Here is a 72,089-nt window from a genome sequence, read left to right on the forward strand (position 1 = left end):
ACTACAGTTGCCAGCATGCCCTGTCCACGTTTATAACAAACGTGGAAAATCTCATTCTCTACGAGTAATAATTTCAATAGTCAGTGTGATTTTATTCCTTATTATGCTATCTTGTTTCTTTGCTCCCTTCTATTGGAAAAGAAAGTTGAGAAAGAATCCTTTTGTTTCGATGCCTTTGGAGGATCTATGTTTAAAGCTTTCTTATGCGGAGCTCCTAAGAGCAACTAATGGGTTCTCATTGGAAAATTTGATTGGTGCTGGAAGTTATGGTTCTGTTTATAAAGGATATTTAGACCACAATGAAACGGCTATTGCAGTGAAGGTACTCAACCTTCAAGAACACGGGGCTACTAAGAGCTTCAACGCCGAATGTGAAGCCTTGAGAAACATTCGGCATCGAAATCTCATTAGGATCTTAACTTCTTGCTCAAGTATTGATTACCAAGGCAACGATTTTAAAGCTTTGGTTTTTGAGTACATGCCTAATGGGAGTTTAGAGATGTGGTTGCATCAAAGTGGCGATGTGCAACATCCGTTGATGAACTTGACCCTTATTCAAAGGCTAAATGTCGCCATTGATGTGGCCTCGGCATTGGATTATCTTCATCACCATGGACAAACACCACTTGTTCATGGTGATTTAAAACCGAGCAATGTTCTTCTTGATGATGACATGAATGCCCATGTGGGGGATTTTGGGTTAGCAAGGTTTATTTTTGAAGACACTGCTAATCACTCTAACAATCAAAGTAGCTCGCTGACAATAAAGGGATCTATTGGAATATTGGATATGTTGCTCCAGGTAAATGACTTTATCATTATTTTTTATTCTTTATTATTATCTTATAAGATTTTAAAATTTTCATTAGCTTGATTACAAGATGAAGTTTTATTTGGCAACATCTCATAGTTTCTTTCTAACAAGATCAAAGCTTTGATTTTTGTATTCATGTTTAAATGGAAAGAGTATGGTATGGGTGGAAAGAGATCTACACATGGAGACGTGTACAGTTATGGAATCTTGTTGCTGGAGATGTTCACAGGAAAAGCTCCTACCAATAACTTGTTTACAGATGGCCTAACTCTCGACCAGTTCGCTAAGACGGCACTGCCAGATCGAGTGATCGAGATTACAGACCCACAATTGATCTCAGAAGAAGTCCAAGTTGTCAACAATAATAACAATGAAAATCATACCATTATGAAAAATAGAATGCATGACTGTGTGGTCTCAATGTTCAGAATCGGTGTCTCTTGTTGTGCAGAATCACCAAGAGATCGAATGCAGATGGGTGATGTTGTCAGAGAATTGCATGTGATCAAAAACTTATATCATGGAATTGGCATCCATCGAGACAGGAAAAATAGGACACCAACTTTACGTGAGGGTTCATCTTATCTTAGCAATAACTAAGGTATTGATTGAAGTTGAATGGTTCAATGACAAGAATCGTTGGAAACATTTTCTCATACCCTCATCATGAGATATGCAACTTTAATGTGACGATGTTTATGTCATGCATTTATGTTGATTTTCACCTCCATTTGTTTGTATTCTCTTGAAAATTCCTGCTGTCTTCTTTGTTTGTTCTTGAAAATAAAGTGATATTGAGGAAATCAAACAATGCTGCTGAAGGGGGTTGAAATATCATTTCCCTTTTGAGAATGTTATAAAGTCCATCACTTGGCCAAGTGGGTCTTTCCTCATTGTATTACTTCAGTGGATTTAGCTTCGTTGACCGTTTAGTTCAATGTTAATTGAGGTTTATTCTGTAAAATAAAATTTTAATATTATCAGTCTTTATTCTTCGTACCGAGGGCCTCATTTCAAAAAAGTACGCTTAAGTTATGATTGATTTTGGAAAATGTTATCAGCACTACTGTATTTTTATGATCACACTCCTCACTTTATTAAAAGTACAATATGGCCCGCACCATAGGATGGGCCACAGCCTAAATAAGTTGTGCCCCAAAAATCATTTCCATATAGAAGTTGATCCTAACCCTCCGATCTGTAGAGGGACTGATCCTAATCCTCTACAGATCGGAGGGTTAGGATCAACCAATGGAAATAATTTTTGGGGCACAACCTATAGAATAAAATGAGTCACGGTGGTCATAATGTTGACATCTGGTGAAAGTCTCATAAGAAACCCAGATAGAACAATACAAAGAAAAAAACAGTGCTCCTATTTGTTAATGAAATTTTATTTAACTAAACACATAACAAACCAACCCATAAGAAAAGGAAAAAGGAGGTGAAAGAGTCCAATAGAGGGGTTTGTTGTGTTGTTAGGGAAGGAATGGTGAGGAGACAAAAAGGGGTTTGGGTCACATGCTAGCGGGAATCTTCTTGAGTAAGGCAAACGTAGTGGATGGGTCTCATATATGATTGCAAAGATTGGAGTGCCATTTTTGAAGCAAGGGAGTGTGGATATCAACGATTAGTTTGTTTTATCAGAAAAGTAAATGCAGGATAAGATCTTAAACGTACCACGATCACGCCAGGAGCGCGATAAGATCCCATTTTACGCTCAAAAGAAATAAGGCTAAGGGAAATGTTGCTATCAGAAGCTCTTACTGTGAGAAGCGCATGACAAGAAAAGTGACATTCACCGACGGTCATGACCGTCGGTGCATATACCATTGAATGTCGGTGTAACTTGCACCGACGCTTTTAGAGAACGTCACTGATACTACCGTGCCTAAAGGTATTTACCGACGTTTATTGCAAAGCGTCGGTGCTACCATTTATACCGGCGTCTATGAACGTCGTTAAAAATAAAAAACAAAGCGTCGGTGCTACCATTTACTGACGTTTTAAGTAAACCATTGGTGTATGTATTACTACACCGACGGTCAAGACCGTCATTAAAAGATCCACATGGGCCTTTGGATACATGTATTTAGCGACGGTTAATACAACGACGTTTTGGACCATCAGTGAATACCTTATTCAGTGATGTTTTGTGAGCGTCGGTAACTACACCGACGCTAAAGACCATTGGTAAATAGCAAATTTAGCGACATTTTCTGAGCGTCAGTGAATATACCGATGGTTAAGGACCATCGGTGAATATGCTCATTCAGCGACATTTTGTGAATGTTGGTATAAACACCGACGTTAACATGACCGTTGCTGAAAATGTATGGCTGTAGTTTGATTGTGAGAATCACCGACGGTCTTGGCCATCGGTATATATATATATATATATATATATATATATATATATATATATATATATATAGAGGAAAGTGTTTCTACTCGGTCCCCTAGATAAGCTTATCTACTCCTCCCTTTAAAAAAATACAGTGGGCCCACGCTGTTTGGATGATCCAAAGCATTCATTTGATAGGTCTTAACATAGATAGGGTGTGCCCAAAAAATCAGCACCAAAGGGTCATCCTAGCCCTTCGTTTTGTAGTGCCTTGTGGTGCCCAGAATGGACACATATAAACGTCCACGTTTATATGCGTCCATTTTGGACACGGTGTGCCCAACAAAACGAAGGGCTAGGATGACCCTTTGGTGCTGATTTTTTGGGCACACCCTATCTATGTTAAGACCTATCAAATGAATGCTTTGGATCATCCAAACAGCGTGGGCCCACTGTATTTTTTTAAAGGGAGGAGTAGATAAGCTTATCTAGGGGACCGAGTAGAAACACTTTCCTCATATATATATATATATATATATATAGAGAGAGAGAGAGAGAGAGGAAAAGGATTAGACGGTCGAGCGTATAAAAATTTGGTGCGGTAGAGTTTAAAAAATGGGTGCGGTATAAAAGGATTTCAAACAGAAGCTGTTTTTGAAAGAAAAAAAACCAAAACCCTTCGTCGAAACAGAAGGTGTCTTGAAAAAAAAAACCCAAAACCGAAAACCCACGAAGGGTTTTTTTCTTGCCGCCTCCTTCTCCAGGCCGCCGCCGCCTCCTTCTCCGGGTGCCACCTCCTTCTACGAAGGACGCCACCTTCGTACACCTCACAGGTATGGGTTTTTGATTTGTTTTTTTTTTTTGAAGAAGAAAAACCCAAACGGAAGGTGTTTTGAAAAAAAAAACCCAAAAGCCAAAACCCACGAAGGGTTTTTTCTTGCCGGCTCCTTCTCCGGGCGCCACCTTCGTACACCTCACAGGTGTGGGTTTTTGATTTTATTTTTTTTGAAGAAGAAAAACCCAAACCCAAAACCCGTACGAAGCTCTCTCTCCCTCTCTCGACAGAAGCTCCGGCGGGCTCTCTCCCTCTCTCCGACGATCGCCGAAGCTCTCTCTCCCAAACCCAAGCCCAAAAAACCCAAAAAGCTCTTTAGTTCTATTCTAGGGTTTTTTTTTTTTCTAAGGTTTTTTTTTTCTGTTTCTTTGTGGATGTAGGTCTGTAATTTTTTTAGGATATTGAAAACCTGTTTCATTTGTTTCTTTTGTGATCTAAGGTTTCGTTTTTGTGTTTTTTTTTAGGTTTCTTTTGCAAAGCTCACGCCTTCTACTCGTTGTCTTCTCCACAGAAGTACGTTTGTTCTTCTTCTTACTCATTTTCTTTCTCTTTTCCTTCAATGGTTTTTCAAAGATTCTTGTATGGATTTATGGATTTAGGGTTCTTCCAACTGATTTCTTAAATCATGTTAGTGTTTTGAGGGTTTCTTAAATCTAAGGTTTCAAGTTGCTTTCTTTGATGTATCTTTGATTAATTTTCATGTTGTTTGACGGATATATTTATCAAATTTCCATGTTTTTAGATAGCTAAAATGTATCCAACTTCTTCGCAACCAAGTGGGGTACCTATTGAGCGAAGTGATGGTAGACCCTGTGGTTTGGTTGACGATGCTTTGTCGCAAGCATACGGCCTAGCTATTGAAGAAGTTGATGCTCATGGTTTACTTATGGTTGATGATGATGTAAATCTGGATGAAGATCATCTTGAATGGGCAGAGACAAATGTGAATGACATAGATGAGGTTGGCAGTGGTACATTTAGTACACCCAAAAAGGTTGATGGTGAGAAGGGTGTTGTGAATACGCCTTTTGTGGGACAGGCATTTGATAGATGGGAATCTGCGTATCATTTTTACAATGCTTATGGACTGGCCACTGGCTTTGGGATACGGAAGTCCAGTACATCCTCTTCGATGAAGACAAATGAGGTCATATCGAGGGCGTTTGTATGTGACAGAGAGGGGCTGAAAAGGGAAAGGGATAAGGGCAAGATAGAGAATGGCAAGGAAATGAGGGAGCATCGCATTGTGCGACTAAATTGTAAAGCTAGGATGATCATCAAACATAGAGATGAGAAGTGCGCATGCGAGGCTGTTCTCTAATGCAAAAGTCAGCTGTGAATTGGCTTTCCATGAAATTGTCTAGCAAATCTCTTTTGCAATAGGTTACTAGTTAAGTTTTTCTGTGCATTTATAGTACTCCTCAAAGGGTGCTCTGTTATGTTGAGCGAAACCTTTGGGTAACATTAGTGCCGTTAGAAATAGTCCACCAACCCTCGCTAATGCTATTTTGGTCATTCATTATTCTATTTATATAGAGCATCTTGTATTATGTGTGAAGAACCTTTCGATAGCCTTAGTGTTGCTTGAAATAGTCGACCAGCCCTCACTTTTAGGTCATTCAATATTTTATGTATGTAGGCCATCTTGTATTATAGCCGACCCCAACTAGTTTGGGACAAAGGCTTAGTTGAGTTGAGTTAAGAACATCTTGTATTATGTGTGAAGTGAATTGAAAAGCAGTTCTTACTCATTCAATATGAATTCTGTCTTCTTACAAAAAAAATTTCATGAATGGGCTGTTGCATGTGAGAGCTGCCGAAGAAGATTTTATAGAATTTTAGTTTAGTTTACACTTCAGTGTAATGCAATATATCATTTTGCTAACAACGGATGAAATTTGAAAGACTTCTTATAAATTTATTTTTTATGCACCAGGTACCTGAATTACTTAACAAAGAGGTACATGAAGAATCTGAACAAGAAATACATGATGAAGCTCAGAAAGAAGATTACTCCATTCTTCTTCATTTAAGTTCTATAGTTCATGTTATAGTTCTATAGTACATGATGAGGTTTTATCTAGGGATTGTGTTTTGTATAAGTTCTATAGTTCATGTTACAGTCCATTGTGTTTTGAAGTTCAGAAGTTTGTATTCTTGAAGAAGCAGGTTCTGTCTGAGAATACCCCCTGTTAAATGAATGTTTGTTTTCAGGTTCTGTTAAATGGAGGGTTCTGTTAAATTCTTGTCTGCGATTCTCATATGGAAATTCATCATTTTTAATCTATAGGTTTAAGACTGATGCATTTGTGTACCCACATGATCTTATGAACATGAACAAGCATGTGCAAACTCGTCTGCATTTAAACAGGTGCTTGAAAGGTTCAACATGAAGGATGCTAAACCAATTACTACACCTCTTGGTTTAAAGATTTTTGTATTTTCTCTTACCAGACATCTCATCTTTGGAGGTGATTTAACTAATGTAATATCTTGGGCAAAAGAGGAAAGCAACATATAGTGATTCCCATTGTTGAATCAGTAAGACCCAGGACAGCATGGAACGTTTGGGGCTCTGATCTGCAAGGGCCCCCCTACCCCCCCCCCTACATAGGAACCTCTGTAATTATCTCCAAAGGTTTGAAAATGGAAGGCCCTACATAGGAACCCCTATAGATCGGAGGATTAAGATCATATCATGGAGATAACTTTTTGACATGGCCTATTTAAATAAGGCCCAACAAATGAATGGTTAGGATCATTTAATAATGTGGGCCCACTGTATATATTTCTGCTACTACTTGCATGTAGGTGCCGGATAGCTAGACTATAAAAAAACCTACCCTATTTACATCTTCTCTCATTTATTCCCAAAATGTCACCTGTTAAAGAAAAAAAAAAACTTACCCTATTTACATCATTTTTCCCTCACAATGCCCCACATGTTAGATTTATGAATTTGCGGTCCAAAACACCAAAACTTGTTAGAATGCAAATATGTTAAAGTTGTTTTCAATTGGAAAATTCAAGTAACCAAACCAATTACAGTAAACCAAAAACTGCTGCTTCAATAATCATTGCAAATGCACTAGTTAGGATATGAGAACATGACCATATGATAAATAAGATCTTATAAAACCATCTTATAAAACCTCTTATAAAACCATCTACATAATAGGGTTCAATATGTCTACAATACTCACAATATACAAGTCTCTTTAAATTTCTTTAATTTCCAACAACCACATCATTTACTGAAGAAGAAAACTAAGAACAAAACACCTATGACTCCTAAAACTTTAAGAATGCTAATCTCATTCTTTAGCATGGTGTTTTCCTTCTCCAATGCTATGATGCGATCTTGAAACATCCTATTATCCTTCTCCAATGCTATGATGCGATCTTGAAACATCCTATTATCCTTCTCCAAATCCCTCATGCGGACTTCAAACATCATATTCTCCTTCTCCAATGCTATGATGCGGTCTTGAAACATCCTATTATCCTTCTCCAACGCTATGATGCGGTCTACAAACATTATATTCTCCTCCCTCCCCAGTATGGTCCTGTCTAAATCACCCGAAAGGAAATACCCGCACTTGTCTCCCTGCACACTACAACAAAAAAGGTTTGTAGCAGTGGTCATGACCGCTGCTAAAAGTGGCCAAAACCGCTGCTATTACTTTTAGCAGCGGTTACACAACCGCTACTAATTATCTCATCGCTGTATTTTTTAGCATCAGTTATAACCGCTGCTAAAAAGACCGCTGTTGGATGTTACTATATAGCAGCGGTCATGACCGCTGCTACATTTGGTTTGTAGACATCGAAGTTCATCAATATAGCAGCAGCACTGTATCTTTTAGCAGCGGTTAGGACTGCTACTAAAAGTGATATTTAAAAAAAAAAATTATAATTCTAGAAATCCCCAAAATAAGGGTATAATACAGAATCTGGCTTAAGTGTACAATACATAACCTGCTTTAGACTATAATACCTTTACACACATAAACATTACATTCACAAAATTAAACAAAAACTAAAACATATCCATCCAAAAATGTTTCTGATTAGATTGAAAAACCTTGATCTATTAGCTTTTCTGAAACCCCAATGTTAAACTGATTAGATTGAACTCTTTGATTTTCTCTTTGATGTGTGATCAAGCCCATGCCATCAACTTCTAAAAACAGCCCGGCCTTGGAGATCAAAGGTGATCTTAACTTTTCATCAATGGTAGATGGAGATAAAGCTAAAACTTGTTGGTCGAACGCTTTCCGATATTACAGCAACACCCAAAATCTCGAAGGAAATTCCTTTAGCACTGTTGAATACCAAATCCATCAAAATGAATAGACAATAAGAAATAAGCATATAAAAGTACTTCCTAAATTCCCACTTTCTAGAAATGGTCAGGAAACTTACCAAAAAAATGTTGTGGAACTCCTCTAGTAGAGTTATAACAATGGCTTGAGCGTGGTTAGCTACTGCCGCAGCTTGCAAAAGTTGAACAGAACCATCCCCTTGTCTGATTTGTGAGGAGCCACAATTTGCATCATCTTAAGAATCCTGAACTCAGAAGAATGGGAAACATAAGTCAAAAGGCAATTAGATGAAATGGAAGGGGAAGAGAGAACATGATCACTAATGAGAGAACGCAACTTTGATCAGACACATTATCCTACAACATAATATAACCGTATCATACAGTTAATATCTTTGTTTTCACTTGAGAAATGAAAATTTTATTTACAAAGAAAAAAGACAACATAATTTCAGGAGGAGGACAGACTGCATGATAAATAACTTGTTTCCGTCACACAAAACATGATTGAATGACAATTCCACACCTCTGGCCAAATCCAATACTTCATCAGTGACAAGCTACTATCGACCCACATGGCCTCCTCAAAACCCATCAACAATGTAAGCTAATCTCTTCAAAACCATTATTTCATCAACAATATTAGATTTTTGGCTAGATTTTCATCGAAACTCCATAATTCTTCCAAAAGTACAGGAGTCTCACCTTCATTTGAGTCTTTGATCTGGTCCAAAATATTTCAACCCAAATTTGATGGATTGAAGTACCTTGTTTCATTCCAAAAGGACAGGACAATCGAGCTGAATGTAACAACAATGGAGGTTCATTCATAATCCAAAAGAACACAATAAGTAAAGGTTCTCCAAATATGCATGTCCTGAGCATAGGACTTGTTTGACTTGGTTACAAAACTACTAGACAACATTTCCTCACCCATAAACAAGCCATGGAAGAGTGACAAACAAAAACAACACCTCTTAACACTCCTTTAGGAGGCCAGTCAAAACAGAGAGAAAAACACTCATTTAGCAGTCTAACAGCACCCATATATCCATATCCATCAAAACAGTTTAGGAGAAACTTTAGGAACCTTCCACACCAAAGATACATCCTCAAGCTTAAAAAATACAGGAAACCAAACAAAAAGGGTCATTAAAGTAGCTATAAAGGAGAACTCACAGCCCTCAAGGTCCTCAATCAAATGAGATGAAAACACTTCCATGACATTCATCCCACAATAGTGCTATATTCCCCTTCCAAGAACATCCCAAGGAAGATTATTTAATCACAAAAGTCTGTATCTTAGATTTTGAATTTCAGGTTTCGAAATGCCTAAGAACCCTTTAAATTCCCATTTAGTGTTTTTGAAATACATAAGAACCCTTCACATTCTCAAGCTTAAAAAATAGAGGAAAACAAACAAAAGGGTAGATATAAAGGAGAACTCACAGCCCTCAAGGTCCTCAATCAAATGAGATGAAAACACTTCCATGACATTCATCACACAATAGTGATCTATTCCCCTTCCAAGAACATCCCAAGGAAGATTATTTAATCACAAAAGTCTATCTGCGATTTTGAATTTCAGTTTTTTGAAAAACCTAAGAACCTTTAAATTCCCATTCAATGTCGTAGAATAGAATTACGAAAAAGTCATAATAAATACATGTGAACCTCTAGCTTTGAAAGGCACCAATTTCATCAAGCAATACTTATGATGAAAGTCATCGATGAGTAGAGAATGGATCTAATGCTTGGTCTTAGACACAAAAAATAAACAATGAGAAGACCCCGGACCTAAATGTCAATACCAAAAAAGGAAAAAGGAGAAAGTAAGAGTAATTAATAATTCTCATTACAGAAGGACTGGTATGCCCCTTCTTATATCACTGAAGTCATAGAGCTTAAAAGTACAATTACTAAACCTAAGAAAAACATAAAGTACTTTTCAATCATCAACACGATCAAGATCTAGGGTACACAATTGATGTTTCTTCTTACAAGGCCAAAACCATTAAGGATAAAAGTACAATTACTAACCTTAAGAAAAAAACATACTTTTTTCAAATTTCAACATGATCAACAGTTAGAGCATACACTTTGATGACACATACCTGTGTAGTGCACCGAGCAACTCCATCCCACTTATTATAAGTGCCTCGGCTATTTTCAGTCCACACACCATAATCCATGCTACAAAGCAAATGTAAAGAATGCCATTCAAAATCGCTTCACAGATATATAGTAGACAAACTAGAATCCCTGTCCATAGAACTTACCCCACAACGTAGAACGCGTACCCATTCATGTGGTAGCTTTGAACTATCGAATCATTATTCTGGAATATAATTTCCATAAAACCTCCATAAGTACCATTGATTAGAGATGTGTCAACTTTTGCAAGTCTGTTCATTAGTCTGTTTGGAAAATCAAGCTTGAAAACTCCCGGCGCATTATATTGCTGGGCCAACTTTGGAGGTGTTGCAGGAGTAATATACGAAATCCCATTCAGGGTAGTACGCAATTTTCCATTTATAAGCTCTGCGGGTCTGTTAAGAAGCACATACACATCGGTGACGGGGATCTGACCATATCTAAAAGATCCCTGCGGATTGGGACGAGCAACCCCAGCAGAGACATTCCACCTGAAAGATTAGATCACCATGATGGAATAATGGGAATACTGGTGTTGAAGTATAAATGATTAAATAACACCAAGTCTAACAGCTTAAGCTTTTGGAGTAATTAGTTGTTTCACATGGTATCCGAGCTATTGCCTCATGGCAGGTCCAGGGTACAAAACCAAACAACTCCTTGATATTAAAAATCCACGTTTACGGCCAACCCAAAAGAGGGGCCCACATGTGCCACATGTACAACCAACCCAAAAATAGGGGCCACACATGAGGCAGAGTGATGAAGTATAAGTGACTAAATAACACCAACTCTAACAGCTTCGGGCCCTGTTTGTTTTAGATTGTGACAACAGATGGTGAGGGCCCCAACCGATTATTAGCCAAAAATTAAACATAATTATGGGCCAATAATCAGTTGGGCCCTCACCATCGGTTATCACAATCTGAAACGAACAGGGCCTAAGCTTTTGGAGTAATTGGTTGTTTCCGAGGTTTAAAATTTCGGTGTCAGTCTCGAACATAGCCGAAACCAAAATTTTGGCTGAAATTCAGTAAGAACAAAACAAATTTCAAACTTGTGCCAAAATTTGGGACTCTGGATTTCAGTCGAAATTTAAAACCATGGTTGTTTCACATGTGTAGGAAATCATATGCATATGAATACATGTGTGGATGTGAATGTGATAAGCATATTGCCAGCCTACCTGATGGACCTTGCTTGGTTCATTGAAAAGTATGTGTCAAGCTCATTTGGAGGGTCTGGAAGTGGACTCGAAGCAGGACCCTGAGAATTGGAGTAATGCAAGATCGCAACACCTGTGACTCTGGCCCAGTCAGTTGAATTGACAAACCGGGCACTCGCCACCACATAGTAATCACTGCTAGCATTTTGATCCATTGTTACCAAGAATGAGTATGATTGACCTAAATGGATATCCATGTTTGTGTAGTTCTGTTGAACTGTGTAGGACCCTTCTGTCTCTATGAGTAGTAGGTTATGATTTTGGATTATGAAATTTAGGCTTGTCGAGATGCCAACATTGTGTACTCGAATACGGTAAGTTTTTCCTGTTTTAAGTACATCGATCGAGTGAGTCCATTAAGGGAAACACAATAATAACAATCTTAATGCATTCAATCATCAAATATTTGCTAGATGCGATTTTTCGGGCGCACCCTATCCATGTCAGGGCCCTACAAATGAATGGTTTGCATCACCCAAACAACATGGACCCACTGTGTTTCAGTTCGACGGACCAAAAACACTTTTCCACACACACACCATAAGCTACTTTACCTGGTTCAACGCTTATGGTTTCATAAGCAATACCAGCAGAAACAAGTGAATCATTGTAGTGGTAGGGGCCGAATCCATTAATGAGAACCCCATCAGGAACACCAAGATCGTTTCCATTTTGAAGATCATTACTCAGGTCCTGTGATTTGGTTGAGTTAGAATATTCTGAAATACACGAGAATTTCCACATTCTTAGACCAAAATAAATGTGCAGAAAGAAATTAGTCCGACCTTATAAGTCTTGCTATACCAGTCGCTAATAAAGATTGTAATATCTCCATCCGGTGTCCCAAAGGGCACTGGAATCACTTCTCTGTTATTTATAATGATTCCTGCATAACCACCTGCAGCTTTCTGGAAATTGATAGAAGGGAAATAAAAGAAACTCCCTATTTGATCTTTAACCTGAAATTTGTATGTCCAATTCCATCCAGCAGGAATGGGACAATTTGTTCCTGAAACTCCATCCTGCCAAGAGTCTCTCCGCTGTTGTATACCATTCCTGCATCATTTTTATCATCATTGACAGATGCGATCCAAGTTTTTTTTTTTTTTTTAATGGTGACAGATGCCATCCAAGTACACTAAACAAAGTATGCGACCATGAGACACACATACCATGTGATAAGTAATGGCTCATCCAAATTGTTCTGGATATTCACAACCACATTCCAGTTTGTGGCCACATTGACAATGGGTCCAGGAAATTGCTTATTAATTCCAATCATCTGTAATTATGAATAATGTTAATCAATATTATATACTACGGCAAAAAGTTCACCTGAAAATGAATATTGCTAGGAATGGAGAGAAAAGGGATATATTGGTGGTTGAATCAGTTGGGAGGCTTCAATACTGCTATCCATCACAAAAAGATGAAAGAAGTTAAAAGAAAAAAGAAAAGAAGAAGAAAAGAAACATTTCAGGTTCACTTGCAAAGGCATTTAATACGGCTCCAAGTGAAAAAATGGGCATAAAGATTGTGTTCAATCATTATTACTCAAAATTGCCATTTTATCTGCTTCAGTTGCCATATTTTAGATAACCAATAAATGAAGCTGATGAATATAATTCAAGATTATAGTTCAACATCATAAGATAAGAGTGAGGACAAAGCTACTTGCACGATAAAAGGAAAAAATTGACAAGATATTAAATATCATTAACATGTAATGGAGTCAAACAGAAGGTTGTCCATAGTGACGTGGGCTACTCATAAACTTCATGGAGGCATCATTTGGTGGCCTATGCTTTTCAAGTCGGTAGATGCAAGCAGAGAACATAATGATTCGGGTTATATATCGAAGCTTAGGATGTTATTTCTGAGGTTGGACGGGAGAAGATAGTGCAAATTATGATTAGGATGCACCTGTTCCTAGATCTGCCAAGTTCTCAAGTTGAAGCTCACACATATTATTTGGAAACCTTGTGTCGTACGTACAATGGACTTAGCATTGAAGAATACATGTTCTCCAAGTAGTAAATCTAAAAATGCTGAAATTTATTATCAGTGTGAGTGGATTCTAAATGTTGATTGAGATACGAAGATGATAGGAAAGTTTGATGTAAATCGTTCAATGTTGTTGTCTATTTGTACAAGGTCTACGAAATCGTGGTTGTCGATGATGGTCAAAATAAGACTTGCATCATCTACTTAGATGGAGCTGTAGCAGAAGCATCCTTCTCTTCCACTTAAAGAGCTAAAATGAATCATAGTTATACGAGATAAGAAAAGGTTCATCTTGAAATAGCTTGAAACTCATAAATGAAGGTTAGCTCAAGATGAATTGGCCATTTTATATGTTCAGAAGCACAACCCATCACTCTTACTCCATCTTTTATCTGCTTCCCTATGGCACCTGTATCCTATTGTCATATGTATAATCAGTCTCAAACAAAACCATTAGACCATAAACAGTTAGAAGGCATGAAACTAGAAAAGGAATTCGGTACCTTGAGTGTTTTCATTGTAATAAGTTCCGATGCGTTGATATGGCCAGCATTTATGAGTTTTGTGATCTTTCCCAAACCAACAGGCTGTTACAGAGAATGTGAGAATGATTCATCAGCGGCACTGCTTCAAATCCAAGTAATAAAATCAACAAAACATTGCTGATGAAAAAAGAATTGAAAGCATGGAACCAAAAACTTGATTCCTCCTAATTCTGTAATAGACACGGTAAAGAAAACAAAGGAACCGATACATACAGAGCTTAAAACATTGACGTATACATACAGAACTTATATTGGGAAGCTTCGACTAAAAAAGGCTATGCTGAATTGGTGATATAGAAAAAAATCAAAAATCATAAGCAAATAGCAACCCAAAAAGATAGAAAGAATATAAATTGTTCTATCAAACATGAAACATGTAAAAAAAAGTTCAAAGAGATCAAATTGACTTGTCCCCATAAGCATCCCCATATTGAGAAGCACTAGCACCAACTCCATAATCCAAACGAGCCCTGGACTAATGGAGAATCGGAGGTATTGAAGAAAACCTTCCTTCAATACCTTCATTCAATATGTTCTCTGAGAAAAGCATAAGAGAAAAAAAAACTTACATATATATGGAGAATCAGAGGTTGAGTATCAGGATGTTTCATTCATCAACGACAAAGTAAGAAAGAAGTGACATACACATATTAGTACAAGTACCCACCTCCAACATACACATACTACTTTAGGTACCCACCCCAACCACTACCCACTGCACACACATACTAGTACAAGTCCCCACCTCCACCACCAACCCCAACACACACGTACTCGTAAAATTCCCCACCTCTACCACGACCCCCAACATACATATATTAGTACAAGTACCCATCTCCATCACCATTCCCACCCCCACCCCCACGCCAAACAAAGGAACAAAAAAACAGAGGAATGAAAAGGAATATAAAAACTATGCCATGATGGATAATGGAGCTCAAATAGAATTGAAGAAACACATAACTAAATTGGATGCACATATAAATGCTTGAATAAATAGTCGGTAACAAATAATCCCTGTAAAAAAAACCCTAAAATGACAGATAATCAGTTACAAATACCTATGAAGAAAAAGGAAGAACACCCCCCCACCCCCCCCCCCCCCCCCCAATTCCTCCTTTCTTGAGAATTCAAAGCGAATCTGACGCTAAGTCAAAACCCTCATTCAACAACCTCTGCACATCCCTCAATTCATTAAACCATTTTTAGTAAGACTGATATAGAAACCGGCAAACCCAATAAATTCAAGAAATAATATCCACAAAATCCAAAATGTAATTACAAAAAACCTGAAAACTTCACAAATGCCACTCAAAACTATCCTAAATATTTAACACAGTGAAGTATCCATAAAAACTGATTGTTTAACACCAAGGCCCAAATAATTTCACCCAATTATGAATCCAAATACAAAATCATCACATAATAAAAGACAAAACTTACGCAATGCAACCTAAATTAAAGGAAATATGAAACGAAATGGGACAACAACACAACCTTTGTAACATAAGTAAGACAATAAACTTAATAATGCACTAGGGTTCAGAACCATAATCTATATGAAAAATGATGAGGATGTACCTGAAAATTATAAAATGATCCCTCTAACTGTCAATGGAGCAACAGTTCACTTAAGTGCAAAATCCATGTTGCAGGACTCTATTTTCATGTGAACATCTAAATAGGGTGCTTAGAATTAGGGAACGAATTATAGAAAAAACTCCATGGAACAATCCAGGGTATAGAAAAAATGTCTAACTAAGGCTTTGTTTGGATTGCAAGAATTATTTTGAAAAATTACGAAAGGAAAAACAATGCCACAAAACAAAGAACCCAAACCCTAGAAAAAAAATCCTAGAAAATAATGAAAATCTTACCCAATTTCATCATTGCCATAACAGAGCATGGAATACAAAGGAATCTCTGTGAGAAAGAAAGAAAGTATGAGAAAATAATAAGAAAAAAGACGAAGAATGGTTTTACCCTATTTTTTGGACGATTGAAACACGGAGAAATCGATGGAGAGATGGAGAAATGGCTGTAGAGAAGGAGAAATCGCTGGAGAGATGGAGAAATGGAGAAATCGTCGAAGGATGGTAGAGAAATCGAAGGAGTGGAGGGGAAAGAGGGTTTCGCACGGCGGGAGGTTAGGGCACAATTTTTTTCTTTCGTGGAACAAAACATTTGTTTTGGCTTTTAAAGCGTAGTCTATTATAAGCGTGGGATATCAACGATATACAGCAGCGGTTTATTGAAGACCGCATTCAAATGTTGACTTATGGGAGCGGTTTTCAAGACCGCTGGTAAGGGACCGCTGCTATAAAACGTATTTGTTGTAGTGGCATTTTATTTAAAATGTTAGAAATTAGGCAACTTATAAAGAATAAGAGTACACAACAATTATTTATTGTTTACTCACTTTCAGTCCTGCACAAGTGTAGTAAGGCGTCCTTGGTTACCGTTTTTGTTAGTTTGGGTAATTTTACGAACTGCGGGCACCTGACAGGAACAGTTATGGAAGTTTGATTCAACGCTACCAGGTGAATTATTTGAGGAAGCCATTATTTAGTTTCTCTGAGCTGCAAAAGAAAAAAACACGCAATGCATTCATAAGCAATATAAAACCTAACAGCAGGCTTAGGTAATAAACCCACACAAAATCAGTAGCAGAAAATCCTAAATCAGTGAACAAAAAACGGAGTAAAACCTTCATTTTGACGGTCTCTTGTGAAAAGAAAAATCCTAAATCCAAGTCTTTAATCCACGCAAAATCAGTACCAACAAGCCTAAATCACTGAACAAAAAGAGTAAGAAAAGTTAGATTTTTAGGGTCTCTTGTGTAAAGAAATTACCGAAGGAAATTAGTAAGAAGAAGAAAAAACGAAAAATCAGATTAAAGGAGACATTTTCATTTCAAGCATGCACAACAGAAATCAGAAAAAAAAACCCCTTTCAAAGTCTTTGAGGGTTAACGAAAAATCAGATTAAAGGAGACATTTTCCTTTCAAGCATGCACAACAGAAATCAGAAATAAAACCCCTTTGAAAGTCTTTGAGGGTTTTTTTTTTCAGTTAAAGAAAACCCTAAATCTATGTATTCAATCCACACAAAGAAAACCCTTTTGTTACTATTTAGGATTTTTTTTCTTCATTCCACAGCAAATCAGTAACAATAACCCATTAATGAAGGAAAAGACAAAGAAAATGACAAAGAAGCACATCAAAAGAAACCCATCTTGTTACTGTTTTAGGGGTTTTTTTTTTCTTCATTCGAAAAGAGAAAGAAAATGAGTAAGAAGAAGAACAAACGTACCTCTGTGGAGAAGACCACGAGTAGAAGGCGTGAGCTTCGCAAAAGAAACCTAAAAAAAACACAAAAATGAAACCTTAGATCACAAAAGAAACAAATGAAACAGGTTTTCAATATACTAAAAAAATTACAGACCTACATCCACAAAGAAACAGAAAAAAAAAACCCTAGAATAGAGGTTTTTAGGTTTTTTGGGTTTTTTCTCCTCCACAGTTCAGAGCTTTTTGGGTTTTTCTCCTCCTCCACAGTTCACAGCATTTTAGGTTTTTTCTCCCTACAATAGAACTAAACCCAAAAAAACCCAAAATGAAACACATACCTGTGGGAGAGAGAGCTTCGGCGATCGTCGGAGAGAGGGAGAGAGCCCGCCGGAGATTCTGTCGAGAGAGGGAGACTTTCTCCTCCACAGTTCGAAGCTTCTGTCGAGAGAGGGAGAGAGAGCTACGTACGGGTTTTGGGTTTTCTTATTCTTCAAAAAAAAAAAAAAATCAAAAACCCATACGTGTGAGGTGTACGAACGTGGCGCTCTTCGTAGAAGGAGGCGGCGCCCGGAGAAGGAGGCGGCGGCGGCCCGGAGAAGGAGCAAACTCCTTCGTGGGTTTTGGGTTTTGGGTTTTTTCTGTTTTTTCAAAAACAGCTTCTGTTTGAGAAGGATCCGGAGAAGGAGCAAACTCCTTCGTGGGTTTTGGAGAAGGAGCCGACCGGCGGCCCGGAGAAGGAGCCGGAGAAGGAGCAAACTCCTTAGTGGGTTTTGGGTTTTTTGTGTTTTTTCAAAAACAGCTTCTGTTTGAAATCCTTTTATACCACACCCATTTTTTAAACCCTACCACACCAAATTTTTATACGCTCGACCGTCTAATCCTTTTCCTCATATATATATATATATATATATATATATATATATATATATATATATATATATATTTTTATTTTATTTTTTTTATTTTTTTTTTTTAATTCCCAGTATCAAAATATTGGGATACAACCTGTAATATGGCATTCAAACAATCTCACACTACAATCCATCATATTGGGATACAACCTGTACTATGGCATTCAAACCTCCTCACACTACAATGGCATTGAATCTTACACTACAATGGGATACAAACAACCTGTAATACATGTAATATGGGATACAATTTTAAAACTTGTAATACCTGCAATACAAAATCAAGTCTCATTTCCAATTTTACCAAGCAAAAAGAAAAAAAGAAAAAAGAAAAAACATCTCCACTGCGAATTCAACCCCTATCTTGGAGGCATCACTTTGATGCAGCCGTTACTCCGATTGATCGAGAAAAGACCATCCTCATGTTCATTGGCAATGCCCACAATGTCTACGGGGCCTGAATTACCAAAGGTTGACCTGTTCAATGGGCTTTGTTAGACTTAAAGAATCCTAACGCTGACAATGGAAAGGTAAACTGAACATACACAAAAATAGAAAGACCTGCAGAATCAATGAATGATTTATTGGTAACTCTGAAATATATCAATTGCATTTCAAAGTATAATGCAGAGAAAGGGGTAAGATGCAACCAATAAAAAAATTACAAATGTTCCTAATAATAACACCTTCTTATATTATAAAGTTCTTGTTACCCTCTACAGTGGAGATGGACAAAGAAATCCAATGGCTTTGGGTGACTTTTAGCTTAATTGAAATTGGTTAATTTAGAGGAATATTATCAGACATTGAAGGTCCCTCTAATTAAAAAACTGAATAGGATTGGTTCAAGTTATCTTTTTAGCATGCTAGAAAGTTGGGAAATTTTATAAATGGGATTTGCTAGTGTCCATCGCAGAAGGCATTTCACGGATGGCCTGTTGCATCTGAGAGCAGCCACCTGATGAATAAAGACAAAATCTACTGAAAAGTGAGCCTACTTGGCTGCTCTCAGATGCAACAGGCCATCCATGAAATGCCTTCTGCGATACACGCTAGCAAATCCCTTAATAAATATTTTCCTTTCCAAACTTTTCCAGAAAATTCCTACAAATCCAAACAGGGCCAAAGTAGTCAAAAAATAATACAAAACAAGCCCCTTTACTTTGGGATAAAAGTATAATGTGAAATGGTCAGAACTCATGAGTATAGATCATGCACATTCATTGGTTTTGTCTCTCAGCCACAAACCATTTTGCATAAGATCCAATTAACAAGAAAATGGAAGAGAACCAAACTGGACCAAATCTCCGAACCAGAGAACCAATTAACAAGGAAATGGAAGTAAAAGAAGTAAAAGGATTGGGAATTCTAGACCGCAGCTACAGTAATTAATTATCACAACATCCATCCATATAAAAAGAATACCTCGAGCGAGATTTTCCTACAATTTAATACCTGTGGTTTCTTTTTTTGTACAGAAAGCTATGAAATCAGATTTTTTTTTTGAACTAGAGCTATGAGAAACAAATATAGAAGGAATTTCTATGAATCACATTTGCCATTGAGTTGCCCATACCTTATTAGCAGATACAAAAAAGGAATTAGTGTTGCTTTTCATAGAGTACAAACATCTGATAATAGCCTTGAATAAGAGGCATTTGTTTTCTTTCATTATACATTTCTCACTTGTGAGTAAACCCAAGAGAACTATGTAAAATATATACAGGAGAATCTTCTTATAGACAAATTAGCAAGGATAAAACTATAAAAACAAAATCAGGTTTTTTGCTGAAACCGTATCCATCTCTAATTCTCCATGAGTCGCCAATGAGGAAAAAACCCAAAAAGGCTTGGTTTGGGACTTGCAATCGGTTCTCAAAGTCCAAAAGGCTTGGTTTGGTACTCCAAATTTGTTCTCAAAATCCAAAAGGGAAAAGACCTTCTACTTCTAATAGGTTTTAAAAATCCAAAATAAACAGAGATGAGAGAGAGAAAGCATACACAGAATGAATGAAAACCGCCCGCTGGAAAACAACATGAAAGGAAATAATGGGGGATCGAGATTGAGAGACTGAGAGGGAGGGAGATATGGAGAGACATGACAAAATAGTAAGATATTCAAATCGTGAAGAACGATTGTTTTGGAAACAAAACCCTAAAAGATAGGGCGTTGTTATCTTGGAAACTCAGGATTCTGCTTTGGAATGAAAAGGGCAATGTAATTAAAAGAAATACATTTGTCCCTTCACTAAAATTGAGAAATTGAAAGAAGGCAAAGGGTATTATTGGAAATATGGCACCTATATTAAAAGGGATGCTACAAATCATTTGGGGGCGGGGGGGGGGGGGGGGCCACGGCCCCCGTCACGCTATACATGGTTCTGCCCCTGCATGTATCAACATATAGTAGTGTTGAAATCATTTCCCTATCGGTTATAAAAGAAACCCATCAAACCACAAGTTCTTCCTACAGATTCTTCCTATTTAACACCATAAGTTCGCGGAATATTATGAACATATGTTCTATTTAGATTGTATGCTCCGTCAATAAGACGGAACCTTCTCTCTGTATCTCTATTGGACGAACATGGTTTTGAAGTTTGTTTCCGATCAGAAGAAGTCTCCATTGGTAAACATGGAAAAGTCTTGTTCTGGGGAAAGAAAGTTGATGGGTTGTATAAGTTAGATGTATCTTCTGGAATTATCAATAAAAGTGTTTCTTCATCTGAGTATTTTGATGTGTCTTTTAATGTAGTTGATTCCTTTATATGGCATATGAGATTAGGACACATAAATAACGATAAGATGAAAAGAATGTTTGAGAATTGTTTAATTCCTCAAATAGAAATAGAATATTCTACATGTGAACCGTGTTTGAGTGGAAAGATGACTAGAAAACCCTTTCCAAAAGGGCAAAGATCATCTGAACTCTTAGGAATTATACATTCAGACATTTGTGGTCTCTTAAATGTAAAAACCCATAGAGGAATGGAGTACTTTATAACATTTATAGATGACTACTCAAGATATGTATATGTCTATCTAATACGAAAGAAATCAGAAGCATTAGATATCTTTAAAGACTACAAAAAGGAAGTGGAAAACCAATTAGGTAGACAAATTAAAATCCTTAGAACAGATAGAGGTGGTGAGTATTGTTCAGAACTATTCAACGAATTCTGTAGGGAATGTGGAATAATACATCAAACCACAACCTATAGCCTTTCTATCTTTAGGTTTATCTACTAGCTCCCACACTTGATTCTTCTCTATGGAGTTTAACTCTTCTTGAATAAAAGAAGGGGAGCACAAGTTGAATAGTGAACAAGTTGCATGCATGGTTTTCTATCTATATATGTATTTATTTTTAATAATAATAATAAAAACAAATGGTTCCAACCTTGTTTTTTTGCAACATGCATGAGGACATGCATCAATGGGAATGGAGACGATGTTCTGCCACATCAGTTTATGACTTGGCGTGGGGGCATCGTTGGGTGGATCCCACCTATGTATGAGGGCAGGTGAGATAGTGGCAAGGTGGGAGATGTAACCGAATGAACGGTTCTGTGACCGTTGGAATGAAACGGTGTGAAGGGATTTGTGAAAAACCATGAGTGAAAGGCTATGAGTGAAAAGCCATGGTGAAAGGCCATGAAGGCCAAAGGACATGTAGGGTTCTATAAAAACCCAATTTTTCCCTTAATTGTTCATTCGATTGATTGAGATCATTCCTGCCATTGTCACACAAAAGATCTCTTATTGGAAGAAATCAAAAGCTCACCCTCTCCATTTCTTATTTTTACGTTCATATCTCCATCTCTGTTTTGACCACCAAACCAAACCGAACCGAACCGAAATTTGAATCAGTTTGGTTGGACCAAACAGAAACCGAATTTTCGGTTCTGTTTCGGCTCAGTTTCGGTTCAGTTCTGCCAATTTTGCCACCCCTTACTCATAATCATTGGAAATCTTCGGTTTCCGTTCGGTTTGACCCCAAACCGAACCGAAATTTGAGTCGGAAACTGAATTTTCGGTTCGGTTTTGGCTCGGCTTCGGTTCTGATCGGCCAATTTTGCCAGCCCTACTTGAAGGGCGAAGTGGGACCCACTAAAGAAATAAAATAAAAGTGAAAAGGTATCACTGTTTCAACAAATCGGAATCAGCATCCTATTTCATTTCCTAATTCAATTCACCTGGCCAAGGCCGTGACCCTCACCATGGCCATGAGTGTCTCTAGCCAAACAGGTGAAGCCCAATCCGAAGATGATGTTCGTTGCATTCAAGGCCTAAAAGCCTCTACAAGCCCCCTCAACAATTTAGACCCCGCATGGAACTTCTCTAACACCTCCCCCAATTTCACCTGCCAATTTTCCGACGTTACCTACTGGACCCTTCAAGAAAACTGCATCATCTAACTCCGACTCCCCTCTCTCCAACTCTCCAGCCCAATTCCCTCCTCCCTCCAATTCTGCTGCAGCCTCTCAACCCTAGATCTCTCCTACAACTCTCTCTCCGGCCAAATCCCTCCTTCCCTCTGCATCTGGCTCCCTTACCTCCTCATCCTCGCCTTCTCCGACAATCAATTCTCCGGCCAAATCCCCTCCAATCTCTCCAATTGCAAGTTCCTCAACACTCTCCGCTTCAATGGAGAGTAGAGAGGCAATACAACTACACACCCTTTTGAAAGGAGACGGTGTTGGGGGTATAATCGGTATCTCCTTCGATGATCGACACGTGGCGTCCTCAATCATTAGAAACCAAATAAATCTCCATATAAAGCAAGGATATAGAAGGATTCTTCCCTATCTTAAGAATAGCAACGATTCCAAGAAAGAAAGCGTCCCCAAGGAAAGATCCTTGAGAGAGGAGGCAACTTTCCTTCTTTTGGTTGCTTGGACCGGCTCGGAGAGTAGTGGAATTGATGCAGCCCAAACCCATGAGGTTGACAAGTTTGAAGCCCAGATGAACCATCCTAAGCAAGTGAGAAGGTCAGCCCGCATCCAAGCCCAACACAAGGCCCATGTCCAACTTGAATCCATTAAGCATAAAGACCACCATGGACACGCTGATCGAGCTGGAGTCCCGCATTAATGAGTCTGACCACTTTTTGGAGTCCGTTTTTGGACCTTTAGATGGACGAATCAGAGCAAATGCTTAACTAGGAAGTTGTAGATCTTTGAATTATATTTCTAACAGATATTCATGGTCTTAATTTGGCTCAGTGGTTGAAGAGTTATGGCTATTTTGGTAGACTGTGTTTGCTAGCTTTGACTAGTTAATGTGTTTAGAGTTCCTAAAACTATTAATGATGTATGTGAGTCCCTAAACTAGTTAGTGGACTAGTTTGAACGAATTTTCTCATGTATTTATCTATTTAAAGAGTATCAAACATATGTAATTGGGTTAGTTGAATATTTGAATGAAAATTTGCTTAGTGCATTTTCCTTTGAACCTTGAAGAGTTCTTCCTTGAAACCTAGAAGAGTTTCACTCCTTCCTTGAAGAGTAGGAGCTTTCCCCTATTGTTTGCTTCCTTGAAGAGTTGCAACCATCAATCTAGAAGAATTGATGTTACCTATCTTCCTTGGCAACCTAGAAGAGTAGCCATTGAAGTTATCTTTCTCTATTTTGCCCCGCTCTATTTTCATAAACCTGTCCATTCGCATTCATCCACTTCCATCACCATTTCAATCCCTTTCCAGTATTTTGTCTGAGCAAACTTTTGTCAGTAAAGTTGTAGATCTTTGAGTCCTTAAAAGTTTGGCTTTTGAATCAAGTCATTCCGACCTATATCGAGGGAGATACGCTCATTTTACCGAACTTGCGCAAATCTGTTTTTCTTGAATCCGAAATTCTTGAGCATTTGAGTGTGTGTCTGTCACTCTCCCGATCCTTAGTCCAAGAAGCCTAGGAGAGGCTGCATCATTTTGGTATCAGAGCTTTGGTGGAGAGGACAATGCCTCCAAGACAAGCCCGACGTCGAGGTGGTCGAACAATCCCCTTGGATGAAGTACACACACTTGCTGAAAACTTGCAGCAGCATATGCAACAACAAATCAATGATTTGACTCGAGAAGTTGAACGTCTTCGTGCTGAAGCAAACAATCCTTCACCCCATTCCAGATCTGGAAAAACCAATGGTGATTCTTCTTCTTCAGAAAGTGTTCAATCTTTGCGACAAGGTAGGCGCCCTCAACCCCACACACAAGGTGTTCGAGAACCGGATTGGGAAAAGGAAATCAAGAGAGACATTCCAGAATTTCTAGGAACTGATTCCCCTGATGAAATCATTGATTGGTTAACACTTGTGAATGAAGTTTTTGATCATAGAAATGTCCCGGAAGAGCGTCGTGTTGGCATCATTGCCATGCGATTCCGAGGCAAGGTCATAGCTTGGTGGAGACGTGAGAAGCAAACCCGCCACTCCCCCGGTAAAGATCCTATCACTCGATGGAGAAAGATGGAGGACAAGATCCGCAAGTACTTCCTTCCCAAAGGTTATAAGAGGGATTTGTACCAACGGTACCAAAATTTGAGGCAAGGTACGCGATCGGTGGAACAATACACCAATGAATTCAATGAGTTGGTAATTCGCAACAATATTCAAGATCCGGAGGAGATGCTCGTGAACAAGTATTTGGGAGGCCTTCAAATTCATATCCAAGATACCCTTGATGTTCTTGACATCTGGGATTTGGGAGATGCACACCAAAGAGCTCTCAAGGTGGAGCATTCGCACTCTCGAAAGCAACAAGCCACATCCTTCACAAATCGAGCAGTTCAAGGTTCGGTTGGCACCACCAAAGCCGGAAACACAAGTGCACACACCAATAGTATCAACAAAGCCTCTGCCCCACCCAAGGGTTCTAATCAACCCCCTCCTACCGGTCAAAGCTCTACAACCGGTATGCGTTGTTATTCATGTGGTGAGATAGGACATCGTGCTAGCAATTGTCGGAAGCGACAAGCGGGTAAAGCATTACTTGTGGAAAATGAATCTGATGATCCGAGTGAGGAAGACACTGATATTGACCCAAAGGATGATGAGAGTAACTTGGAGGATGAGCAAGTGCTTAATGCCGATACCGGTGAGTTCCTTATGATGAGGAAAATTTTTCTAACTCCAAAACAACAAGCTGGAAATCGCTTATGTGTACCGGATTGCTCTCTTCGGCAAAAGGTGATTGGTGAGATACATAATGAAGGTCATTTCGGTCGTGACAAAACTCTCCAACTTGTTTCAGCAAAGTACTTTTGGCCACATCAAAAACGGGATGTACATTGTTATGTTATGAGATGCCGAAATTGCCAAATTGGTAAGGGACAAACTACAAATGCCGGTCTCTATTTGCCTTTGCCTCTACCACATGCACCATGGGAGGATATATCCATGGATTTTGTCCTTGGATTGCCACGGACACACCGAGGAATGGATTCCATATTTGTGGTCGTTGATAGATTTTCCAAAATGGCACATTTCATACCTTGCCGAAAGACTATGGATGCCTCACGCATTGCTAGCTTATTTTTCAAAGAAATCTTCATAATGCATGGAGTACCAAATACCATCACTTCAGACCGAGACACGAAGTTCCTTAGTCACTTTTGGCGTCAATTATGGAAGAGTATTGGGACCACACTGCAGTATAGCACTGTGTTCCACCCTCAAACTGATGGGCAAACCGAAGTTGTAAACCGATCATTGGGCAATTTGTTGAGAACCTTGATTGATGACAATCCCCGTTCTTGGGAAGACCGCCTATCACTTGGAGAATTTGCTTACAACAGTTCGGTGAACCGTTCTACAGGTTGCAGCCCTTTCTTGGTTATCTATGGGCGACAACCCAAGTCAGCACTAGATCTTGCACCTATTCCATTTGCTGAAAAGCCCATTGCCCAAGTTGAAGATTTTGTATCTCAAATGAAGCTTATACATGAAGATGTTCATCGTAAGCAGGAAAGTAAATCTGAGACCTATAAGAAGGCTGTTGATAAGAGGCGTCGTGAAGTCATATTTGAACCCGGAGATTTTGTTTGGGCTTACTTGCCACCAGAACGTTACCCTGTTGGAAGCTACAACAAGCTTAGTGATAGAAAGCTTGGTCCACTTGAAGTACTTAAACGCATCAATCCCAATGCGTATCGTCTCAAGCTTCCTTCCCATATGAAGATACATGATGTGTTTAACGTCCGCCATTTGACACCTTATATGGGAGATTCTACTGATGATGATACCTCGAATTCAGAGACGAATTCTTTCAAACAATGGGGGAATGATGCAGCCCAAACCCATGAGGTTGACAAGTTTGAAGCCCAGATGAACCATCCTAAGCAAGTGAGAAGGTCAGCCCGCATCCAAGCCCAACACAAGGCCCATGTCCAACTTGAATCCATTAAGCATAAAGACCACCATGGACACGCTGATCGAGCTGGAGTCCCACATTAATGAGTCTGACCACTTTTTGGAGTCCGTTTTTGGACCTTTAGATGGACGAATCAGAGCAAATGCTTAACTAGGAAGTTGTAGATCTTTGAATTATATTTCTAACAGATATTCATGGTCTTAATTTGGCTCAGTGGTTGAAGAGTTATGGCTATTTTGGTAGACTGTGTTTGCTAGCTTTGACTAGTTAATGTGTTTAGAGTTCCTAAAACTATTAATGATGTATGTGAGTCCCTAAACTAGTTAGTGGACTAGTTTGAACGAATTTTCTCATGTATTTATCTATTTAAAGAGTATCAAACATATGTAATTGGGTTAGTTGAATATTTGAATGAAAATTTGCTTAGTGCATTTTCCTTTGAACCTTGAAGAGTTCTTCCTTGAAACCTAGAAGAGTTTCACTCCTTCCTTGAAGAGTAGGAGCTTTCCCCTATTGTTTGCATCCTTGAAGAGTTGCAACCATCAATCTAGAAGAATTGATGTTACCTATCTTCCTTGGCAACCTAGAAGAGTAGCCATTGAAGTTATCTTTCTCTATTTTGCCCCGCTCTATTTTCATAAACCTGTCCATTCGCATTCATCCACTTCCATCACCATTTCAATCCCTTTCCAGTATTTTGTCTGAGCAAACTTTTGTCAGTAAAGTTGTAGATCTTTGAGTCCTTAAAAGTTTGGCTTTTGAATCAAGTCATTCCGACCTATATCGAGGGAGATACGCTCATTTTACCGAACTTGCGCAAATCTGTTTTTCTTGAAGCCGAATTCTTGAGCATTTGAGTGTGTGTCTGTCACTCTCCCGATCCTTAGTCCAAGAAGCCTAGGAGAGGCTGCATCATTTAGAAACCAAATAAATCTCCATATAAAGCAAGGATATAGAAGGATTCTTCCCTATCTTAAGAATAGCAACGTTTCCAAGAAAGAAAGCGTCCCCAAGGAAAGATCCTTGAGAGAGGAGGCAACTTTCCTTCTTTTGGTTTCTTGGACCGGCTCGGAGAGTAGTGGAATAGGAAGTCAAAGGAAGAGACAGGAATTTTGATTTGCTTAGAATTAACTCGGAAAATTGTGTAGTAGTGTTTGGTTGCGTGGCAAAGAATGGGAGAGTAGGAGAAAAAGTAGGGGGTGTCATTACCAATATATGGACAGAGGAGAGAGAGTGAAGAGAGAGAGAGATAGAGAGAGCATCATTCCCTAGAAAATTCAACCATAATTCTTTGCTTTTGGAATGAGGGGACAAGAAAGAGACATGCAATTATTACATGAGAGAAATCCAAGGGAATCATTGGGAGTCCAATGCATTTTAGCAACCAAACGTGGAACGGCATGCCAAATCCAAACCAAATTCAGACGACTGCCGAGCTTTTGTGCAACCAAACGAACAGTCGGATCTCCAATATAGAAGCCACGCCTAAGGAGGAAACTTTGTATTTATCAAGATAAACATGGAAACATATCTCCCGGGAAAGTCGACTGAAAGACTCCTAATAAAGTATGTTTCCCAAAAAGTTGTGGACTTCTCCCTACAAAAAAGACCTCCACGCTCAAAGAAAGGACATTCCCACTTGTTTGTAACTTGGTAGCCGTCGATCGTTTCTACTGTGTCTTGGTCACGATCCGATCATATCCCTTTTTCAGTCGAATTTCTTCAATATGCTTTTCAGATGATGCATTTTGGATCTGAGTCACAATCCATTTCAAATCAGACCGTCCATGTCCTAGGTCCTACGTACATTTTATACAGTCTAAGAAAGGAAAGTGAAGTCCCAAAAGAATGGTCAACGAAATGAAGAGAAAGAAAATGTTCTGGTTTTGAGTATGGTTTTGTAAAGTTAGAAAAATGCCCCTTGCCATAAATATGAACAAAAATATGAAGGGTATTTTTGTACGATGGTGTCCTGCATTTGGATATATGATCTCCATGGGATTTTGTTACTACCTACGCGTCAGGATCCAAAATAATTTCAGACCTTAGGAAGTAGATCCAATGGACACTGTTCCAGTCTAAATATTGTGCCTAAATTCAACCCATTATTTTCAAAACAGAATTTTGTTTTCAAAGTGTTAATGTTGAGAAATTATATGGTGTAAGGGCTTACAACTACGGGTGCAAGTTTGGCCCTGTCAGCCCTGACCCACCTTGAGCCCGAACTGGGTCAAGGCTGGATTTTCCAACCCTGAGGGCGGGTCAGGGTTTATTTTCTTAGACCCTGACTCAGGTTGGGTCGGGTTCTGGGTTCCTGCCTCGGGTACCCTGACTCGACCCGACCCGACCCTAAGTTTTCTATTGTAGAATTGAACCATCTATGCATGTTTCTTTTGCTAATGTTTTCTATTATCTTTGATTGATGTTTCTTTAGATTATTATTATTAATTGTCTCTGTTGCCCGTCATGTTGTTGAATTCATGTTGTCTTATTTTGTTCCCTTTCTCTGTTTATTGATCATTTTGTTCTATATGATAAGTGGTTGCTTTATTTTTGACACTCTTAACAGGTATTTGCACTAGGGTCAATTAGGCCCGGCCCGGCCCGGCCCAATCAGGGCCAATCAAGGCGGGCCAGGGCCAGCACTGAGCCCTGTAGTGCGGGCCATGGGTTGAGGTTTTTCGGCCCTGACTCAGGGTCAAGGCCGAGATAATGGGATCCAGGGTTGGGCTAGGGTTTTGAAAAACCCGACCCTGTTGCGGCCCTACTTACAACAATAAGGCCCTTTATACGGTGGAAGTAGACCTGGCAAAAATTGACCCGGACCCGTGGGTTGACCCGGCCCGCCCGTAAATCCCGGGTCCGGGTCAAGATGTTGTGACCCGTTTCTATCGTGACCCGCGGGTCAACCCGGCCCGTCAAAACTGCGCGGGTCCGGGTGGACCCGCGGGTGCCCGTAAAAAACTAAACATAAAAATGTCGTTTTTTTTTTCCCTTATATGTTATAACTTTGTTTTTCATTTCACTCTTTCACTTTCACAAAAAAAAAAAAAAAGGTCGTTTCTTTTGGGTTTCTTCTCTTCTTCTTCAACCTCCAGAAGCGTCGCGGCGTCGCCACCTCTCCACAGGTACGGCTCTCTCTCTCTCTCTCTCTCTCTCTCTCTCCCATTCTTGGTGATAACTCTGTTCTCCTCCTCTACTTTTCCCTGGAGCACACACGCCCACACGCAAACACAAACCCTAAGGTCTGAGAGAGAGAGAGAGAGAGAGAGAGAGAGAGAGAGAGAGAGAAATTTTCTGATGGATTTTGATGGTCGATTTTACTAAAAAGATATTGTGGAATTGCAGGGGAAAAGATGTTGAAGAAAGGGGATCTCAGCGTAGATCGATGCTGAGTTTTAGGGAAACAAAAGGGAACGCGTCCTTTGAATGTTCCCTTGCTGGATCCTGTGTTGCCTGTCACTATTCTGAGAAGGTATCTCACATAAGTTTCTGTATTGATTGCAATTTCTCTACATTTTCATTAAGGCCCTGTTTGGATTACAAGAAAAAAAAACATTTTTGCTGGAATTTTTTTACATGTGAGTGGTTGCTTCAATTTACACAAGAGAGTGGTTGCTTCAATTTACACAAGAGAGTGGTTGTTTCGGTTTATTTACATGTGATATCTCAATTGTCATTTAATTGTTTTTTTATTGTTTTGATAACATTTGTTCTAGCCCCATTCCATGTCGTCTTTGGGGCTTCTTTAATTGTTACTGTTATTACTTTATATCTTGGCAAGTCTATCTTGGCGACTCTATCTTGCTTCTATTGATGTTCACTTTCTTTTTTTTTCTTTTTTTTTTTTCGATAATGCAGCTTCTCCTTTGATCATTAATGTCTTTCACTGTGAATATGAGTACCCCCGTAGATGTAGATGATGATAATGAGAATTTTCTTAATGATAGTACTGCAAGTAGAGTTTGTAAGAAGCGTAAAGCAATAATTTGGGATGAATATGAATCATACTTTGACGAGAACAAGAAAGAAAGGGCAAGATGTAAGTTGTGTAGTAAAAGTTATGCCGTTGGTAGTAGTAGTCATGGGACAAAGCATTTAATAGAGCACTACTCCAAGTGTCCAAAACGTGAAAATATGGATGTAGGACAGATGCATTTAAGTAATGAAATGCAATTGAGGGGTAAAAAATTATGTCAAGAGACATATCGTGAGAAGGTGGCCATTTCAATAATGAAACATAACTACTCTTTCTCAATGGTAGAGCATGAAGGCACTAGGGATGTTCACACGTATCTAAATCATGATGTGAAACCATATTGTAGAAATACCGCCAAAGCCGATTGTTTGAAAATATATAAGAGAGAGAAAGAAAAACTCAAACTTGCTTTGGAGAGGGTTCCCGGTAGGATATGTCTCACATCCGACGTATGGACATCTTGTACGACCGAGGGTTATATTTGCCTCACCGCTCACTATGTTGATGAGAAGTGGAATTTAAAAAGTAGGATTCTCAATTTTTGCCACTTACCTCCACCTCATAGTGGTGTTCTTTTGTCGGAGAAGATATTTCAATTCTTAAAGGAATGGGGGATCGAAAAGAAAATTTTTTCTCTAACTTTGGATAATGCATCTAGTTGCAACACTTTGGTTGAAATCTTAAAGAGCCAACTTCGAGTTCAAAGAGCTTTAGTATGTGAAGGTAGTTTTTTCCATATAAGATGTTCGGCTCATATTTTGAACCTCATTGTTCAAGATGGTTTGAATGTGGCTAATATTGCATTAAACAAGATCCGAGAAAGTGTTAAATTTGTTAAAGGATCCGAGGGTAGATTAGTGAAATTTGCGGAGTGTTGTGAAGTAGTGGGAGTGACGGGGTCAATGGGTTTGCGCATGGATGTACCGACAAGATGGAATGCCACTTTCTTAATGCTTGAGAGTGCCCTCAAACATCGTGAGGCTTTTGCACATTATGCTTTGATGGAACCGGGTTACAAGTATTGTCCAACAAGAGATGAATGGGAAAGGGGGGAGAAAATGCACAAATTCTTGAAGCCATTTTTTGATATTACAACTCTCTTATCGGGTTCCGAGTATCCAACAGCGAATTTATATTTCCAATGTGTGTGGAAAATTCATTTGCGCCTAAATGAAGAGATAGAGAGTGTTGATACTGTTATTAGTAGCATGGCACAAGAAATGAAACCAAAGTTTCTAAAGTATTGGGACTCTTATAGTGTTGTGCTTGCTATGGCCGTTGTGCTTGACCCTCGCTTCAAGATGAATCTTGTAGAATTTTGCTATAAGAAGATTGATGAAGACAATCACAAGGTGAAGGTGGATATTGTTCGAAGTGCATTGACTTATCTTTTTCAAGAATATGTTACCAAATGTCCCGTGGTAACTCCGAACCATTCTTTGGTGGAAAATAGGGGCGGTAGTAACAACGATGACGACATTAGTGTAAGTTTTCTTTTCCCCCTAAACACTTGTGGTAGTTTCTTTTTAAATTTTGTGTATTATTAATTTATTATTGACTTTCATATCTTAATAATGTAGGAATTTGATTATTATGAATATGATGGTGGAAATAGTAGCGCAAAAAAGTCCGAACTAGACCTCTATTTGGAAGAGCCAAAGTTCGATCGCAAACACTATGCAAACATGGATATTTTAGTGTATTGGAGAGACAACCATGCGAGGTATCCCGTTCTATCTATATTGGCGCGTGATCTCATGAGCATCCCCATAACAACCGTTGCTTCGGAGTCGGCTTTTAGTATTGGAGCCAAAGTTCTCACCAAATACCGAACTTCAATTCGACCGGAAAATGCCCAAGTGGTGATTTGCTCTAGAAATTGGTTGTTTGGTTATGAAATAGAAAGTAAGTTGCAATATTTGATTTACAGTACACAAATAATATTTAATCATATTCTTCTTATGTATTTTAATAAATTAATTATTTGTATTTGGTAAATGCAGGCGATGATCCAAGTGATGAGCAACTAGTGGTGCCATTATCCAAGAACCTGTTGGCGTCGGTGTCGAGAGAATCCACTACCACTAATGCCTTGGAAGCTGCAGGTAAAATATTTAGTTATATAGTTATATTGATGATAACAATGATGTATTGTGTTCATATGGCCCTTCATCATGTATTGTAAATGCCTATTTTTGTTCACAGGAACTATACCATGAGTAGCATGCCTTGGATAGGTTTCAACAAGACCATTGGCGAAAGCTTTAGGAGTAGGATAATTTAAATGCGGCTTAAAGATGTGACTTCACTTTGTGAACTTTTCTGTTTCATTGTTTGTAAAATTCATTTTGTGGGTGTCTAAAACAGGGGCCAACATAGGCTAAACAGGGACTAAAACAGGGGCCAAAACAGCGGCCAAAACAGGGGCTAAACATGCGCCAAAACAGGGACCAACAGGGTCTAAACAGAGGCTAAACAGCCCCTGTTTCAGGTGCTAAAACAGGGGCTAAACAGGGGCTGTTTGTCTTTTGATAATCATTTTATGGATGGATATTTGTCTTTTTTATTACAATGGATGGTTGGGTGCTAAACAGGGGCTGTTTGTCTTTTGATAATCATTTTATGGATGTATATTTGTCTTTTTTATTACAATGGATGGATATTTGTCTTTTTTATTACAATGGATAAAACATGGGTAAAAATCCTATGATTGATTTCCATAGGATGATCCTAGCCCTCCAATCTGTAGAGGTTTCCATAAATAATAATATGCGATTCCTACATAGATTAGAGGGCTAGGATCATCCTATGGAAATGATTTTTTGGGCTGAACCTATTTATGTCATTGCCCATCACATGGACGGTTTGGATCATCCTATTACAGTGTGTAAAAAATAGGAAAAATGTAGGCATAAAAACAGGGAAAAAAATTACAGAAAACGTGTAAAAAAAGGCAAAAAACCCGGGTGACCCGAGGGTCAACCCGGCCCGTACGGGCCGGGTGCGGGTCCAAGGTCCGCGACCCGTAAAATTTTCCGGGTCACTTTGACCCTGCCCGTTTGACCCGGACCCGTACGGGCCGGGTCGAATCCGGCCCGCCCTGCCCGTTTGCCAGGTCTAGGTGGAAGTACCACCCTTGACTTTTGATCCATCAGCAGCTCCTCAAAAAGCTAAAAAAATAGCAATATCAAGGGCGGTACCCTTACTGTTTTGTTGCAGGAAAATCTCTTTTTGTCATTTTCTGTCTAGTTGAATTCGAAAGAGACAACATCCATTTTAGGACGGCAGGATCATCCCTCTGACTAAGTCAAGCACTTTAAGTAAAATTTCTTACGTGAGATAGGGTGACTCCGAGATGTATGCCTATATATTGCGGATTGGATGATGCTACAAAAATGGACCGATGGGATGATCATAGCCGTCCATTTGATGGGCTTTAAATGATTCGTAGAAAAGGAAAAAGATTAACCGCCAACATTAATCGGTATATATGGTCTCATACAGAGGACTACGATCATTCCCATCAGCGGTCCACATTCGGCCGGTAGAAGTCTAATACAGATGGCTAGGATCCACATTCGGCCGGTAAAAGTCTAATACAGATGGCTAGGATCGTTCTGATCAACGGTCCACATTCAGCTGGTAGATTCCTATATGGATGGCTAAAGTAAACTGATTATTTGACTGTAAATTGCGTTTAATTTTTAGTTCAATAGTCAGTTTTGGACTCAAAATCAATTCTCAAAATCCAAATAGAACAGGTTGGAAAGATTAGGTAGTGATGGGCAAAAGTCATGGATCCTATTCAGCTCCTTTTTCTTCCCCGGGCCACCCCCTTTAGTGTATTTATGACTTTTCATTTTAATCTAGAAGGGCGTTGCTCAGTGAAGAAAATGGGATGAATATATCATTTCCCCTAGAACAATGGTGTGTTGAGCAATCAAACAAATAGATATGATAATAATGCCCAACTACCGCTCCAATCGGACAAATAGATGTGATAATAATGTCCAACTCGTTCTCCCTCCCTCCCCCAAAAATAAATAGAAACCTTTGAAGGTGATTCTGCATCTTCAACCCAGGCTTGTTTTCTTAGAGTTTTAGAGTTTCTCTTCCCTCTCCATGGAGCTTCCAAGTAAAGTGAGTTGTAGGTTATTGCATCCATCATTTCTCTTTCATGTCACCCTCCTCTCTCTGCTCTTATCTGTAGAATCCGGCACTCTAGGAAACGAAACCGATCGATTATCTTTGCTCGCCTTCAGACATGAAATAACGCATGATCCTAATGGGGCTTTGACCTCATGGAACAATTCTCTCCATTTTTGCCATTGGCAGGGAGTCGCATGTAGTCGTCGCCATTCTCAAAGGGTCATTGCCTTGAACCTTGGCGATCAAGGCTTGGTCGGACCCATGTCCCCTCACATAGGAAATCTTACCTTCCTCCATGAAATCAACCTCGCAAACAATGGATTCTCCGGCCAACTCCCTCCAGAGATGAGTGGTCTATTCCGTTTGCGTTCTCTCAATCTGAGCCTCAATTCATATGAAGGAGAAATACCAACCAATTTGACTGCCCATTGTCCAAAACTCACGTCCATGACTTTAAGTTACAATAATTTTGTTGGGGGGGTTCCCTACAAGTTCCACTCGTTCTCTCAGCTCACTTACTTAGACCTTTGGAAAAATAATCTCATGGGAAACATCCCAACTTCTCTTGGGAACCTTTCATCTCTCATCTATTTAGATCTAGGATATAATAGTTTGGAAGGAAGTATCCCATATGAGCTCGGACGACTAACCAGCTTAGATTTCCTTCACCTCAGTGCAAATAATTTGTCAGGTATGATACCTCAACCAATTTACAATCTCTCGTCTATTTCTACTCTCTCACTGGCAGATAATCAGTTGCATGGAAGCCTTCCACCCGACCTGGGCCTCTCTCTCCCTAATTTACGAAGGCTTCTCATGGATGTGAATCTATTCACAGGACCCATTCCAGTCTCATTATCTAATGCGTCACGACTTTCACACCTTGATTTTGGTTGGAATAGCTTCAGTGGATTCCTACCTATGAATTTAGGAAACCTTCAAGATCTCTACATTCTTAGCTTCGGAGACAATCAGCTAGGAAGCAGAGGCAAATCCAACGACATGATTTTTCTCACTTCTTTAACTAATTGTTCTAGTCTACAAAAATTATACCTGGACAGCAATTACTTAAGTAGTGCACTGCCCCACTCTATAGCTAATCTCTCAACTCAACTGACATACCTGACATTAGGAAGAAACCAGATATTTGGGAGCATCCCATCAGGTATTGAAAATCTGGTAGGTTTAACGGCACTGGGCATGGAGGAGAATTTTCTCACAGGTACTATTCCTGTTGAACTTGGAAAGCTTAACAAGCTGCAAGCATTGGCCTTGCACACAAATGGATTGTACGGCCAAATTCCATCTTCTCTTGGCAACATAACTCATTTGTTACTACTCGATGTACACAAAAATAAATTACAAGGAAGCATTCCATCAAGTATTGAAAATTGTGGATATTTAGAACGAGTAATCCTTCGTCAAAATAGCCTCAGTGGTACCATACCCACTCAGATTTTGAAGCTTTCCTCACTAACAATAACCCTTGACTTCTCGTATAATTCTTTCACAGGATCCCTTGCTTCAGAAGTAGGAAACTTAAAACAACTTGGGCATATAAACATTTCTTATAACAGTTTATCAGGTGAAATTCCCAACACGTTAGGCAATTGTCTTAGTTTGGAATACCTATACATGGATCATAACCTCTTTCAAGGAACCATTCCGTCATCATTGGCCAATTTAAAAGGTATCCGAGAGCTAGATCTTTCACACAATAACTTGTCCGGAAAGATTCCAGAATACTTGAAAACGTTTCACTTCCTTGAGTATCTAAATCTGTCTTCTAATGATCTTGAGGGTGAAGTACCAAAGGAAGGGATTTTTAGAAATGCAAGTGTCATTTCAGTTTATGGAAACAACAAGCTTTGTGGGGGTATCCTAGAACTACAGTTGCCAGCATGCCCTGCCCAAGTTTATCAGAAACAAAGAAAAACTCATTCTCTGAGAGTAATAATTTTAACAGTCAGTGTGGTTTTATTCCTTACTATACTATCTTTTTTCTTTGCCACCTTATATTGGAAAAGTAAGCCGAGAAAGAATCCTCTTGTTGTGTCGCCATTGGAGGTTCGATGTTTAAAGCTTTCTTATTCGGAGCTCCTTAGAGCAACTAATGGGTTCTCTTTGGAAAACTTGATTGGTGCTGGAAGTTATGGCTCTGTTTATAAAGGACTTTTAGACCACAATGAAACGGTTGTTGCAGTGAAGGTACTCAGCCTTCAACAACACGGGGCTACTAAGAGCTTCAACGCTGAATGTGAAGCCTTAAGAAACATTCAGCATCGGAATCTCATTAAGATCTTAACTTCTTGCTCAAGTATTGATTACCAAGGCAATGAGTTTAAAGCTTTGGTTTTTGAGTACATGCCTAATGGGAGTTTAGAGAAGTGGTTGCATCAAAGTGGAGATGGGCAACATCCATTGATGAACTTGACCCTTATGCAAAGGCTAAATGTAGCCATTGATGTGGCCTCTGCATTGGATTATCTTCATCACCATGGACAAACAACACTTGTTCATGGTGATTTAAAGCCGAGCAATGTTCTTCTTGATGATGACATGAATGCCCATGTGGGGGATTTTGGGTTAGCAAGGTTTATTTTTGAAGACACTGCTAATCACTCTAACAATCAAAGTAGCTCGCTGACAATAAAGGGATCTATTGGATATGTTGCTCCAGGTAAATGACTTTATCAATATTTTTTATTCTTTATTATTATCTTATAAGATTTTAAAATTTTCATTAGCTTGATTATAGGATGAAGTTTTATTTGGCAACATCTCATAGTTTCTTTCTAACAAGATCAAAGGTTTGATTTTTGTATTCATGTTTCAATGGAAAGAATATGGCATGGGTGGAAAGAGATCTACACATGGAGACGTCTATAGTTATGGAATCTTGTTGCTGGAGATGTTTATAGGAAAAGCTCCTACCAATAACTTGTTTACCGATGGCCTAACTCTCGACCAATTCGCTAAGATGGCGCTTCCAGATCGAGTGATCGAAATTACAGACCCACAATTGATCTCAGAAGAAGTCCAAGTTGTCAACAATAATAACAATGAAAATCATACCATTATGAAAAATAGAATGCATGACTGTGTGGTCTCAATGTTCAGAATCGGTGTCTCTTGTTGTGCAGAATCACCAAGAGATCGAATGCAAATGGGTGATGTTGTCAAAGAACTGCATGAGATCAAAAACTTATATCATGGAATTGGCATCCATCGAGACAGGAAAAATAGGATGCCAACTCTACGTGAGGGTTCATCTTATCTTAGCAATAACTAAGGTATTGATTGAAGTTAAATGGTTCAATGACAAGAATCGGTGGAAACATGTTCTCGTACCCTCATCATGAGATATGCAACTTTAATGTGAGGGTATTTATATCATGGATTTATGTTGATTTTCACCTCCATTTGTTTGTATTCTCTTGAAAATTCCAGCTCTCTTCTTTCTTTGTTCTTGAAAATAAAGTGATATTGAGAAAATAGACAAACAAACAATGCTGCTGAAGGGGGTTGAAATATCATTTCCCTTTTGAGAATGCTATAATGTCCATCACTTGGCATAGTGGTCTTTCCTCATTGTAGTACTTCAGTGGATTTAGCTTCGTTGATCGTTTAATTCAATGTTAATTTAGGTTTATTCTGTAAAATAAAATTTTAATAATATCAGTCTTTATTCTTCGTACCGAGGGCCTCATTTAACGCTTAAGTTATGATTGATTTTGGGAAATGTTATCAGCACTACTGTATTTTGATGATCGCACTCCTCACTTTATTAAAAGTAAGGTATGGCCTGCACCACAGGATGATCCAAACCGTCCATTGGATGGGCCACAGCCTAAATAGGTTGTGCCCCAAAAATCCTTTCCATATATAGGTTGATCCTAACCCTCCGATCTGTAGAGGATTAGGATCAAACAGTCCCTCCTCTACATATCGAAGGGTTAGGATCGACTTATGGAAATAATTTTTGAGGCATAACCTATAGAATAAAAAGAGTCACGGTGGTCATAATGTTGACATCTGGTGAAAGTCTCATAAGAAACCAAAACAGAACAATACAAAGAAAAAAACAGTGCTCCTATTTGTTAATGAAATTTTATTTAACTAAACACATAAGAAAAGGAAAAAGGAGGTGAAAGAGTCCAAAAGAGGGGTTTATGGTGTTGTTAGGGAAGGAATGGTGGAGAGACAAAAAGGAGGTTGGGTCACATGCTAGCGGGAATCTTCATAAGTAAGGTAGACGTAGGCGTGGGTCCCATATATGCAAAGATTGGGGTGCCATTATTGAAACAAGGGGGTGTGGATGTCAACCATTAGATTGTATTATCAGAAAAGCAAGTTGAAGATAAGGTCTTAAAAGTGCCACGATCACGCCGGGAGGGCGACAAACTGTGGGTTTGTTTATACTCATTCATTTGTCTTCCATTATCCGTTTCACGTAAAATGGGCGTAAAACAAATTTTGTAACATGTTTTACTCCCATTTTAGGCTCAGAAGATTTAATGGAAAGGGAAAAGTTGCTGTCGTAAGATTTAATGGTAGAGTTGCTGTCGTAAGATTTAATGGAAGCGCATGAGAAAATTACTCGGTACGAATATTCTTAACCATTTAATTCTAGAACTTGAATAAGAGTCATTGAAAATTCAATTTTAGGGAATATTTGGCATCCGTGAAGGGAGGGGGGGTTGAATAGTGTGCTTTTCACTGTTTTTTAGAGATTTCTCGTGCTCTCTCCACTCCTATCCTCTTAAATCTCTCTCCCCTCCCTTCTGCCCTTCATTCTCATCTCCTCTCTCAGAATTGGACCCACAAATATTCCATGGAAAAACTTTTCACGGCTGCCAAGCATCCCCTTGGTATTTTTCAAAGGAAATGGCATCCCTACTCTCATTTTTAATAAGTGTAACCCTTTATTTGTTTTATGTTGTTCTAATCTATACTACATAGAGGAATGCTAAACTGAAGGACATCCTTGCAAAACCTAGCTTAATGGCTCTTCATGGGGTTCAGGCCAATCAACCACATTTAAAGCTGCATAGAAAAAATGCAGAAACTGAAGGAAAGATTAATGCGGTTGAGTGCCATGGATCCAATGGGATGTCCTTGTGACTGGGTTTTTGCAAGAGCATCCTTCAATTTAGCATTCCTCATATATAAGTGAAAGGGCAATATAAGCCCAATAAGATAATGGACCGGTGTAGTGGGCCTATTTGGACTAGAGCCCACTAACTTATTAAACCCTAGTGTATCTAATATATATAGGGGCTGGAGGCAACAAACTTGGTATTCCAAACTAAATACCTTGGGTGTAATGCTTCAAGCAACCTCTTGCTTGACCTAATTACTCTAACAATCTTGAAGCATCAGGAACCCTAGTTTTGGAACGTTTGTCTCTCTCTTAGGCTCGTGGGTTTTCTTAACACTTGTTGGGTTTCTTCCGCCATCCGTTTGCGACTCACGTCTTTTGAATAACAATAGAGAGGACGTCTGCCTCTTGGATCTGTTCCTTCGAATCAAAAAAAAAAAAAAAAAAGCCATCTGCCTCTCACCAAAGCGGACAAGAGAAGGAATTTCAATTTCTTTGGTGCTGGTCCTTCATCAACGGTTCAGGAGGAAAGGAAAAATAATTTATTGAACTTAGGTTTTTTCACTCCCACCAATTTTCGATTGGAAGTGGGTCCGAATCAGAGAAGGACTTTCTCAAGCAAGAAAATCTCTCTTCTTTCTTTGATTTCTGAAGCTTGAGAGATATCTCTATCTCGATCTCCATCTGGGCGTGGGGATTTATTTGCTGCTTGGACACGATTTTGGGCGTGGGTTTTATCCCTCAAAATCTTTTGGGCGTGGGTTTCATCCTCCCCAAAGAGTCATCTGCCTCTTTCTCTCACCCGAATTTTGATCTCTTTTGGAATGGGTTTTGATCTTTTGAAGTGGGTTTTGATTACAAAGCCTTGGTGGTGTTCTTTTTTGTTCGGGAGAATCTTATACCCCATTCTTTTCAGCAATACGGGCTATGTATTTTGTCTAAGGGTTTGGGGAGGAGCATCCTGTAAAAACCTTTTTGCGTTGAAACCCACAACTGAAGCAACTTCGGTTTCTTGGTGGAGGATCATCTCACGACAGAAACGATTTTTGGTGGAGGTTATGCGTCCACAACATAATTGGTGGAGGCCGATATCCTGCTGTTTTTTCTCCCGAAATTTTTGCTTCGTTCGGATTGCCGGAAACCCCACCATAATTTCGCCATGGAAACGATTTTGGTTGGGTGAAAGCCTCTGTTGCCGACCTTGGTTGGGGCCGAACCAAATTGGCGCCCCGCCCAAATTCTTGAGTCTCTCAAATAAGGTGCACAGTCAAAGGATCCTTGTGGAGGTAGTGTTGTTGGTGGGATCCTTGTGTCATAGTCCTTTGTGGCCACAACTGTCACTTTGCCGAATCTTGGGGTCTAAATACCATTGCCGAACCCTTGGTGGACGAAAATCTTTTTTTTTTGCCGCATCCCATGGGGCTGAATATTCCACGGAATAATTTGGTGGAGGAATCGTTGGTCCCGAGTTTCTCTTGGATTTGCGGGCGGTTCACACGGTTCAGTTCTTGGATTCGACTTGGATTGGGTTCTCGCGATTCGCCAACCAGGTGCACTCTTTCCAATTTTTATTTCTTTTTAAATATACAATGGAAAAGAACCCTATGCCGTTTGAGATGGTCAAACTTCAATCCTTTGGTGGATCTGAGTTTAATTCCTGGAAGCGAAAGACTCAATTCAGTCTGACATACGTGAATTGTTTTTACACCGTTTTGAGTACCTTTGCTGAGACGGATGAAGAAGTTGATGAATCTCAATGGCTTAAAGATGAGAATTTCTGCAAAGACTACTTGTTGAATTGTCTTTCAGACCGTCTTGCAGAAACCTCTAGTAAATATAACACTGCTAAAGACATATGTGACAACTTAGATGCTCAATTCAAAAAGGAGGAGGAATTGTCCAAGACCCATCTTGTGGACAAATTCATGGATTTCAAGTTTCAAGAGGACAAGGAAATCACTCCTCAAGTGACTGATCTAGAGAATTTGAGATCTAAGTTGCATAATGAAAATAGTAGTCTGTGACTCATTTCTTGTGAGTGCAATCATATATACGTTACCATCTGCATGGCATCTTTTTTTTTAAATTGAAATGCATCGAAAAAGGTGCAAGTGGGACTGGATGATCTCAAACGATTCATTTGAATCGAAGATGAGAATCGAGCCAAGAATAACTTGGAGATGGTTAGACAACAACAGTCTGCTGCTAACGCGGTAACAAATCCCAAGAAATTTCCTTGAAAATCCAAGTCACCTAAAAGTGACAATCCCAAGTTGGAGGCCAAAAAAAAAAGCCTATCTTCCAGAAAAGAAGGGCACGTGCCACAACTGAGGGAAATGTGATCACTGTGCGGCTGATTGTAGGCTACCTAACAAGTCTAAATCTGACACACCACAGAAGGTAGCTCCTATGATGGTGGGTAAGACTGAGCCTAAGAGTTTTGTTGCTATGTTGGGTAACGGTAAGGCCAGTACTTCTTCAGATTGGTGGTTAGATACATGAGCCACTTGTCATGTTTGCAACTCCAAGAAACTACTAGTTGATGTTGTTGCCGCGAAAGAGACCGTTACAGTGGCCAGTGGAGCAAAGGTAGAGGTGCCTCCCGCTGGTACTGAGAACTTGGTCCTTTCTTCAGGACAAATACTAACTTTAAAAATTGTTAAAGTAGTTCTTGCTCTTCAAAAGAATTTAATTTCTATTAGTCTTTTAGACTATGCTTTTAGACTATGCTGGCATATGTACTTCATTTATGTATGGTAGAGTAATTTTGATTGTTAACTCATACTATTTTGATTGTGCATATTTGATAGATGGTATGTTTGATTTGAGTTTAGATAATGAGACTGTTAGTTAGGCTAGTTCACCGTTTATTGCTCCTAAGTTGTTACACAACCGATTGGGACATGTGCACTATCAAAAAATGGTCTAACTTACTAATACTCATAAGATACCATTATCTATGTCAATTACATTTGACAAGTGTGAGAGTTAGGGGTGATAGAGAAGGAGAAGATACACATTGACAGGGTTCAAGGAATTCTGTGCCTTTGATGGCGTAATCCTTGAAACTACTGCTTCTCTCTCGCCTCAATCAATTGGCATAGCTGAGTGTAAGAACAGGACGTTAACTTCAGTGTTAAACTCCATGTTAATGTTAGCTGGCATGCCTAGTTACATTTGGGGAGATGCAGTTTTGACTGCAAATCACATCCTAAATCTCTATATGCTCCTCAATGTAATAGAGTACCCAAGAATTTGGTGAGGACTTTGTGACCTACCAATTGGAGAATGATCCATCATCCTATCAGGACGTGATGAGATCTAGGGACTCTATATTGTGGGCAGAAGCCATTCATGAGGAAATGCGCTCTCTGTTAGAAACTCTAACTTGGCAGCTAGTCGATTTGCCAAAATGGGCTAAGACTATAGGCTGTAAGTAGATATTTGTATGCGATTATACAAAGTTTATTATGGTCTTAATCAAGTACCTAAATTGTGACATCAGAAATTTGGCAAAGTAGTAAAGAGCTTTGGGTTTCTGACATATAACTCGGATAAATGCCTTTACTCTTGTTTTGTATCGAATAAGGTCATGATTATTTGTTTGTATGTAGATGTTGATTCTTCTTTCCAATCTCTTTCTGTGATGAGAAATGTGAAACTACCCTTGGGTAAAGACTTCGACATGAAAATACTTGGGTGTTGTTAACACCACTCTTGGTATGAAAATAAGTTTTTGAAAGGCAAGGAATCACCCTTGGCCTAGCCCATTATACGAAAAACTTCTTTCCTTTTGAGGATGCAGTGAGTGCAAACCGATTGAGACACCATTTTAATTATACCAAGAAGCTGATCTCTAAAGAAGAGACAGTGTGAGTCAGTTAGATTATTCTAAACTAATTGGTAGCCTCATGTTTGTGTTGCACTAGGCCAGACATAGCCTTTATAGTTGGCATGCTGAGTCGTTTTTTACTAGCAATCCTAGCCATGAGCATAGAGATGCCCTTATGAGGCTGATGAGATACCTTTCATGTACTCAAGAGTATGCTCAAAACTATGGTGGCCATCCACTTCTCGTGGAAGAATATTCTGATGAATCATGGGGATCAGAATCAGGGGACAACAAATCTACTGCTGTCGAATTGGAACTTTATGCTCTAGCTTCAGTTGCAAATGAAAGCAGAGGAGATAAAGATTTTGATTATGGTTATGGACATTACCCTGACTCAGTTAAGGATCAGTTCCTTAAGTGTGTTCTGTGATAATCAAGCTACAATTACGATTGTGAAGAGCTCACTCTTTAATGGTAAGAGGAGACATCTTAGGCTGAAACATGCCATGCTGAATTATCTCAAGAACACGAGATTATCACTTTGATTGATACGAAATCGAAGAATAATATAGCCGATGCTCTCATATAGGGGTTGACCAAAGATCGAATATTCAAAACTGTGGGGGGGATGGGGTTAAAGTCTATATAGATTGGACTTAACCTACATCCATGTTATTTTGAATCTTTGAATCTCCCTTTTGGCCAAGATAAGCACTTGATATGTTTCGACGATGTTTACAGTTGTTGTGTGTCATTCCACATTTGATGACATGTCCTTTTTGGGAAAGGTTGTACATTCCAAACTTGATGATACAGCTTAACTCAAATATGGATAAGATGACTGTAACATTCCAAAAAGAAACATGAAATGGTTCTTTGCAAAAGAAACTATTTGGTCTTGTTCTTTAATGAAACTTGACAATTAGGAATGGTTATTTGCAAAAGAAGCTGTTTAGGTCTTGTTCTATATTGAAACTTGACAATGATGCTTATGGTGAGAGTGATACTGATACTTTTTCAGCCATTTTGAATTGTGCTAAGTTCTTCTTCAGGTAGAACTAGATACTTTCGTGAATTATGGAATTGTACTAAGTTCTTCTTCAGGTAGAACTAGATACTTTAGTGTTTTACACAAATGATTGGATTCATTTTCATGAAATCCATATTTGGTAATTCACAGGGATTGGCGAAAAGGAGGAGCTTGTCTTGATTTGGACTTTGATGAAGATAACTTACTTGATGAGTAATTCTTCTAAAGTCATAAAGACTATGCTTACATTTCAGTATGCATAGAGTTCACTTTTTTGTAGAACTTTATTTTGGATCTTGATGAGAATCATACCTCATGAATGAATTCATCTAAGATCAGTGGGGTTCACTTATATGTAAAACTACCTTTTGGTTGAGTTTAGCTTGTTGTATATCTAAAACTCTTGGTTTCTCATAAAATGATTCATGTTTTCATTTGGATTACAGATCTCTTATGATATAGACCATATGGTGATGTGGATGATTCAATATTTTGTTTTGAACATTACACTATCTATCTATTGGATTGTGCTATATGTAGAACATAGGAGGAGATTGTTGGGTATATAATATAACCCATGTATGTTCTAATATAAGCCCAATAAGATAATGGACCGGTGTAGTGGGCCTATTTGGACTAGAGCCCACTAACCTATTAAACCCTAGTGTATCTAATATATATAGGGGTTGGAGGCAACAAACTTGGTTTTCCAAACTAGATACCTTGGGTGTAATGCTTCAAGCAACCTCTTGCTTGACCTAATTACTCTAACAGCCTCTCCTACGTTTTAAAGGACTAATTAAAATCAATTTCCAAAGTTTGGTGAAAGAGGGTTGTACCTACCCATCCTTTCACTTCCTAATAAAATCCTAAACTATCTTGTAAACTGCTAGTATATAATTTGATGTTGAATAAATCAAGTAGAAAATGCAATATGAGCCATGGTTGTTAATCTCTTTCTCGAAGCCACTTTTTGAGCCCCACAGGTGCAAAACCTGGGTGTGATCCGAACGCCAATTACATCTAACCCATTGTCGCTTGACCTCTCCTTGATCGTATGATTCCTAGCACGTTCACCAACTAAGCTTCCTTTTAGGGCTCCTACAAACAAAGCTAAACGTTTCTTGGACTTGAGCCTTGCGCTCAAATGATTAAGGCTCTGTTCTTCAACTTGAGGTCCAGGTTTACCTACTTAAGGAGGCTGAACTTTTCACTTCTATTTTTTAGCCTTATTCCTTATAAACGAAATGACCATTCAGGATGGGACCAATAGCATGTGTGCCACCAATATTAATCTTGACAATGATCTGCCTAGATGGATGTAAGGATTTTTTTTTTATTATTATTTTTGTTTTTAAGGGGGTATATTTTTCCATGGAAATGAGTTTTCCAATGCTTGGTAAAGTCATTTTCCTCTATTTTTTCCAAAGTCAAAAAAATTAGTTGTTTCACAAGGAAACTGCAACCTTACTAGATCCTGGATTTTTTCCATAGAATGTTTTTTTCATGAAAAATATTTTTTTTTCATAATTTTTTCCCTAGATCCAAACATCCCCCTGAGGGTGGGTGCATTCGGATTGCTGGAATCAAGCGCTATAGTCGGCATCATATTCCAATTCTGCCTGGTTCAACAAAATTCAACAAAATAAACAAAATCAAGGAGCAGGAATGCCATCATGGCGTAATTAATGAGGTAAATGCTAGAATATGTTTCCCACCTCTAGAGGTAATATTTTGATTCGACTCCGAACATAATGAAATTTTTAATAGAATCTTATTAATTATAATTTTTGTTCTAATTTTTTCATTCGGTTTTCAAGGAGAATCAGAATAAGATGCCAATTCTGATTCTTGATTCCAACAATCCAAACACCAATCCAAAGGGTTTTCATAGTCTCATGCCCCCTTTTTAGTTATTTTTTTGTTTTATTATACCACTTTGCCTACCCCAAGAAGAATCCCTCTCTTCTATTACCTTCCATGTGAGAAGACGACAATTCCATTTTCATGTCATGTATAAGGTCTATTGACAGAAATATCCTTGTGTTTCTTGTGGCACTCCACTCTTGCATTTTATTTTAACTGTTCTACTGTTTTATCTTGTGAGGGGTGCACAAGGAGTTTCCTCTTTGGATTGGTTCTTCTAGAGGAAATGACCAAACACGCGGTGCACAAGGAGTTTCCAATTCTAATTTGGTTTCCAATTTCACCTTCAATTTCCACCAAACTCCTTCAACCATCCCTAACAGGGATTTGCTAGCGTCCATCGCAGAAGGCATTTCGCGGAGAGTCCATTGCATGAGAGAGCAGCCAAATCAGATGAATTAAATGAATAAGACAAAATCTGAGCCCATGTGGCTGCTCTCTCATGCAACGGATGCTCCCCGAAATGCCTTCTGTGATGAACGCTAGCAAATCCCTCCCTAATAAATACTAGGGATTTTTCCTGATTAGTCCCTACATGGCAAAATAATTTCTTAATAGTCCTTAAGAAAAGCTTATTATCCAAGCAGTCCTACTTTTAGAAAATTATTGCTAAAAGGTCTCTAAAACTAACATACGTCTATTTTCTCCGTTTAAAATTTTAAAATGGCAATTTTACTGCCAGCCCCTTTAATCCGTTTTAGCCTATTTTGATTTCCTTTCCAATATTTTACTCCCAACCCTAGCTCTTATTCCCAAAAGTTTGAAAGGAAAATATATTCCTAAAATTTCTTACTTTATTTACACATGAAGAAAAGACAACTCCAACGGACCCTATTTAATTTTTTTAGAGGGGTTTTCTATTTATTATGAAATTCATAAGTAACCTAAATCATATCATTCAATTTGCAATGAAAAAAGTTAACAACTTGTCGAATGTTTTTTTGTTGAAGGATTTTTGTCGAAAATCTATTTTCGCCTATTTCCTAATTTATTTCTGAAAATATTGGAAGGGAAATCAAAATAGGCTAAAACTGATTAAAGGAGTTGGGGGTATAATTGCCATTTTAAAATTTTAAACGGTGAAAATTGACGTATGTTAGTTTTAGGGACCTTTTAGCAATTATTTTTTAAAAGTAGGACTAATTGGATAATATGCTTTTCTTATGGACTATTAAGCAATTGTTTTGCCATGTAGGGACTAATCAGCAAAAATCCCTAAATACTAATAATTAATGTTTCTTTTCATTGTCCTTCGTTTAATCGTTTTCTTCTCCAAGAAAAAATTAATTGGAAAAACGTTTCTTTATACCTCATGTTTTGCTTTGATAGGGTGGATCCCAGCATTTTTTTTACCTGAGCCTAGAATGGGTGGGGCGGCCACCATTTTACACTTAATTTGATCGGCCGGGCATCTCTCCCCAAACCCACGCATATAGTAGGGCCCACTATTTTACACCTCGTGCAAATATGGGTGTGGCCCACCATTTTACACCTCATGCTATTGATGGGATGCGGCCACCGTTTTACACCTCATGTTTTTTATGGGGGTGGGGCCACCATTTTACACCTCAGGTTTTTTCCGGGTGGCGCCAACATCTCTACCCAAACCTATGCATTGCGGTGGAACCCATCATTTTATTAGAGAGATTGAAGAATGTTTCCTACATAGCTGCATATAATATCCACTTACATATAAAACATACTGTGAACAATATAAATTTTCACTTTGTATGTACTTCGAATAATATTTCCTTAGAAAGGACTTTCATATATCTTATATCATTGAATTTATTTATTAAGTATTAGAAATATGAGAGTATAAATTCTCAGTAGAGGAACAATGTATGTTCCTTCTCTGATCGATAATATAAAAGCGATTAAAATTTTATGGGGCTTTAATTATTACAGCCCCAAATGTACATGTTCTTGAAACTTAATTAACTAAATAGTGACCGAGTTAGGACTACGTTCTACCCATATAATATCTTCACCATCAAAACTATTCGCTAAACATCCTCACATATCTCATTAAAAGATTGTGTTTATCATGCAATGTATATATTTTGAAATTTAAAATATTTATAATTATAAAATGAAAATAATTCAATGTCATTGTTTATTTAGTATCTTTTGATTATTTGATCGATTTTGAAAACTGAAACAATATTCTAAGTCATGACTCACAATATATTTTCTTTTTTAGTTCTTTTGCCTCCAATTATTAGAAAATAATTCAAAATTCTAATAATATATTGGGACGATTGGAATTATCAAATAGAGCGAATTAACAATGAATTAAATCAAAAATTCAAATAGGGTTTATATGAAAATTATGAAGTGCTACCTCAACCCGAATGAAGCGAACCGATGAACAAGGTTACATAGATCCTAACTATCACTGTTCGCATTTTTAACTAACAGTCGCCCTAGGAACCGTGAGGCGGATAGTCTCCCTCATGGAAGTGTGACTAGAGCCGAGCTATAATTGTTTGAATTTCTTCCTCCCTAAGAAGTTATATATGTCTGTTTTCTTTGCTTTTGTACTCTTAGGCCTGTGACCGCCTTGGTCTTTGGCACTCTTTTTTCCTAAATAAAGTAACACCAACTCAACTCAACTCGACTCAACTAAGCCTTTGTCCCAAACCAGTTGCGGTCGGCTAATGAATCCTTTAGAAAATTTTCATGAAGAACTAAATAAAGTAACACCATTTCATAAAAAGAGAAGAAGAGACTAAGAAATTGTAGCAACAAAAAGAGAAGAAGAGACTAAGAAAAAATGCCTCGAGTACCCCCATTCCAAACAAACCCTTGTCCCTTTTATACTAGGTTGCATTTCCTCTTAATCTAGACCGTCCTTTCTCTTTTTCTTTGATCTCACGGTTCGTATGGATTGCTTCTCAATTAAGTAACACGAAATGCCTGGAGTACCCTCCATAAGAGGGAAAAATCCCCTCTTTTATCTGAAAGCTACTTTTCGTTGCAAGTTAGGAAATGCGGCCAGTATCTACTCGAACCAAAAAAAAAATATGAAATGCGGGTATCCACGGGTTCACCCTACCCAACCTATATTTTGGCGGGTTGGGTGACCCACGGGTCATTTTTAACGGGTCACTCACATGCCAACCCATACCCACAAATTTGCAAGTGAGTTCGGTCTACCTGCGGGCACGGGTTGATTTTGCCAGGTCTAACTGTCGCCCTAGGCTCCACTATGAAGTCCATTGATCCTATGAACAACCTCTGGTCCCGCCTAGATCAAACAATCAGAGTCCGTCTATCTATAAGTCACTACTTGGATTCTCCCTAAAAAGGTTTATACTCTTGTTTTTTATAGGCATTAATCTTGCAAATAGGAAGTCCATTTAGCTGGCATGCGAGCTACCCTCATTATTGTTTCAATTCTCAACAGGATTTGCTAGGCAATTTTGCGGAAAGACATTTGCGGCTTACTTTAGCAGTAGAAAACACCCAGCTCAGATGAGTCAAAAGAATAGGACAAAATCTGTTAAAAAGTGAGAATATTGTTGTTCTCAACATTCCAAATCACTCAAATTTATGGAATCTCAGGCTGATAACCAATAGGCTAAATTGGGAGAGAAAAGAGAGTCATTAGGAAGACACCACATTTTTAGGAAGTTTGTAACAGCCCTCCCAATTACAGCACGCATCTAACAGCACAAGTATAACACATTATCATGCCAATAGTACCCTTCTTTTTTGTAATAATAAGACAAATAACCCTTACATTCGTACAAGTGGCAATATTATAATGCCTATTTTGGACGATCCTAAAACAACTGCATCTTTCTCATGAAGTAAACAGTCGTATAGCCCAGATTTGGAATCTAGATTTTGCCAGTGGGTGCTACCTTCTCAAACTGAGTTAAAGATAAATACAGATCCTTCGATCAGTTCTGATATGGTTTCTTTGGGAGGTATCCTCAGAGACAGCAAATGTCAGATCATTTCTCTCTTCTCTGTTGCCTATGACTCTGTCCCCATTCAAGAGGCCCAATTAGAAGCAATCATCAGGGGTGTTCAGCTAGCCAGAAACAATCAGGTTGAAAATTTATGGATAGAATCAGATTCTCTCAACGCAGTTCAGATTATTAGAAAGCAATGGCCTTGCCCATGGAGAAAACTCCCTGCCCTTGAAAAGCTCCATCGAGATCTAATCTCCCTAAAATCTTGGAAAATCAGCCACATTTGGAGAGAAGGTAACAGGGCTGCTGATTACCCATCTAAAAGCAATTGCATTTGTAAAGGGGATCCCATTCCCCTATCTTGTATTTCATATGATCTCTTTGTAATTGCCTTAGAGGATTCCTTTGGGACCCTCTACCCTAGATTGTAATTCCTTTTCTGTTTAATATATTCTGGTCGGGGTCTGCCTAACCCCAATTTACCGAGCAAAAAAAAAAGAAAAAAATAACTGCATCTTTCTCATGCCAAGAGATCGAATGCAGATGGGTGAAGTTGTTAAAGAATTGTATTTGATCAGAGACTCGTATCATAGAATTGGCATCTTTACATGGGGGTTCATCTTATCTTAGCAATAACTAAGGTATTGATTGAAGTTGAATGGTTCAATGACAAGAATCGTTGGAAACATCACGAGATATGCAACTTTAATGTGAGGATGGTTGTGGCATGCATTTATGTTGATTTTCACCTTCATTTGTTTGTATTCTCTTGAAAATTCCAGCTCTCTTCTTTGTAGGGGTGTAAACGGATCGAATTCGGAGCGGATATGGCTATATCCGAATTCGATTACAATATACACTATCTGAATTCGGATTCGGATTCGACGGATATTTAATATTTATTACCGAATTCGTATCCGCCGGATACTGTTCGAATTCGGATATTATCCGTATCCGTTTATCCTGTAAATTCGAACATTTTATTGCAGCATTTCATATTTTTTCTCCTTCTTACTCGAATGAATTTTCCAAACCCTAAAACTAGACCTCTACATTCTCTTCACAAAATTAACTCTCAAACCCTCAAAAATATGAGATCCTCTTCTTCCTTTTAAAACAAAGGCAGAGAGAGAGAGAGAGAGAGAGAGAGAGAGAGAGAGAGAGAGAGAGAGAGAGAGAGAGAGAGAGAGAGGGGGGGGAGGCGGTGGGGATGGATGATAGTGTTGGTAGTGGTCTTTTGGTTTTTCCTCTTTTTTTTTGTATATGATGGAATGGGTTTGAGCTATTTTGATGGAATGGGTTTAGGCTATTTTTCTTTTCTTTTAGAAACAAAAGATAGTGTGTCATTACTAAAAATAAATATTAATGATGTTATTAATAATAAATAAAAAGGATTTACTTCTCGGATTCGGATGTTAAACGGATCGGATATACCATTTACCAGATTCGCATCCGCTAAGAGCCGGATATCTCATAAACGGATTCGGATAATATCCGCTTGAAACGGATTCGGATAATATTCACTTTAAACGGATTCGGATGCGGACGGTAATCAAATTTCCGAATATCCATTTACACCCCTACTTGTTTGTTTGTTCCTGAAAATAAAGTCATATTGAGGATATAGACAGACAAACAATGATGAGAGGGGGTTGAAATATCATTACATAAAGTCCATCACTTGGCATAGTGGGTCTTTCCTTATTGTAGTACTTCAGTGAATTTAGCTTCGTTGATCGTTTAGTTCAGAGTTAATTTAGGTTCATTATGTAAAATAAAATTTTAATAAAATCAGTCTTTATGCATAGTGGGGCCAGCCTAGGTATGGGCCTCGTTTCAAAAAAGTATGCTCAAGTGATGATTGATTTTATAGCCCTTGCTTTGGATGTGCTATGGCTCAAAAATCATGCCAATCATTCAAGGAAAATGATAAATTCACCCTTTTATTTACCAAGCCAAAGACGAACAAAAGCGAGGATGGCTTAGGGGTTTTGCTTGGCATTTGGATGCCACATCAGCAAAACCCCATGTTGGGTTGCCAATATAGTAACTAAATCTCTAAAGACTACCCTCCTGGTTTTACAATTTCATGTCTGCTGATTTGTCTCCCTTGTCTCCTTCCAAAGAGATCGAAGCCAAATTCCGCAAATAGGTGGAATTTTTCTTGAATTTCTTGGGAATGATGCTTTTCTTCTTTCTTTCTCCTTCCTCTCTTCTCCTTGTATATTGGTAATGACCCTCCTTACCACTGCTCTATGAGGTCGACAACCAAGCACTTCTTACCACTATTCTACTAGGTAAGTTCCATGTAAATCCAAGGCATGTTTAGTACGTACACCACCCCTCTACGAAGTAAATGCCTGCAGTCAAACATAGTCTAAAGGGCAGGCATGGTTAAAACAAGGGTCGTTATCACCGGCCATCACTCAAATTACAAAGCTAATAATGTACATTTTTCATCCTTGTATATGGACTGTCAAAAACTATATAGTGGGAAACGGTTCACATTTAATAACAAAAGGTAAATTAGAAGTGCACGATTGGCATAATTTTTGGGTCACAATAGATCCAAAGAAAAGCAAGACATGTCAAATGACAGATTGGATCAATCAAGCTAGACCAACTATGCTATAGTGAGGGAGTGTCGTACTAAAGTATTTCTTATAAAAAAAAAATGTATCAGGCCCACCTAGTCCCATACCTAGGCTGGCCCCACTTAGGATTAAAACATTCCACCACGCTTCCGCATTTGCTGCCCTCGGCAGCCACTCTGTGGTGGTTTTCACTCTGGATTTTTTTCTTCCAGGTAGCCCTTTTCACAACGGCCCACTCTGTGGTAACTTTGGTAACTTCGCTCTGATAGGAACCTGCAATACCAAAGTCACATGTGGAACCCGTTAGGCTACGCCCTTTAAACCTGTCTCATACCAGGCTGGGATCCAACTAGTCCCATACATAGGCAGGCCCCCATTTAGGAGCCTAACAGATTTTTTAAAGTTTGGGACAGGGGCGGGGGTGGGTCAAAATTTTGGAATTTTTTCAAGAACTTTTCCGCTTAAACAAAGAACGTGTTTGTATTTAATCATAAAAAATGCACCAACAGGAGCATTCTTGGTATTTATAATTTCCCAAAATTTCAAATGACCAAGCAGATAAACATCGCTTATACCATACATAATAATATGCATATAACCAAAACCAATTCACAATGAAATTTCACAGCATCAAAGTTTTATTTTACATCGAGTAGGGCTCTACAGAAAAAAGTCCAAATAAAAAAATTACAGTCATTGCAGGGTCTCATCCTGAATTCCTGATGATCCTCTTATCTCAATGTGGAGCTCACTGGGTAGCCACAAAAATTATAGGGAGAGGAGAAAACTAACAGCACTTGTATTACCATTTCCATGAAAGAAAATGGACTATAATCTCTGTGATTTTATATAAACTGTAGTAAGAAAAATTTTCTATCATCTGAAACTTTAGCAAGCCAATATCTTGAGGCTTATCACAAAGGAACTTCCTTAATAGCTGAAATAACTTGATCAATGGTTTGGAATCGGTGTCTTTCCTTAACGAGCATTTTTGCAAACTCAGGAGCTCCACGTTAGCAATAGGCTCGCTTGCTAACATCATCAATCGAATCGAAATCCTCACCATGAGTTACACCCACTATCCTCTTGAAACTCACAGATTAACCATTGATATTAGAACAGATTCGAAGTCCAGAACACAGATTTTCCACAAGTTAAATGAAACAGAAGATGACTGACCCTATATAAGGTGATGATTGAATATATTTCTATGGACTAAACATAGTATATAATGTACACTAACATAAGATCCCTGCAGTACTTTGAACATCACAAGTACATGTATAATTTGAAAGCTTCTCACAAAACGACCATTTTCAAATTAGATCTCCTGCATTTTCATGTCGGTATGTCACCTGAGATGGAAGTCATTTTACAATATTCACTGATTTCTTAATATGGAAATACTCCAGTCGGGTTTGAAATATATACACTTACACTTTCGTTTGCATGCTTTGGCATGTTTTTTGTTAGAATTTATTTTGGTTGCTATTTATTCCTGAAAACAATGACCAAATGCTATAGCTAAAAAAGGCCATCTCTTGAGTAAAATGAATTGTTAATGCTATCGCCCATACACATTATCAATATGATGCCGGTGTTGGCTGATTATCACCCCATGTAAAATTAGTTAAGATCGTATAAACACCCTGCTCTTTCAATTGTGAAGAGATCGACTTACTGTAATGACTTTCTTAAGGGCAAATAAAAATATTAATAAAGAAGAGATACACGGGGAAGCCCCGGTGATTGAGATGATCAAAGGAATACAATGGGTCATCTCTGGGTAAAAAGAAATCAGATCTCCAATGTTTGATTCTCTCCCAGCTAACTCCGAGTTTGCTTGCTCCTGAGGAACTGAGTGGGAGGCGTTGGACCACCAAATTTCTAGACCAAACAGAGACCCCTCCACCAACCTCCTAGCTAGGCTCAGCCTTCCGGTCCCATCTCTAGGATTGAATGAGGATTACTTGGGGCCCACCCAAAAGATCTCCAATCCTCTCCTTCCACCTCATATCTTCTACTGCCCTCTTCCCCTAACTCAGACCAATGCCCAATGCTAGGACTAGGAGTTACTGAGTGACATTTCTAGAGTTATACAGCTTGTTAATATAATTGTCCATGCACATTAGCTATGTGATGGAGTTAGTTTTTCTGTTGACAGACTGTCGACCATGTGGAACAAATAGTTGAAATGCTATGGACGGCTCTCTCTCTCTCTCTCTCTCTCTCTCTCTCTCTCTCTCTCTCTCTCTCTGCCTTTTTTCTCTTCTCTTCCATTTTTGGGGTCATCTAGTCCCCTCTTTTATCTTAATCTTTGTTATCTCTCATGTAATTAAAATAAGACTACTCTTTCGGTTATGAAGAGTCCTACTGAAATGAGTTAAATTCAGATTGTTCAGTTTGGTATCAAACTCCCATGTAACAGTGCTAGACTACCAAGTTTCCATCAAAGTGACAATCTTCTAATGGAGAGTTACTTCATGTGGCGGACATAATGGAACTGAGCCACGTCTAAAAGGTTAGATAGGATGCACTTAGACCAAGGTATTTCTCCTGAGTTGACCATATGAGATAGGAGTATATGAGATGTGTGTAGTGCCAATGTAAAGAATAAGTCAACTCTATGTCATCCCAAATTTGTAGGTGTTAGCTTCTTTTTTGGACCAAATGGATGTATGCGTTCTCCAATAGAGGTACATGAGGCGTTGTTCTTGTTACACACTCTTATTTCTTCTATATTGTGTTGCCTGAGCATCTCATGACATAATAACCCGCCATTCCTCCTATGTGTTGCAGAGACTGTCCACTAATTCAAATAGAAACATATTATGGAATTGTGCTATTCTGATCATGGTCCCAAAAAATCAACCTTAATTACGTGAAAAATCAGATGCCTACAGAAAATAGTATGCAAAATGTGTACATGGCTACATGCTTCCAACGAGGCCTTAATGTTGCCTTTGCAAATAAGATCAAACTAACATAATCCTATTTTCAAATAAGGAGAGATTTTGGTGGCATCCAAAGATGCCCCAAGGGTATCTTTCCAAGTTTCCTTACACGTAATAAAGGAATTCTACCAAGAGAGTGCTCCCCTTCATCATAAGGACTCAGAGATGTGCTGCTCATAAGCTTGATCTGTCTGCGATCAGCGCAGGATACTCTAATTGTCCACCGTTATAATTGGGACCAAGGAAGCAGGAATCTCTAATCAGAATGGGAAAACGTGATTCTTTGAAACGCGATTCGGAAATGCGATCTTCTTGATTACCCAATTTTTGAGAATCTCGTTTCAGAAACTTGGGAAATGCGATTCCCACTCTATGTGAAGCGTGTTTCCTATCAACCCTCCTTGTCACTTGCTGGTCCTCTTCTCTTCTTGGTGGTCCTCTTCTCTTCCTCTTCTTAGTTACATATAAATATAAGAATACCTCCCATTTGAATGTATTAAAAATAGTTTCAAGAGCCAAATTTAAAAGGATAAAAAGTCAACTTTCTAGTTCTAGTACAAAATTCGAAAAAACGGATCGGGTCAAAATCTTAACTTCCAAATGATGGTGTATTTTTCTAATTTTAAAAATTCATAAATCCTATCATGTACAAACATTATTAAAAATAAAAAGCCAGGTAAAAAAAACTCATAATTTGGTTTCTAAAATTTTTTCATCTTGTCAGGCACTCGTCAACAGACTGGTCAACACAGGCATTCAACAAATAGTGATTTTCCTTTAAGTAAATGTTGGATCTTTTAATAAAAAGTGTTTTTTAATATTTTGTTCATATAATTATTTCTTATATTTTTTAGTAATTTTTTATTTTTTTAGATTTCTTAAATATTTAACTATTAAAAAAAATCCCCCGATCCTTCCCGCTTCCCGCCTTCCTGGGAGCCTTTTCTTACCGCTCTGGCACACATTAACACCAATGGAAACTAGAAATGCATCTCCCTTCCATGACACGAAGATGTAGCTATTCTATTTGGTGTCAATATCCTCCATTTCTATCACCATGAACCTCAACAATGTGAGTTGGGCACTAGATCGAATTTCTAGACATCAACAGGTTTTACACCCAAGAAATATCTCATAAGGCCAATATTAATGGAGCCCATAAGATTATATATCTGATTTTTGGCTATCAATAGATTGGTGATTCTTGTAACTGTCATAGTATATCTTCTTTCTTCTTCCTGCCCTATAAATTCATTTGGATTTGGTATTGCTTTTACCAGTAATCTACACATTTCTTGCCCAAAAAAATGAAAACGCCTAATGCTACAGCCAGCTACTCACAGTAATAAGAAATGATTGCTTCCTTTTGCGACTCATCAACGTCATGAACTGCCCGCTTCTCATATATCGCCTCCCTATTTTGTTGAGTAACATCTCCTGCTATGAAAATGTTCCTTCGGCTTCCAATGTCAATCCAGCTGAACCCAACGTCCCTCTTTAACCCTCTATCTGTCATCAGCCTCCTCACTCTTACTGCATCATCCCACATACCAAAGGCAGCATATAGATTAGCTAGAAGAATGTGAGTATGCTCATCTTCAGGTTCCATCTCAAGAATTCTTGTTGCAGCAAGCACACCAAGTTCGAGTTGCTTATGTGCATGGCACACCCCGAGTAACACCCTCCACAAGCTCAAGCAAAAGTTCCACTTAGTCCCAATAAGAGCAATGCTAGTCTCAACCAACTTTTCAGCTCTTCCAAACTGACAGGAATGCCCAAACATACCTCATGGAGCTGAAAAATGAGGGTTCCTTCTTCGACTAGGCCTGCATGAGCACAAGCAGTAAGCAATCCGAGAAAGGTTACGGAATTTGGTTTGACACCTTCTGCTTTCATCCTCTCAAAGAGATTGAGTGATTCATAATCATGTCCAAACCCAGTAATCATGCCAGGCCATGAAAAAACGTCTCTTCTTTCCATCCTTTCAAATACACTAATCGCATTGATGATGCTACCACATTTTGAATATATGGATACCGAAGCATTATTTATTGACAACACATGAGTTTGCTGATTAGGAATCTGAAACTGCTATTTTATGGTGAAAGCATGAAACTGTTTGCTGAACTGCAAGGAAGCCAATCTGCTGCAAGTTGTAAGAAGAAACGAGAAAGCCAACTAATGGAAATGCATTCCTTGCTCAAGCATATCTAGAAAGAGAATGATGGTGTCATAATAATGGCCACTGATGGAATACCCATTCATCAACACATTCCACGTGTAGAAATCTCTCTTGCTCATCGCTTTGATGATTTTCTTTGCATCGGTCAGCCAACTGCATTTTGAGTACATTGTTAAGATAGCATTTAGCTCTCAAATAATAAGCTTGATCTTCCTGTTTTTCAGCACTTATCATACATTGTAATAAGAGAATTGGATATGCCCATCTCATCTTCAAGTCCCGACTTGATCATCTGCACATGGACTTCTTGACCATGCTTTAGAGCTGAGGCGGCAGATATAGCGCTCAGGATGCTGGGAAATGTTATGAGGATTGGCATTACACATGATTCTGACATGACTAGTCCACGGAATAAATCTATGGCAATTTTGCTGCAACAAATTCTGTTCATATCCTGCGACAAAATTTTTTTTTTTTTTTTTTTTAAATTGACTTTTATTACCAAGAGAAGATGAAAGGGGGACAAGTTGTCCCCACATACATTAGTTACACCCCCAGCTTAGAGATCATCAGAAAATGATAACACTTCAACACATTCTTTGCAATACCCTCCATCTCGGGCGCTATAAAAATGGACATGAATTCACGCAGAACACCATCCTTTGCCAGCTGATCAACGACCTCGTTAGCCGATCTCCTCCGATGTTCGATTGTTGGCATGATGACACTCACCAAATCCCTAATTTCAGTCACGAAGTTATGCAATCTCCAGGGTCCGTTTGAGTTTTTGGTTGCCCAAGCAATGGTGTTTGAGGAATCACCTTCTACAATTAGCGGTCGGAGCTTGCTATTAGCGAACCATTTAAACCCAAATAACAGCGCTCGTACCTCAGCTTCATTAGCATAACAGATGCCTACCGGTCCTGAGAAAGACATCAGTATCGTCTCATTGTTATCGCGAATGACCACCGATCCCTGCTTTTCCGGGATTTTCTGATGGAGCTTCCGTCGAAGTTTAGCTTGAACCAGCCAATCGGCGGAGGTTGCCATTTTGGGGTAACTTTTTCCTTGATCATCTGCTCCCAAATAATAGTATTCCAATTCCTTAATATATCCTCGATTCCATAATTAATTCTCATTCTATCTTTGATCCATGAAATTAATTTAATTTTAATCTGTAAGATGACCCAATTCAACCTCCTTCCTTTATATCCGGTTGTTTCTTTTGTTCCATACGTTCCAGATGATGACACAAGTAAGGAGTTTCCACATCGCTTGCCCAATATCTCCAAACGTACCACCACGCCAGTTCAATAAGGTCCTTCTAATGCCTTTTGTAAAAGCCCATGACACATCAAAGGATCTAAGAAAATTCATCCAAATTTGACAGGTTAACGGACAATGTAGAAGTAAATGATAAATAGTTTCCTCCGCTTTCTTGCATAGAACACACCGGCTTGCCATCTGAAATTTCCTTCTCTTTAGTCTATCACATGTATTTATGCTTTTATGACTGACGGTCCAAGCGAAAGCCTTTTATGACTGACGGTCCAAGCGAATGCCGCCACTCTTGGAGGTGCCCAAGTCTTCCAAACTCTCGCCTGACACTTAGCCTTCCTATTCCCACTACACAAGGCCGAAAAGAAAGATCTAACGGAGAAACTCCCGTCTGGATCAGGTGTCCAAATTCTTTCATCCATGACAAAAATTGAACAATGACAAGAATTTACAAGCTGTAATTGCGCTGTGAAGCTCACAATTTCATCATCTTTAAGAGCACTGAGTAGCCGAATATCCCAAAAACCCCTTCCATGCTCAGACCCCCTAATTAGATAGTCTGAGATTTTGGACTCACTGCTGGTGGCAAGCCTAAAAATGTCAAGAAATAAACAATACATCGGGTTCTCTCCCACCCATAGATAAATCCAGAATCTTACCTCTTCCCCATTTCCCACCTTGAAGCGCACGAATTGCTCAAATTGATCCAGAGAGGCGCAGATAAACTTCCACGCTCCCGACCCTTTTCCGGCCGTAAGATTTTTAGCATTCCATGTACCCCATTCTTTCCCATATTTTTCCCCTATAACATTGTGCCAAAGAGTCCCCTTTTCCGCTCCATACCGCCACAACCACTTCCCCAATAATGCCTTATTCTAAGTTCTAATTTTCCCAATCCCCAGTCCTCCTTGCTTCTTCAATTTTGATACCTTCTTACAAATGATCAAGTGCCTAGATTTCTTTAGTTTTCCATCCCCATCCAACGGAAATCTCTTTGTAGTTTTTCGATTCTTTGAAGCGATCTTCGACGGGATTTTGTACAAGGTCATGAAATATACCGGCATATTTGCAAGGGAAGTTATCAATGTAATTCTTCCACTAAGAGAGATTTATTTTTTCTTCCATATGGCCAGCTTCCTTTCGATTCTCTCAACTACCGGATCCCATTGAGTAGCTGATGGAATTCCATAGCCAAGCGGGAGTCCCAAATATGTAATCGGTAACTTTTCCACTTTGCATCCAATGCTCACAGCATGACAGGCTTGTGTTGAACATTGATCCCAGCCATGACACTTTCAGAAAAATTAATTTTTAATCCGGATGTAATTTCGAATCATCGGAATAATCTTTTAAAGTTTGCTACCGATCGCCCATCTTCCTCTATAAATGGCAGCGTGTCATCTGCAAACTGTAAATGGCTGACCGGTTTAGAAGCATGACAAGGCTTCAATCCTCTGATATACCCTTTTTCTTCAGCCTTCGTTATCATAGTGCTAAGCACTTCCGACAACTGTATTCAATGAAACTACATTCTTTGGGGATATCATCTCGAACATTTTGTTTGCATCTTTTAAATTCCTAGATGTTAGGAATTAACAACGAAGCAGAATAACGATGCAAAGATAAACGAAAGATTCACACACAGATTTACGTGGTTCACCCAACCAGTTTGGTATGGGCTACGTCCACGGCAGAGCGACAAGCCAACGATTCCACTGTTCTGAAGAAGAAATTACAAACCCTTACGCCTCTCTCACAATCGGGTCTCCTGATATCACATCCCTTTTATATGGCGTTCAGAAACGCGTTACAATAAAGAAAAAATACCTAATTCACGAAAGTACAAAACTACTCTTTGTATAAAAATAACAATCTTCCACTTGAAGACTGATATCTGCACTTCTACAGATAAAGATGTACAATACTTTCCAGATTAGACTGAGATTAGGCTTCACCAATAACACTACACTTATAACACTTATAATAAAATGTAACGAGAGAAATCCCCATAGTAGTCCTGTTGAACAGCCCATCTGTGACGTTTTTTCCATGTATTATCCTCCCATACTCTTCTGCTCCAACAGAAGTACAAGCATTGAGCATGCTAGCATAAGGAATTATGTTGGACGAACAAGTCCTATGCAGAGCATGTCTAAAAACAAATGAAAGCCTTCACTCTAATTCCCATTTGAAACATTAGCGGATATGATCGAATTCCATGTCTGAATGTCCTCATGCAAAGGAAGAGGGACCTCGCAGAAAATCCTCCGAGCATCATCCAAGATTTCGCATTCTGAGTACATGGTTATGAGGGAAGTCCGCACACCAACAACTAATGCAAAACCAGTCCTTACAGACCAACCATGGAGCTTTTTGCAACCCATACATCACCTAGACCAGAGATCGCCTTAAGAAGGCTGCCCAAAGTGAATTCGTTGGGAATCAAACCCTCGTCCATCATCTCCTTAAACATATAAAAGGCATGAAAGAAATTCCCACAACGAGTATTTGCAGCAATAATAGGAGACTAGGAGACTGCTTTTCGTTCGGGCATTCTCTCGAACAGATAGTGTGCATCTTTTAGATTTTCCCGCTTTTGGGTTGTAACTTGTAAGTGAAAGTGTGGGGTCGAAGTGAGAGGGTCAATCATCTCCTGTGCTTTTTTATTAGTTTAATTATCCAATGTCCAATAATCATCAACTTATGGGCAGATGAAACGGTGGGTCCCACTGATTTGGATAGATGATCTCCATAAATATGAACAAGAATATGAAGGGTATTTTCATACGATGGTGTCCTGCATTTGGATAGATGATCTCCATCGGATTTTGTTACTAACTACCCGTCAAGATCCAAAATAATTTCAGACCTTAGGAAGTGGATCCAATGGACACATTTACAGTCCAACTGTTGTGCCCAAATTCAATTCGGATCCTTGAACACCACCAACCATTCTCAAGCATAAGTAATTTTACTCTTTCTAAATGTAGAGCGGAGAGAGACAAACCCTCTCTCCCTTGATTTTTAATCTAAGGGAGAGCACCGTTTTTTACTTTTCCTTGGTTTAAAAACTAAGGCAGCAGGTTTTGTCTCCTTCCGTCTTTTACATTTTGACGGTCGGGCATCATATAATTTCTCCTAAACGTATAATAAACGGGCCAGAGCCTATTTGTTTTGATAATGATACTCATACTTTCAACTATAGACATTGACTTGACTAATTAGTGTATGGTCACAAAGTGTTCTTGGAGGTAAATCTCTTTTGTCTTTTTCTGCGGAAAGACAACATCCATTCCAAACCATCCCTCGTGCATACGGCAGCGGAAGTCAAGTATTGCGGAGATAGGGTGACTCCAAGCATTGATGTATGAGCGTATTGCGGAGCTACAAAAATGCACCGAAGGGATAATCATAGCCGTCCATTTAGTAGGTTTTAAATGTTGATAAATCTAAGCCTCAAGAAGTGTTCACAATTCACAGGTTTCTTCATACCTTCACGTTCACTGAATCAACTTGTAAGAATAAGCTTTCTATTCTACGGCCTCTTTCTTCTCTTACGGTGTACAACCTATTTGCATTGCAGCGTAACAAATGAACGGTTTAGATCATCCTATGACATGGGCCTTTGTACGTTTGGATAAATACTAGAATTCATACGCCCACAGGGCAGAGCCTATAAAAACTCAGTTTAGTATCTTTGGACTATTGTGGTATATGCATGCTATAATTTTTGGTCCTTTAAACTTGATGAATTTTAATAGCTCCAATAGCTCCAATAGGGGGTATGATATATTTGCCCATTTTATTACTTGGGACAGCTCCTTTAGTGTAAAGAGGAGTCATAAATGCACTAGTAAGAACATGGATTGCAAATGATACAACGGAAATGATATTTCTAGTTTTCTACCCCTTTCCCTAAATTTCCAAACTTCAATTTGTCTTTCCTAAACTAAATCAATGATCATGGAAGAATCATTTATGCCATACAACTTAACTCAAACTAGTTGGGGTCGGCTAATCCTAACGTGAGGAGACATGGCAACCAAAGTCAAGTAAACGTCGTGGGGCCCCACTTAAAGTAGAAGGCCTAACGTGGGGCCCCACTTATGCCATCTTTGACAAAAATGAAAAATCGGTAGAAGTCCAATATTAATGACAAAGATTAAACGGTAGAAGTCCAATATTAATGCCCATCTAGTCTTATCTTTCTATCGACCAGTCAGATCTCTCTCTCTCTCTCTCTCTCTCTCTCTCTCTCTCTCTCTCTCTCCCCCTATAAATAGAAGGGTTTGAAGGTGATTCTGCATCTTCAACCCAGGCTTGTTTTCTTAGGGTTTTAGAGTTTCTCTTCCCTTTCCATGGAGCTTCCAAGTAAACTGAGTTGTAGGTTATTGCCTTCATCGTTTCTCTTCCATGTCTTCCTCCTCTGTCTCCTCTTCTTATCTGTAGAATCTCTCACTCTAGGAAACGAAACCGATCGACTAGCTTTGCTTGCCTTCAAACATGAAATAACCCAAGACCCTAATGGGGCTTTAAACTCATGGAACAATTCTCTCCATTTCTGCCAATGGCTGGGAGTCACATGCGGTCGTCGCCATCCTCAAAGGGTCATTGCCTTGAAACTTGGCGATCAAGGCTTGGTCGGACCCATGTCCCCTCACATAGCAAATCTCACCTTCCTCCATGAAATCAACCTCGCAAACAACGGATTCTCTGGCCAACTCCCTCCAGACATGAGTGGTCTATTCCGTTTGCGTTCTCTCAATCTGAGCCTCAATTCATATGAAGGAGAAATACCAGCCAATCTGACTCCCCATTGCCCAAAACTCACGTCTATGAATTTAAGTTACAATAATTTTGTTGGGGGGGTTCCCTACAAGTTCCACTCGTTCTCTCAGCTCGCTTACTTAGACCTTTGGAAAAATAATCTCATGGGAAACATCCCAACTTCCCTTGGGAACCTTTCATCTCTCATCTATTTAGATCTAGGATATAATAGTTTGGAAGGAAGCATCCCGTATGAGCTCGGACGACTAACCAGCTTAGATTTCCTTCAACTCAGTGTAAATAATTTGTCAGGTATGATACCTCAACCAATTTACAATCTCTCGTCTATTTCTACTCTCTCACTGGCAGAAAATCAGTTGCATGGAAGCCTTCCACCCGACCTGGGCCTCTCTCTCCCTAATTTACAATTGCTTCTCACGGGTGTGAATCTATTCACAGGACTCATTCCAGTCTCTTTTTCTAATGCATCACGCCTTTTAGACCTTGATTTTGGTTATAATAGCTTTAGTGGACTTCTACCTATGAATTTGGGAAGCCTTCAAGATCTCTATCGTCTTAGCTTCGGAAGTAATAAGCTAGGAAGCAGAGGCAAATCCAACGACATGATTTTTCTCACTTCTTTAACCAATTGCTCTGGTCTACAAAAGTTATTTCTGGACAGCAATTACTTAAGTGGTGCACTGCCCGACTCTATAGCTAATCTCTCAACTCAACTGACAAAACTGACTTTAGGAAGAAACCAGATATTTGGGAGCATCCCTTCAGGTATTGAAAATCTTGTAGGTTTAAAGACACTAGGCATGGAGAATAATTTTCTCACAGGTACTATTCCTGTTGGACTTGGAAAGCTTAACAAGCTGCAATTATTGACCTTAAACAGAAATGGATTGTTCGGGCAAATTCCATCTTCCCTCGGTAACATAACTCATTTGTTAACACTCGATCTATCTACAAATAAATTACAAGGACACATTCCACCAAGTCTTGAAAATTGTGGAAATTTGGAATCCATATATCTTCATCATAACAGCCTGACTGGTACCATACCCAACCAAATTCTTAAGCTTTCCTCTCTATCAATGTACCTTGGATTATCATATAATTCTTTAACCGGGCCCCTTGCTTCAGAAGTAGGAAACTTAAAACAACTTGGGAGATTGTACATGTCTGGCAACAGTTTGTCTGGAGAAATTCCAGACACGTTAGGCAATTGTCTTAGTTTGGAATACCTTTATATGGATCATAACCTCTTTCAAGGAACCATTCCGTCATCATTGGGCAGTTTAAAAGGTATTCGAGAGCTAGATCTTTCACACAATAACTTGTCTGGAAAGATTCCAGAATACCTGGAAAAGTTTCGCGGCCTCGAGTATCTAAATCTATCTTTTAATGATCTTGAGGGTGAAGTACCAAAGGAAGGGATTTTTCAAAATGCAAGTGCGATTTCAGTTCACGGAAACAACAAGCTTTGTGGGGGTATCCTAGAACTACAGTTGCCAGCGTGCCCTCTCCACATTTATAACAAACGTGGAAAATCTCATTCTCTACTAGTAATAATTTCAATAGCAAGTGTGGTTTTATTTCTTATTATATTATCCTTTTTCTATATTACCTTCTATTGGAAAAGAAAGTTGAGAAAGAATCCTTTAGTAATGTCACCTTCGGTGGATCCATGCTTAAAGCTTTCCTATGCGGAGTTACTTAGAGCAACTAATGGGTTCTCTTTGGAAAATTTGGTTGGTGCTGGAAGTTATGGTTATGTTTATAAAGGATTTTTAGACCAGAACGAAACGGTTGTTGCAGTGAAGGTACTCAACCTTCAACAACACGGGGCCACTAAGAGCTTCAACACCGAATGTGAAGCCTTGAGAAACATTCGGCATCGGAATGTCATTAGGATCTTAACTTCTTGCTCAAGTATTGATTACCAAGGCAATGATTTTAAAGCTTTGGTTTTTGAGTACATGCCTAATGGGAGTTTAGAGATGTGGTTGCATCAAAGTGGGGATGGGCAACATCCATTGGTGAACTTGAGCCTTATTCAAAGGCTAAATGTAGCCATTGATGTGGCCTGTGCATTGGATTATCTTCATCACCATGGACAAACACCACTTGTTCATGGTGATTTAAAACCGAGCAATGTTCTTCTTGATGATGACATGAATGCCCATGTGGGGGATTTTGGGTTAGCAAGGTTTATTTTTGAAGACACTGCAAATCACTCTAACAATCAAAGTAGCTCGCTGACAATAAAGGGATCTATTGGATATGTTGCTCCAGGTAAATGACTTTATCATTATTTTTTATTCTTTATTATTATCTTATAAGATTTTATTATTTTCATTAGCTTGATTACAAGATGAAGTTTTATTTGGCAACATCTCATAGTTTCTTTCTAACAAGATCAAAGCTTTGATTTTTGTATTCATGTTTAAATGGAAAGAGTATGGTATGGGTGGAAAGAGATCTACGCATGGAGACGTGTACAGTTATGGAATCTTGTTGCTGGAGATGTTCACAGGAAAAGCTCCTACCAATAACTTGTTTACAGATGGCCTAACTCTCGACCAATTCGCTAAGACGGCACTGCCAGATCGAGTGATCGAGATTACAGACCCACAATTGATCTCAGAAGAAGTCCAAGTTGTCAACAATAATAACAATGAAAATCATACCATTATGAAAAATAGAATCCATGACTGTGTGGTCTCAATGTTCAGAATCGGTATCTCTTGTTGTGCAGAATCCCCAAGAGATCGAATGCAGATGGGTAATGTTGTCACAGAATTGCATGAGATCAAAAAATTATATCATGGAATTGGCATCCATCAAGACAGGAAAAATAGGATGCCAACTTTACGTGAGGGTTCATCGTATCTTAGCAACAACTAAGGTATTGATTGAAGTTGAATGGTTCAATGACAAGAATCGTTGGAAACATTTTCTCATACCCTCATCATGAGATATGCAACTTTAATGTGAGGGTGTTTATGCCATGCATTTATGTTGATTTTCACCTTCATTTGTTTGTATTCTCTTGAAAATTCCAGCTAACTTCTTTGTTTGTTCTTGAAAATAAAGTGATATTGAGGAAATAGACAAACAAACAATGCTGCTGAAGGGGGTTGAAATATCATTTCCCTTTTGAGAATGCTATAAAGTCCATCACTTGGCATAGTGGGTCTTTCCTCATTGTAGTACTTCAGTGGATTTAGCTTCGTTGATTGTTTAGTTCAATGTTAATTTAGGTTTATTCTGTAAAATAAAATTTTAATAATATCAGTCTTTATTCTTCGTACCGAGGGCCTCATTTCAAAAAAGTACGCTTAAGTTATGATTGATTTTGGGAAATGTTATCAGCACTACTGTATTTTGATGATCGCATTCTTCACTTTATTAAAAGTAAGGTCTGGCCTGCACCATAGGATGATCCAAACCGTCCATTGGATGGGCCATAGCCTAAATAGGTCGTGCCCCAAAAATCCTTTCCATATATAGGTTGTTCTTAACCCTCAGATCTGTAGAGGATTAGGATCAAACAGTCCCTCTACATATCGGAGGGTTAGGATCAACATATGGAAATAATTTTTTAATGAAACAGTGCTCCAATTTGTTAATGAAACTTTATTTAAGTGGGACACATAAGGAACCAACCCATAAGAAAAGGAAAAAGGAGGTGAAAGAGTCCAAAAGAGGGGTTTGTTGTGTTGTTAGGGAAGGTATTGGTGGAGACAAAAAGGGATGTTGGGTCACATGCTAGAGGGAATCTTCTTGAGTAAGGCACAAACGTAGGGCGTGCGTCTCATTCATATGTGTAAATATTGGAGTGCCATTATTGAAACAAGGGAGTGTGGATATCAACGATCACCCCGGGAGCCCGACAAAACTGTGGGTTTGTTTACACGCATTGATCTTAAGAGATTTCTCATGCTCTCTAGTCTCTCCCCTCCCTTCTGCCCTTCATTCTCAGCTCCTCTCTCAGAATTGGACCCACAAATATTCCATGGAAGAAATTTTCATGGCTGCCAAACATCACCTTGGTATTTTTCAAGGGAAATGGCATCCCTACTCTCTTTTTTAATAAGTGTAACCCTTTATTTGTTTTATGTTGTTCTAATCTATACTACATAGAGGAATGCTAAACTGAAGGACATCCTTGCAAACCCTAGCTTAATGGCTCTTCATGGGGTCCACGCCACTCAACCACATTTAAAGCTGCATAGAAAAAATGCAGAAACTGAAGGAAAGATTAATGCGGTTGAGTGCAATGGGTCCAATAGGATGTCCTCGTGACTGGGTTTTTGCAAGAGCATACTTCAATTTAGCATTCCTCATATATGAGTGAAAGCCCCTCTTACCTTTTAAGGGGCTAATTAAAATCAATTTCCAAAGTTTGGTGAAAGAGGGTTTTACCTACCCATCCTTTCACTTCCTAATAAAATCCTAAACTATCTTGTAAACTGCTAGTATATAATTTGATGTTGAACAAATCAAGTAGAAAATGTTTTATGTGTAACGTGGGTGCGATCGGATCAGTTGATCTGAATGCCGACTACAAGTCTAACCCACTGTGGGTGACCTCTCCTTGATTAATCAAGCCTCATTTTAGGGTTGACAAACAAAACTGAATTTTTCTTGGGCTTGAGCCTAGTGCTCAACTGGTTAAGGTTGTTCTTCAACCTTGAGGTCGGAGGTTCAATCCCAACTTACCAACTTAAAAAATCTAAACTTTTCTTTTCGTTTTTTTAGCCTTATTTCTTATAAACAAGAGACCATTCAGGATGGAACCAAGATCATGTGTGTCACCAATGATCTCCCTCGATGAATTCAACCACATTGGGGCTGTTTGGAAGTAGGGAAATTTTTAATAGAATCTTATTAATTAAAATTTTTGTTCTAATTTTTTCATTCCGTTTTCAAGGAGAATCAGAATAGGATGCCAATTCTGATTCTTGATTCCAACAATCCAAACACCAATCCAAAGGGTTTTCATATTCTCATGCCCCCTTTTAAGTTATTTTTTAATTTTATTATACCACTTTGCCTACCCCAAGAAGAATCCCTCTCTTCCATTACATTCCATGTGAGAAGACGACAATTCCATTTTAATGTCATGTATAAGGTCTATTGACAGAAATATCCTTGTGTTTCTTCTGCCTCTCCACTCTTGCATTTTATATTAACTTTTCTACTGTTTTATCTCGTAAGAGGTAAAGGAACCATTAGAGATACTTACAAGGAAAACGATAAAAGTCATGTTTTGCTTTGATAGGGTGGCTCCCAACATTTTATACCCGAGCATAGAATGGGTGGGGCGGCCACCATTTAACACTTAATTTGATTGGCCCGGCATCTCTCTCCAAACCCATGCATATAATAGGGCCCACTATTTCACACCTCGTGCAATGATGGGTGTGGCCCACCATTTTACACCATATGTTTTATTGCGTGGGCCCACCATTTTACACCTCAGGTTTTTTTACGGGGTGTGGCTACCATCTCTACCCAAGCCTATGCATTAGGGTGGAACCCATCATTCTATTAAAGAGATTGAAGAACTTTTCCTACGTAGCTACATATAGTATGCACTTACATATAGTACGTACTTTGAAGAATATTAACGTTTACTTTGTATGTACCTCGAATAATATTTCCTTAGAAAGGACTTTCATATATCTTATATTGCTAAATTTATTTATTAAGTATTAGAAATAAGAAAGTATAAATTATCAGTAAAGGAGCAATGTCTGTTCTTTCTCTCATCGATAATGTGTAAGTGATTATAAATTTATGGAGCATTAATTATTAGAGCCTTAAACGTATATGTTCTTGAAACTTAATTTACTAAATAGTGACTGAGCTACGACTAAATTCTACCCATATAATATCTTCACCATCAAAACTGTTCATGCAAGACTTATGTTTGAAGTTACATTTTCTATATAATTTTGGCACTCTATTAAAAGTTTATATTTATCTTGCTACCTATATATTTTGAAATTTAAAATATTTATAAATTTAAAATTTAAATAAATAAATGTCATGGGTTATTTAGTATTTTTTGATTATTTGATAGATTTTGAACACTGAAACAATATTCTTATCAGTTCCTTCTTATTTCTTTCCTCCAATTATTTAGTATCTTTTTTATTATTTGATAGATTTTGAGCACTGAAACAGTATTCTAACTCATGACTCACAATATATTTTCCTTCTTATTTCTTTCCTCCAATTATTTGAAAATAAGTTCAAAATTCTAATAACGGTGAATTAAATCAAAAATTCAAATAGGGTTTATATGAAAATTTTGAAATGCTGACTTCAACCCGAATGAAGCGAACCGACTAACCAGGTTACATAGATTCTGACGATCAATGTTTGGATTTTTTTACTAACAGTTGCCCTAGGATCCGTGAGGCGGATAGTCTAGCTCATGGGAATATGACTAGAGCCGAGCTATAATTTTTTGAATTTCTTCCTTCTAAGAAATTATGTCTGTTTATTTGGCTTTTGTACTCCTAGGCCCATGACCCGCCTTGATCTTTGGCACTCTTTTTTCCTAAATAAAGTACCAACTCAACTCAACTACGCCTCTGTCCCAAACTAGTTGGGGTCGGCTACTGAATCCTTTAGAAATTTTTATGAAGAACTCGATAAAGTAACACCATTTCATAAAATAAAAAAATAAAAAACTAAGAGTCGCCCTAGGCCCCATTATGAGGTCTGTTGATCCATTGAACAACCTCTGGTCCAGCCTAGATCAAACAATCAGAGTCCGTCTATCTAGGATGCAAATAGGATGCCCATTTAGCTGGCATGTGAGCTACCCTCTTTATTGTTTCAATTCTCAATAGGATTTGCTAGGGAATTTTTTGGAAAGACATTTGCGGCTCACTTTTGCAGTAGATAACACCCAGCTCAGATGAATCAAAAGAAAAAGACAAAATCTGTTAAAATCTGAGAATATTTTTTTGAAAAGGGCAACAGAATATATATATATATATATATGTAAAAACAGAACCGAGGTGGTCCTGAAGGAACAAAGATAATACAAAGATAGCAGTACAATAATTCAAGGAAGTAGATAGTCAAAGCACTCAAACGCGGCCCGAAAGACTCCTTTCTTGGCAAGGGTGTCTGCTTCCGCTTTGGCTGATTTCCTGACATGGCGAAAAACTATTGAGGAGCCTTTAGCTCTGTCCTCTATTTCCTCTAAGAGAGGCAAAAATCGCCAAGGGGGAGAAGCGTTACCCGAAAGCCAGCGAATAACATTTAAGGAATCCCCTTCGACGATAATTTTGTCGCACTCTAGACGAGGCATCGAGAGAAGCCCGCTATGAACGGCTCGGACCTCTGCCTCGTTTGAGTCTGCCACTCCGATAGGCCCCGAGTAGGTCCAGAGGACTTCCTCTTTGTGGTTTCTACATAACCCCCCTACTCCTGCCATTCCTGCATTGCCGATAGACGATCCGTCAAAGTTAAGTTTCAGGGACCCCGGAGGAGGAGGAATCCAGGAGGGGAGGATTTTTACTTTGGTAGCCG

At 38.7% G+C, this 72,089-nt stretch overlaps 4 protein-coding genes and 1 pseudogene across 12 annotated transcripts; 3 read left to right on the plus strand and 2 right to left on the minus strand.

Moving 5' to 3' along the window:
* Positions 1-1,484, plus strand: part of LOC143870063 (receptor kinase-like protein Xa21 pseudogene) — a 4,013-nt pseudogene extending 2,529 nt beyond the window's left edge.
* A 6,425-nt stretch (positions 1,485-7,909) lies between these two features.
* On the minus strand, positions 7,910-20,652 carry LOC143858371 (monocopper oxidase-like protein SKU5). 9 transcript variants are annotated; one of them, XM_077369023.1, is made up of 13 exons: positions 20,448-20,652; positions 17,558-17,606; positions 16,953-17,039; positions 16,665-16,824; positions 14,204-14,287; positions 12,869-12,978; positions 12,482-12,752; positions 12,251-12,389; positions 11,658-12,021; positions 10,597-10,962; positions 10,432-10,510; positions 8,419-8,562; positions 7,910-8,317 (listed from the first exon to the last, which is right to left on the minus strand). In XM_077369023.1, exons 5-12 carry the CDS (start codon positions 14,216-14,218, stop codon positions 8,554-8,556), a joined length of 1,353 nt encoding a protein of 450 aa, XP_077225138.1. In that variant the 5' UTR covers positions 14,219-14,287; positions 16,665-16,824; positions 16,953-17,039; positions 17,558-17,606; positions 20,448-20,652; the 3' UTR covers positions 7,910-8,317; positions 8,419-8,553. The 9 variants fall into 9 exon arrangements, with proteins under 9 accessions (XP_077225138.1, XP_077225131.1, XP_077225164.1 ...); XM_077369016.1 differs by lacking the exon at positions 20,448-20,652 and adding an exon at positions 17,874-18,415; XM_077369049.1 differs by lacking the exon at positions 20,448-20,652 and adding an exon at positions 16,123-16,168 and having other exon boundaries at positions 17,558-18,415.
* Positions 20,653-34,899: 14,247 nt separating this feature from the next.
* LOC143864407 (receptor kinase-like protein Xa21) lies at positions 34,900-38,521 on the plus strand. The gene is made up of 2 exons (XM_077375345.1): positions 34,900-37,619; positions 37,783-38,521. Exons 1-2 carry the CDS (start codon positions 34,913-34,915, stop codon positions 38,229-38,231), a joined length of 3,156 nt encoding a protein of 1,051 aa, XP_077231460.1. The 5' UTR covers positions 34,900-34,912; the 3' UTR covers positions 38,232-38,521.
* A 19,111-nt stretch (positions 38,522-57,632) lies between these two features.
* LOC143870064 (pentatricopeptide repeat-containing protein At2g37320-like) lies at positions 57,633-58,878 on the minus strand. Its single transcript, XM_077376571.1, has 4 exons — positions 58,718-58,878; positions 58,557-58,634; positions 58,166-58,310; positions 57,633-58,061 (listed from the first exon to the last, which is right to left on the minus strand). Exons 1-4 carry the CDS (start codon positions 58,876-58,878, stop codon positions 57,633-57,635), a joined length of 813 nt encoding a protein of 270 aa, XP_077232686.1.
* A 5,200-nt stretch (positions 58,879-64,078) lies between these two features.
* On the plus strand, positions 64,079-67,837 carry LOC143864416 (receptor kinase-like protein Xa21). Its single transcript, XM_077375358.1, has 2 exons — positions 64,079-66,827; positions 66,991-67,837. Exons 1-2 carry the CDS (start codon positions 64,118-64,120, stop codon positions 67,437-67,439), a joined length of 3,159 nt encoding a protein of 1,052 aa, XP_077231473.1. The 5' UTR covers positions 64,079-64,117; the 3' UTR covers positions 67,440-67,837.
* The last annotated feature ends 4,252 nt before the right edge of the window (positions 67,838-72,089 follow it).

This window comes from Tasmannia lanceolata, unplaced genomic scaffold (assembly GCF_043159265.1).
Source record: "Tasmannia lanceolata isolate RefF3 unplaced genomic scaffold, GAP_Taslan_0.1 ptg000003l, whole genome shotgun sequence".
NCBI classification, from domain to species: domain Eukaryota; kingdom Viridiplantae; phylum Streptophyta; class Magnoliopsida; order Canellales; family Winteraceae; genus Tasmannia; species Tasmannia lanceolata.

Excerpts from the sequence above, each read along its gene's own strand:
- LOC143864416 (XM_077375358.1), top strand. The coding sequence starts at position 64,118 with ATGGAGCTTCCAAGTAAACTGAGTTGTAGGTTATTGCCTTCATCGTTT. Across the intron at positions 66,828-66,990 it reads TATTGGATATGTTGCTCCAG|AGTATGGTATGGGTGGAAAG; the intron begins GTAAATGACTTT and ends TTAAATGGAAAG.
- LOC143870064 (XM_077376571.1), bottom strand. The coding sequence starts at position 58,878 with ATGTCAGAATCATGTGTAATGCCAATCCTCATAACATTTCCCAGCATC. Across the intron at positions 58,635-58,717 it reads TCCAATTCTCTTATTACAAT|TTGGCTGACCGATGCAAAGA; the intron begins GTATGATAAGTG and ends CTCAAAATGCAG. Across the intron at positions 58,062-58,165 it reads AAGGTGTCAAACCAAATTCC|TTTGGAAGAGCTGAAAAGTT; the intron begins GTAACCTTTCTC and ends CATTCCTGTCAG.
- LOC143858371 (XM_077369040.1), bottom strand. Across the intron at positions 12,022-12,250 it reads AACCATAAGCGTTGAACCAG|GAAAAACTTACCGTATTCGA; the intron begins GTAAAGTAGCTT and ends TACTTAAAACAG. Across the intron at positions 10,963-11,657 it reads AACCAAGCAAGGTCCATCAG|GTGGAATGTCTCTGCTGGGG; the intron begins GTAGGCTGGCAA and ends CTAATCTTTCAG.
- LOC143864407 (XM_077375345.1), top strand. The coding sequence starts at position 34,913 with ATGGAGCTTCCAAGTAAAGTGAGTTGTAGGTTATTGCATCCATCATTT. Across the intron at positions 37,620-37,782 it reads TATTGGATATGTTGCTCCAG|AATATGGCATGGGTGGAAAG; the intron begins GTAAATGACTTT and ends TTCAATGGAAAG.